The sequence below is a fragment of the Cervus elaphus genome, chromosome 13, assembly GCF_910594005.1.
Source record: "Cervus elaphus chromosome 13, mCerEla1.1, whole genome shotgun sequence".
NCBI lineage: Eukaryota > Metazoa > Chordata > Mammalia > Artiodactyla > Cervidae > Cervus > Cervus elaphus.
This window is the reverse complement of record NC_057827.1, coordinates 56,078,583-56,150,671: the sequence shown is the minus strand read 5'-3', so window position 1 is coordinate 56,150,671 and position 72,089 is coordinate 56,078,583. Positions and strand designations below refer to the sequence as shown.

Below are 72,089 nucleotides of genomic sequence, written 5' to 3'. Positions count from 1 at the left end.
TCAGGGCTTAATTAATTAACCATGATGAAACAATTTGAGACTCTTGTCTAGAACTCAGTTGCAAACCACTTAAAAAAATCAGAATCTTTAGTTTCTTATTTGTTCATTTACAAAGTAACAGCAACTGAAGCAATATTCTACGGTGTTAAAGTTTAAAAGTGGTGATAGATTGAAAAATCACCAAATTTCTTTAGCACCCCCCCAACTATATCCACATGCTGTTTGATTTTGCAGTTTTCCTCACTAGAGTATATATTTTATTTGCCCTCTCTTTGAACTTGGACTTGCCTTTTAAATTATTTTGGCTAATAGAATGTTGTGAAATAATGGGGTACCACTTCTGAATCTTAGCATTAAGAAAGCAACTTCCTGCTCCCTTGAACTCCTGCATCTAATATAACAATTCCACCTACTTGAGGGGTTAGAAGTGCATCTAAGAGAGATGAGGCCATCATGGACCAGCCAACAGTCCATCTCCAAGCATGTGAGAGAACTCAGTCAAAATTGTCAGAGGGTCTGCTTTATCTATACCTGATACAGACCTATGAAGACTAGGGTGAGCTCCTAGCTGACCTCCACCCCCCAAATTCTATGGATTCCTGTTAAACCTATTGGTTGCTATTTAAACTGTTTACTTTGGGGTAGTTTGTAGTATAGCAACATGGTGATGGTTGATAAATAATAGCCTCAACCAGGGTCCTATGGTCTGCCAAAGTGTGTGCAATATGCCCATTGTAATTAAAGCTTTGCGACTATAGTCCTCATTAAAAATAGAATACAGTAATTTCATTCAGTAATACCTTAAAAACCTCCTGTATACAGAATCTCTGCCAATTTCAACATCAGCCTTAATTGAAATTAAATAGACTATCTGCCTCAACCTCATCTTCAATGTGAGAAAAGGCCAGGTTGTGTTAGAGGTATGGTCAGATCCATGCCTAATTTTCCAGCAACTAATAGTCCCTCTTCCGAAAGGGTGCCTCTATTGAAAACAGACTCAGGCCTATAGAAACTACATTTCTTCATAAAAGATGCTTAATTCTCTTCTATATTTTTTAGACCCTTAATTTCTTTCTTTATCACTATTTATAAGATTATTTTTCCCCGTATTTTGGTCATTCTGACTCAGGCTAAATAATCATATCTCTAGTGAGTGCTCAACCAACATACAAATAGGGGACAGGTAGGAATTAAGATATGTCTAGATTGAATAATGTAACTTGAACATAAAATAATATTTTATCATAAGATATGCTTTAATAACTTGCAATTGGGACATGAAGAACACGGATATGTGGATATGGAATTCAGTAGTGTGGTTTTCTTGACACTGAATGGCACCCCCTTTAAATTGAGTTTAGTTATATTCCTTTATTTGACCAATGAAATGTGAGAATAAGTGATATTGCATTCCTTCCCATCTGAAACCTTTTAGAGCAATGTGTGATTTACAAAGTCTCTTCCACTTTGGGGGATTCCTCAAAGCATGTGAAAATATAGAACTACTATCTGCTCAATTCCCTGATGGAGTAAATCCTTCTAATGAATCACACTGAATATGTAACCTGAGTAAGTTACAACCTTTGTATAAAGTATGGAGACTTCAGACTTGTTTGTCACTGTAGGGTAACCTGCATTGTTCTTCTTTTTTAATCCCATAAAAATATCTGAAATGATTATAAATGACTGATGTCATATGTTTTTGTTAGGTTAGTACTCACTTAGAGTGGTTTTAGTTTCTAGTTACTGGAGGCTGGGAAGATGGTATTCCAAGATTTTCAGTGGAGTAGTAGAACAAAAACTGCAGCTTTGCTGTAACTTGGTAGGAAGATAATGTACTTAATGAGAATTAAAGCAAATAAATTTGGATAAAGTAGTAGTATATATTAGTTGTTGACTGCTTTTGAGAAGAAACTACAAAGGAGGAATGAGTCCAGAAATTGCTGTTATTATCTCAAAGGTTGGTGAGAGAGTAGAGAGAGAGCAGAAATTTTGGGATTTGTAGAGGTGAAAAGGTAACTAACTGCTTCTTAAACTCAAATAATAAAAGATAAAATGGAGAAATTCTTTGACCAATAAAGACAAATGAAATCTCAGCGACAAGGCAATACTGAATCAAGACAATGGCTGATAGATTCATGTTGTTAAAACTTTTCTGTCAACTAAGCTGTCTCAGTGTAAAGGCCCAACTAAGAGAGTAGTTTCAATAAATCTTTTTAATTAGAAGAAAAGAAACTCAAGGAAAATAGACAATGCATGGTTCTTCCACTAAAATTTGATAGGTGGCAGAGAAATGCAATAAAATTGAGAGAGAGTTAAGGGTATGAGAAAGCAAAAAGATATTAAAAATGTCTGAGAAGCCTAGAAAAGACTGCGTGCAGTAATTGATATATGAGATAGATTTGATTGAACTATATAAGAAGACTGTGAGTCTTTTAAGAAGACTGTCAGTTCAGTTCAGTCGCTCAGTCTTGTCCAACTCTTTGTGACCCCATGGACTGCATGCGGCATGCCATGCTTCCCTGTCTGTCACCAACTCCCAGAGCTTGCTCAAACCCATGTCCATCAAGTTGGTGATGTCACCCAACCATCTTGTCCTCTGTCATCCCCTTCTCCTCCTGCCTTCAATCTTTCCCACCATCAGGGTCTTTTCCAGTGAGTCAGTTCTTCACATCAGGTGGCCAAATTACTGAAGCTTCAGCTTCAGCATCAATCCTTCCCATGAATATTCAACACTGACTTCCTTTAGGATGGGCTGATTGGGTCTCCTTGCAGTCCAAGGAACTCTTAAGAGTCTTCTCCAACACCACAGTTCAAGAGCATCAATTCTTTGGCATTCAGCTTTGTTTATAGTCCAACTCTCACATCCATACATGACTACTGAAAAAACTATAGCTTTGACTAGACAGAACTTTGTTGGCAAAGTAATGTCTCTGCATTTTAATATGCTGTCTAGGTTGATCATAGCTTTTCTTCTAAGGGACAAGCATCTTTTAATTTCATGGCTGCAGTCACCACCTGCATTGATTTTGGATCCCCAAGAAACAGTCTGTCAAGTTTTCCCTTGTTTCCCAAGTGTTTGCCATGAAGTGATGGTACTGGATGCCATGATCTTAGTTTTCTGAATGTCAATTTTTAAGCCAGCTTTTTCTCTCTCCTCTTTCACTTTCATCAAGAGGTTCTTCACTTCTTCTTCGCTTTCTGCCATAAGGGTGGTGTCATCTGCATATCTGAGGTTATTGATACTTCTCCTGGCAATCTTGATTCCAGCTTGTGCTTCATTCAGCCTGGTATTTGGCATGATGTACTTTGCATATAAGTTAAATAAGCAGGGTGATGATATAAAGCCTTAACATACTCCTTTCCCAATTTGGAACTAGTCTGTTGTTGCATGTCCAGTTCTAACTGTTGCTTCTTGACCTGCATACAGATTTCTCAGGAGGTAGGTCAGGTGGTCTGGTATTCCCATCTTTTGAAGGATTTTCCAGTTTGTTGTGATCCACATAGTCAAAGGCTTTGGTGTAGTCAATAAAGCAGAAGTAGGTTTTTTTCTGGAATTCTCTTGCTTTTTTGATGATCCAAAGGATGTTGGCAATTTGATCTCTGGTTCCTCTGCCTTTTCTAAATCCAGCTTGAACATCTGGAAGTTCATGGTTCACATACTGTTGAAACCTGGCTTGGAGAATTTTGAGCGTTACTTTGTTAGCATGTGAGATGAGAGCAATTGTGCAGTAGTTGCAGTATTCTTTGGCATTGTCTTTCTTTGGGATTGGAATGAAAACTGACCTTTTCCAGTCTTGTGGCCACTGCTGAGTTTTCCAAATTTGCTGGCATATTGAGTGCAGCACTTTCACAGCATCGTCTTTTAGGATTTGAAATAGCTCAACTGGAATTCCATCACATCCACTAGCTTTGTTCATAGTGATGCTTCCTAAGGCTCACTTGACTTCACATTCCAAGATGTGTGGCTCTAGGTGTGTGATCACACCATTGTGGTTGTCTGGGTCATGAATATATTTTTTGTACAGTTCTCCTGTGTGTTCTTGCCACCTCTTCTTAATATCTTCTGCTTCTCTTCGTTGTTAGTCACTCACTTGTGTCTGGCTCTTCTATTCACAGCTGTTTGTAAGGCCTCCTCAGACAACTATTTTGCCTTTTTGCATTTATTTTTCTTACAGATGGTCCTGATCACTGCCTCGTGTACAATGTCATGAAACTCTGTCCATACTTCTTCATGCACTCTATCAGATCTAATCCCCTGAATCCATTTGTCACTTCCACTGTATAATTGTAAGGGATTTGATCTAGGTTATGCCTGAATGGTCTAGTGGTTGTCCTTACTTTCTTCAATTTAAGTCTGAATTTTGCAGTAAGGAATTCATGATCTGAGCCACAGTCAGCTCCCAGTCTTGCTTTGCTGACTGTGTAGAGCTTCTCTATCTTTGGCTGCACAGAATATAATCAATCTAATTTTGGTATTGACCATCTGGTGATGTCTATGTGTAGAGTCTCTTCTTGTGTCATTGGAAGAAGGTGTTTGCTACAACTAGTGCATCTCTTGGCAAAACTCTGTTAACCTTTTCCCTGCTTCAAATTTTCCTGTTACTCCAGGCATCTCTTGATTTCCTACTTTTGCACTCCAGTCCCCCATGATGAAAAGGACATCTTTTTTGGGTGTTAGTTCTAGAAGGTCTTGTAGGTCTTTATAGAACCGTTCAACTTCAGCTTCTTCAGCTGAGAGATATACCAAGGGAACATTTCATGCAAAGAAGGGCACAGTAAAGACATAGACTTGGATTACTGTGATACTGAATTGTTTGCCTTGAAAACGAACAGAGATCATTCTGTCATCTTTGAGTTTGAACCCGAGTATTGCATTTTGGACTCTTTTGTTGACTGTGAGGGCTACTTCATTTCTTCTAAGGGATTCTTGCCCGCAGTAGTAGATATAGTGGCCATCTGAATTAAATTCGTCCATTCCAATTTATTTTAGTTCACCGATTTCCTAAAATATCAATGTTCACTCTTGCCATCTCCTGTTTGACTGCTTCCAATTTGCCTTGATTCATGGACCTAATGTTCCAGGTTCCTATGCAGTGTTGTTCTTTACAGCATCAGACTTACTTCCATCACCAGTCACATCCACTACTGGTTATTGTTTTTTCTTTGGCTCCATCTCTTCATGCTCTCAGGAGTTATTTCAGAGGATTGTGCTGCCAAAGAAAACATAAGATAGAGTAAGATATTCTCAAGTCTCTTTCCAAGACTTAAAATGGCTATTGGATCCCCAGCGTTTTCCATGTAGTAAATAGGATGCAAACATTATTCAGCCTACAAATGTGTCTCCCCCCACCAAGGTCTGATATATGTGGCTAAGTAGATTAATGAGAATGGAGTTATTACGCAGAGGACAGACTCACAAATCAATGACCAATCTCAGTAGAGCAAGGAATGGAAAGCTCTTCCTAAGGAGCAGAATTGTGAACTAATTAAGAGATGTTTTCCATCCTACAGTAGGAAGGAGTCCATGAATATCCGCCCAGAAGGATTTCAGGGTGTTACAGCAAGTGGCTATAGGATATATACCGTGTCTTCCTCCAGTGTATGCCACGTGCATAGAAAGCACTTATTTGGTTTTAGTTCTCCAGATCAAAGAATGTGAATGATCCCATCCTCACACCATATATGCAAGTAACTTCCATGTGAAATAAAGATCCAAACTTTACAATAAATTCTATTTATATCAAGATCTCTATTTTTTATCCAAAATTCTCAAATTAATAAGAACTTGACTTTGGATATTTTAAATGGAACATTTTGAAGATAGGGATCAAATGGATGAATAATTGACTGTTGGGATTAATGATGCTTGCTCACAGCAGTGGCATGAGTGATATGGTACAGGAAAATAATTAGTCCCTAGAGTTAATACTAACTCTTTTAGGTCCTTAAATTCATCCATCATTGTTTAAATTCACCAGCTAATTTCTAGCTGGGTTAAAAAAGAAGTTGCCCTAGATACTGCATCATTAAGTACGTGTGGGATAGAGTAAAGGGGGATGTGATATACTTTGAAGCACTTAATATTAAACATCAGGAAGTGGTAGATTGAATTTATGCTTCATATACCCCCAGAGGATGAATTAACATAGAAGTATATTTAGAAATAAAATATCAACCATGATATAGTTTTACAGAAGCCATATGGAAAAAAGCAAAATTGTAAACACTGTGCTAATGACTTACACACAAATTCAGCTTTAGACTACAAACAGCTGCTTTTGGAAAAATCAACCTTAAAGAGGTTTATGCTTTGATTGCCTGAAACTAAATTATCTTGCTGCAAAGCTCAGGGAAAAAAATAAAGTAACATTTTATAGGTATCAGCATAACTTCTGGCGTGTTAATCTGGCACCAAGGCTTGAATAAAGGTCATTTGATTCTCTGTTGGAGATTATGATAGCCTTTAACAGAAACATGTTTAGATTAGACAAACCAGAGGACACGAGTATACAGTATGTTGAAATAGAGTCTGTTTATGCTGAAAATATTTCCATAAATGGAGTAAGCATAGGTATTTTGAGAGCTTAAACCATTCTGTTTTAAGGTCCCAATGCTATTATATATTTTTTAGGAGTCAGAGGAGTTTAAACCAAAAGTTTTTTTTTTTTTTTTTTAAGAATAAAAGATTAACCAACATTTAGATATACAGTAGAGTCAAGTTCTCAAGATGACTCAAGCCCTGCTTTTTAGTTCCATTTGTTCCTACTATTCTCTCTTTCTTCTTCACCATCACTTTTTCTCCTTCTGGAAAACTCCCAGTGTTGTACAGGTACGTTATAATATCTCATAGCTACATTTAACATATCCCTTCAGCCACCTGTTTCTTTGCTCATCTTTAAAGCAGAATTCCTCAAAGTATCACCTTAATATTTCCTTAATCCATATCTATTTACAAAAACTGCTAGTTTCAAGGTCATCAATAGCTTCCATGTTGTTAAATCCAATGATAAATTCTTGAAGTACATCTAACTGGATTTATCAGTAGCATTTGACACAAATGACTATCACAACTCCTCTTGAAACACTTTTTTCACCTATCCTCCAAAAAACAAGCAAACAAAAAAGTCTCTTTTTTTTCCTTCTCTCTCACTGAGTGCTCTCTTAAAAGAGATACCAATATATCCTTTTTGGTTTCTTCTTGCTGATCTGACCTCTAAGTATTAGAGTATCAAAATGCTAAATCCTTGAATATCTTTTCTTTATCAATAGGAATTTTCTAATTTATTTCTTTCAGTGATATGCATGTACATCTCATCTGTATACTGATAACTCCCAAATTTATGTTCTCAGTGTTAACTTTTCTCTGACTTCAAACACATAAATTCCACTTGCAGTCTTATAGACATCTCAAACTTAAAGCATCTAAAACAATTTTTGGTTTCCACTAAACCCTTTGTCATTCTCAATCCAAAAACAGAAGCTGCATTCTTCTAACTGCTTAGAATAAAACTCTAGAACATGTCTTAACTATTCTTTCTCTCTCATGAACCAGCATGAACTGTTGTTTTTATCCTTAAAATAGATCAAAATCCAACCATGTTATCCCACCTCCAGTCACTGTACACTTGTCCAGGCCACCACCATCTATATTCTAAATTACTGTAATACTAATTTTCCAACTTCCATTTCTCTTGATCTGCATTCTTGTTCCTTATGTTTGTCATTCTTTGCATCTCTTTTGTGTCTGAAAAAGGGGAAAATCTATATGGTTCAGCTCCTGACTTCCTTTAACTCTTTAATCAGATGTCTCACTGTTAGCAAGAACTTTCCTTAGTCTCTATGTAAAACAGCACCTTATTTACTATGACTCTTCCCTCTTTACTCTGCTGAAGTCTCATTATAGCACTTTTTACTTCCTGAGATACTATTCATTCATTCATTTGAATTTTGTCTGTCATACCTCTACTGAAATGTAGACTCCACAAGAGAGACAAAATTTCTCAGTTTTGCCCACTGTTGTACTTGGAACACTGACTGGATAACCAGTATGGTTATGTGTTGCAGTCAGATGATAGTCAAAAACCACAATTACATCTCTGCAACAACAGAAAATGCCAAACTCTTCTTTCTCATTTTTTTTTGGGTGAATAAAATTATTAGTTATTACAAAAAGAAATCATTTAAAGAGTTATCAAAACCTCTAATAAATACATTATGGAAATATTTCTTTAAGAGGGTATGGTTTTGTGTCAATGTAAACATAGCTTCTATGGATTTTTAAGCTGAATATACAGTTGATCAAATTTGGTGAACTATTTTCTTTCTGATTGTTATCTATTCTAAAATCTGTACAGGAGATACTGAAAATACTTTCTCCCTACCCCACCCCCCAATCCTGGAAACCAATTTTTAAGAATCAGTTTCTTGAATAAAACACTACATATTAATTTTTATTTTAATCTCTGTAACTATTCTTAGTTTTGTTTACTTATCCATATATCTACCCTCTACTTTTTTCTTATTTAGAGACAGCTTTATTAAGATTTAATTTATAGAACCATATATTTCACCAAAGCGCATAAATCACAGAATCATGCAACTATCACCACAATCAATTTTCTGACACTCTCCCCAAACAATATGCCTATTCAGATCATTTCATAAAAGTTAAATCATAAAATATCTGTTTTTTTTGTGACTGGTTTCTTTTAGTTGGCATAATGTTTTTAAGATTCATCCATGTTGCATCATGTATCAGTATTTTATTCCTTTTTTGCTGACTAATATTTCATCAGTATACTACATGATATTCATCCATTAATTCATTAGTGGACATTTGGATTATTTCTAATGCTACTGTAAATACTTATGTACAAGTTTTATACAGATACATATTTTTAAAATTTATTTTGTAACTGAAGGATACTTGCTTTACAGAATTTTGTTGTTTTCTATCAAACCTCAACATGAATCAACCATAGGTATATATTTATTTCTCTTGGATATATATTGGGAAGTGAAATACTGGGTTATATAGTATCTCTATGTTCAGTCTTTATGGAACTGTCAGACTGTTTATCAAAGTGACTACAACAATTAAATTCCTAGCAATGCACAATAGTTCCAGTTTCTCTCCATATGCTCCAAACTTGTTATCAGTCTTTTTAATATTCAGTCTAGTGAGTGTGAAATGCTATTTCATTGAGGTTTTGATTTCCATTTCTCCAATGGTTTCTGATTTTGAGCATCTTTGTAAGTGCTTATTGTAAATTTGTATTTTCATTGAAGAAATGTCAGGTCCTTTGAGCCTTTTTAATTTTTTTGTCTTTGTATTATTAATCTGTAAGAGTTCTTTATATATTCTAGATACAAGTCCCTTACAGATATATGATTTGTAAAAATTTTTTTTCATTCTGTGCACTGTCTTTTTACTTACATGATGATGTCCTTTGAAACACATTAAAAAAATTTTTTTTTGATTGCTAAAGTAAATTTATTTTAGTTATTGTTGCATGTGCTTTTGTTGTCATATCAAAGGGGTCACTGCTTAATCTAAGATTACAAATCTTTGTGCCTCTGTTTTCTTTGAAGATTATTACACTTTGGGTCCTTACATTTAGGTCTTTGTTCCATTTTGAGTTAATTTTTGTATATGGTGTGAGGTAAGGGTCTAACTTTTCATGTGGATATCCAACTGTCCCAAGACCATTTATTAAAAAGACTATTTTTTTCCCTTCCTATTGAATTGTCTTGGCATCTTTGTTGAAAATTAATTGAAAGATGAAAGCATAAAAAAGTAAAAACCATGAGAAATAGACACTTGATGTCAGATATCATAACAATTACACATGGGTTAAACTTGGTTGCTAAGGCAGAAATAACCATACGTGTCAAAAAGGTCCAGTTAGGTAGACTACAAAGAAGCTCACCTAAAGCATAGTATAGACATAGTAAGACATTTTGAAATAAAAAGCTGATATAGTCTGAATAATACTAGTCAAAGGGAAAAATCTGTAATGTCTCTATTACTGTAATACAAAATAGATATTAAGGAGAGATGCAACTGTTAAAGATAATGTCATTTTTTATTATAAATAAGGCTAGGGCTAGATGAAAATCCTAAGTCTGAAGTATGAAAACATGACTATGTGTAGGTCTGTGATAGTGTGTGTGACAAATATAAGTAGTATGTGTGTATATATAAATATATATGTGTTAAATTAGAAAGAGAAATTTATAAATTCCAGATCATATTGGGAGATTTAAATAAATTTTTCTGAAGTTTAAAAATCAAACTGATAAATAGCAATGTCATGAATAAAATCGTTAGCAAACTTGTTTTATTGAACACTAGATATCCATCAACTAGAGTACAATTATTTTTAGGTGCATATGACATAATTACAAAATTGACCAAGTACTAGCTACAAAAATGTCTTAAAAATAGTAAATAATTTATAGCTTAGAGAACACATTCTTAGACCACAGTAGAATCTTAAAAAAAAAAAAGCACTAATGAAAAGAAAGCAATAACAAAAATAACATGCAGCATTTAAAAAGTGAATAACTCATTGTTGAGAGAAATCATGAAGTCATAAACATCAAGAATTTGATGGTGCAGGATAGTTAAGTAACATAATGGGACAGAATAACAAACATAGTATATGGAACTTGGTATAAAAAAACTCATAATTGGGAAATTAACAGATTATTCAAAAAGGAAGAAGACATAGGGACTGTGTATGGAAAAAGGATAAAAATAAATTTCTACTTTAGACTAAATATTTAAAGTCTTAAATTTGAAAAGGTAAACTTTAAAAATTTTAGTGGAAATTATCAAAAAATAATCCTACTGTATCTGTTTTTTCGAGGTAAGGGAGCATTTTATAAATAAGATATAAAAGCACAAAAAATAATAGGAAAGATTTCATTGAGTAATTGAGTTCTTTGATATTAAAATTCTTTTATAACCAAAGCTTCAAGAAAGTTAAAAGACAAACTACACACTTGTAGAAAGATAAAATTATAAAGATTAAATCACAAAGGAAAGCACTAAGAACCCTTATGACTGGGCAATGACCAACCCTGAAGGAAAAAAAAAATGTGGGAGATGAGGCTTAGGCTATATTGTGAATGGAGAGCTAATATTACTGCTAATCACTTAAAAATTAATAATGAAATACCATTTTACATCAATTAAGTTGGTGAACTTTTAAATTTGATAAGACTAAGTGATTCTAAGACAGGTGTCAACTACAAATTGGCACATACCAAGAGCATTGCCAAGGAGGGAACAACAAAGGTGTTTGCCATCTGCCTCTAGGGAGACTGAACTCCATGCTGCTATAGCTGTTGACTTTCAACAACCCCTGAGGGAGGTCAGGGTGGAGTGAGCACTCTGTGCTCCAGGGAGTCTGGTGGGACAGGTCTTTAGAGTGTTGGATATTTTTAGGAACAGATTTTATGATCTCAATCCTCAATCTCCTCATATCTAGAGAAGCACTAAATCCCTTCATGGTGACATCAGATCCTCATGACTAACAAAAAACCTTTTGTAAAATGAGTGCTTCATGGTATTGAACTCCTCCTTTACTAAAACCTTATATATTGACTTTCTCCCACAGCCACTTTGATGCAGTCTCTCAGAGCTATCTGAGATGCTACCTCCCGGGCTGCAGTCCTCATTTTGCCCCAAATAAAACTTAACTCACAACTCTCAAGTTGTACATCTTTTTTCAGTTGACACTGGAAAAGGTCAGTTTTCATTCCAATCCCAAAGAAAGACAATGCCAAAAAATGTTCAAACTAGCATACATTTGCACTCACTTCACATGCTAGCAAGGTAATGTTCAAAATCTTTCAAGCTAGGCTTCAATAGTATGTGAACCAAAAACTTTCAGATGAACAAGTTGGATTGAGAAATGCGGAGGAAGCAAATTGCCAACAACCATTGGATTATAGAAAAAACAAGGAAATTCCAGAAAAAACATCTACTTCTGCTTCATCGACTATGCTAAGCCAGTGAGTGTGTGGATCACAACAAACTGTGGAAAATTCTAAAGAGATAGGAATACCAGACCACTTTTCCTGCCTCCTGCTAAACCTGTATGCAGGTCAAGAAACAACAGGTAGAACCAGACATGGAACAAAGATCTGGTTCCAAATTGGGAAAGGAGTATATCAAGGCTGTATATTGTCATCCTGCTTATTTAGCTTTATGCAGAGTACATCATGTGAATTGCCAGGCTGGATGAATCACAAGTTGGAATCAAGATTGCTGGGAGAAATATCAACCAACAACCTCTGATATGCACATGATACCTCTCAAATGGCAGAAAACAGAGGAACTAAAGAGCCTCTTGATAAGAGTGTGAGAGTGAAAGAAGAGAGTGAAAAAGATGGCTTACAACTCAATATTCAAAAAACAAAGACCATGCATGTGGTCCTGTTCAGTTCAGTTCAGTTCAGTTCGGTCACTCAGTTGTGTCCAACTCTTTGCGACCCCATGAATTGCAGCATACCAGGCTTCCCTGTCCATCACCGAATCCCAGAGTTTACTCAAACTCATGTCCATCGAGTCAGTGATGCCATCCAGCCATCTCATCCTCTGTCGTCCCCTTCTCCTCCTGCCCCCAATCCCTCCCAGCATCAGGGTCTTTTCCAATGAGTCAACTCTTCACATGAGGTGGCCAGAGCATTGGAGTTTCAGCTTCAGCATCAGTCCTTCCAATGAACCCACATTACTTCATGGCAAATAGATGGGGAAAAAGTGGAAACAGTGATGGGTTTTATTTTCTTGGGCTCCGAAGACACTGCAGACAGTGACTGAAGTCACAAAATTAAAAGATGCTTGCTCCTTGTGTTATGCCCAATGTCTGAATCCCTGAGCGGGAAGAGAGAAGGCTTCCAAGACAATGCAACTCGCAAAAAAAGGGAAGTTTATTGCTGACTCGAGTCAGGGCTCCTGCCGCATCCAACGCAGTGGTACGGGGTCAGAGAGCTCTGAGCCCAAGCTGTTACCCAAATTTATAGGGTGTGCATAAGCAGTTGGTAGCTGGCTTAAGCGGATTGGTTACATGTTTGCAAAGTAATCTTATTGGCCCAAACCTTCGTGGGCTTTTTTCAAACTTGGGCGTTCGCAGGCTTTTCAGCTTTCCCCTGATAGGTTCGCTTTTTCTTGCTAGGCACATGTTGATTGGCTGGCTCCAGGTGGCCTGATAATCATGTTACCCTGGAAAACCAGGCCTACTCCTAATCTAGGCTGCCTGTCATGGCGCAGCCTCATATTCCCCCCTGTCTTGTTGTTTCTGTAGAGGAATCTTTCTCTTCATCCTGGACTACCATCTGATATTGTTGCCTCAATACCATAATCTGAATGGTATTTAGAAGTTCTTTAATAAAAGACATTAACCGGTTTAAAATGCAAGGGCCAAATGTTAGTGTCAATAACAGTACTATAAGTGGACCCAGGAGGGTGGAAACTAAGGTGGTCAGCCAGGGCGAGCGTTGAAACCAAGACTCAAACCATGATTGTGCATTTTCTCTTTCTTGTTTTCACCTGCTTAGGCCTTCTCTAACTTTTTGAAGAGATTTCTGTACTACTCCTGAATGGTCAATATAAAAACAGCATTCTTCTCCTAGGGCTGCACATAGTCTTCCTTGTTGTAAGAACAGCAGATCTAAACCCCTTCTATTTTGTAACATTACCTCAGCCAGAGAACTTAAGGATTCTTGGAGGTGGGAAATGGATTTTTCGAGTTGTTCAATATCTTCATCTATTGCAGCCCTTAGCTGGTTATACTGTTTATCTTGAAGCGTTAAGGCTGCAATTCCACTTCCAGTTCCTATAGCCCCCAATCCCAACAGGACAGTTAAAGTTAGGGCAGTGACGGGTTCTCTTTTTACCCTAAACTGACCTGGTGTCTCTAACCTTGGTTGCAGTTATTCTTCTGGGTAATAGTTCAGCCGGGGGATTAGATGGACTAGGACACAGAAATCTTGGGAGGTTTTTAGTGCCGCCTGATGGGCACATGGAGTTAGTCTGGTGGAGCAAGCCCACCACCCATTTTCTGGTGGGATGATCCACTGGTGGGTGGAATTAGTGAGGTTAGTCATAGAGACTGTGTGATTACATAGGTGTTGATAAGTCTCAGGGATAGCTCCTATGCAGGTGCCTATACCCGTAATGGAGCCTACTGTCAGGCGGCCTGTACCAGATTGTTGCTGCCATCTACAGGCTGAGACATCGGCTGTCATATTGAATCCTGAAGAAAAAGCAACTGCCTCATAATAAGGAGGCCTAATATTATAGCAGAGCCAGCAACCATTTGTTAAGTCCGGACGAGAGGCATTAAGGGTAAGGTAAGCTGAGGAGATCATTTTTATAAGGGGGTCTGTAGGTGGGGACATGTCAACTATGCGGGGAGCTATGGGGTGTGGAGTAGATCCAGTATCCCGACTTTGGTTCTGGGAGGGAGGTTTTGGGGTTGTCATCTGGGAAGAAGGTTTTGGGGCCATCACTTGGTTTGGTCCCAAAGCTACCTTGGGGGCCAAATAGAGTGGTCCCAGCTGTAATTTGAGCTCAAACCGGAATCCGTTATCGAATCCAGTCTGATAAAGACGTAGGCCCCAGGTTCTGCCTACGTCCCACCTGATAAACTTTTTTCCCTCATCAGTGAACTTAATCTGTAATGGAAAACATTGTCCAGGTTTAGACGACGGCATCCTACATGATGGGAAATCTTGGGGTAATTTTACCTGAATGAGGTCTTTGATGGGATTGGTGAGCCAATGGACCATTCCTGTAGTTTCACATCCCCAAGCGGCGCAATAAAAAGAATCAACTCCCCCACATTTTGCAATTTGGTCCCGATCCCTTCCTCTCCCCGGGCAGACATAGACAGGCACTTGTTCGTAATAATGTGGGCCCTTACCCTTACAATTACGGGTGAATAAGCCATAGAAGCCATGAGCAAAAAAGTCGGTCAGTTGGTGGGGACCAAAGCCGTTACCGTCGGCCGCCAGTATGCACAAATCAAAGGTCAATACGGGCCACCATGTGTCTTTGGGGGCTACGTTGGAACTCGAATTAAGTGGTTCTCCGGTCTCAGGGTTGTAGACCACCCAAGTCATGTTAACCGGATGATGGGGGTTGTGACTGGTCGTTCCTGGGTCGATGAGAGCTGCCATCAGCAGGAGAATTAGGAGGCCTCCTGGCGGACGAGTTTCAGCTTCAAAGGATTTGACGGGTGAGGACTCGCCTTCCATTCTGCTCGCGCTTTTTCCTGTTCTTCCGGAGTGGCTTGCCGCACGTCATTGCAGTGAACCCAGGGTCCAATCCTGTCGACCTTAACAGCGGTAGGAGTGGTAAGGAGAACAACATAAGGGCCTTTCCATCTAGGTTTTAATACTTTAGATTGGTGCCGTTTTACCCAAACCCAATCACCTGGGCCAATATTATGTGAGGGGATGGCCCCCTTACTTTGACCCTTGTGTATCTCTCGAATCAATTTCCAAACATGGTTATGCACCTTACTTAATGCCATCAGAGTTTGCTGGAATTGTCCCAAAGTAGGGGGTGGCAGGCATTTTCTCTTGAAAATAGGACACACAGGAGGGGGGTCTTCCATACAGAATCTCAAAAGGGGTAAGATTCAGCTTATAAGGGGTGTTACGCACCCGAAGAGTGCGAAGGGAAGGAGGGTCACCCAGTCCCTGCCAGTCTCTATTGCAACTTTGTCAAAGTTTTTTTTAGGGTCCGATTCATTTTTTCATCCTGTTCTGAGCTCTGGGGATTATATTCACAATGTAACTTCCATTTTGTCCCCAGAGCTTGGGCCAGCCCTTGTACAATCTGGCTCACAAAGGCAGGTCCGTTATCAGAGCCCATAGTCACTGGCAGCCCATACCTAGGCACTATCTCCTCTAAGATCTTTTTAGCAACCACTATTGCTGCCTCTCCCTTAGTGGGGAAGGCTTCCACCCATCCCGAGAAGGTATCTACCAGAACCAACAGATAGCGATACCTGTACTTGCCTGGCCTTACCTCAGTGAAATCTATCTCCCAGTGTTGCCCTGGCTCTTCCCCTTGGTACCTTGTTCCCGTGTGCTGCTTTTTCCCTGTCCTCATCAGCTGGCACGCTTTGCAAGCCTGGATTATCTCTCATACAGTTGCATTTTGTCAAGGGAACCTCAGGCAGGCTGTCTGGAGAAGTGTTAAGGTCTTTTTCTCTCCCAGGTGTGTAGTTGTGTGCAGGTGTTCACACAGGTGACGACCCAGGATGGCAGGCAATATCAGGTTGTTGTTTTAGTCTCAGTACCATCCATCTTTGTCATCCTTCTGGAGGGTGGTATCCTCGTTGATCCAGGCAAGATCAGGGAGGGAATTTGGGAACTGGTGGCAAAGTCCCCATGCCAGGAGGTGGAAGTCCCACGGCTAATATGGGGGCGGTGTAGTCCCAGCTGGCCGCTTCCCGAGCGGCTGCATCAGCGGCACGATTGCCCCGCGCCTTAAGGTCTTCTCCTTTCTGATGACCGGGGACATGTACTATTGCTACTGCCCGGGGCAGCTGGACAGCTTCCAGGAGCCTGCAAATCTCGGGCAAATTTTTGACCTCTTTTCCCTCAGCCCTCCGAAATCACCTTTCTTGGTATATTGGACCTTGAATATTGGCAGTGCTGAAAGCATATCGGCTGTCAGTAAAAATGGTGACTCTCTTCCCTTTGGCTTGCTCCAGAGCCTGTATTAGGGCAGTCAACTCTGCTTTTTGCGCAGAAGTGTTTGGGGGAAGTGTCTTAGCCCATATCGTCTGTCCTGAATCATCAACTATGGCGGCTCCCGCCTTCCTTTGCCCATCTTTTACATAGCTGTTCCCATCAGTGAACCATACTAGCTCACTGTTGTTTAGGGGTACATCAGTTAAGTCTTTTCATGCCGCCAGGGCCTCAGCCAGTATCTCACTGCAATCATGGAGAGGGCGGTCTTTCTCTGGGTTATGTAGGAGCGTGGCTGGATTCAGGAAGCAAGGGGTCTGAAAACGCACCCGTGGGGCATCAAGCAGCAAGGCCTGGTAATGTGTCAAGCGGGCATTGGAGATCCACTTACCCGACGGCTGCTTTAAAACCCCTTCTATGGCGTGGGGGGTGTAAACCAAGAGTTGCTGTCCATAAGTCAACTTGTCAGCGTCGCGGACGAGGAGGGCAGTGGCTGCAATGATGCAAAGGCAAGGGGGCCACCCAGCGGCCACTGGGTGTAATCGCTTCGAAAGGTATGCCACCGGCTGCTTTCATGGTCCCCATTGTTGCGTCAAGACCCCCTTTCCTATTCTTTGCTTTTCATCTACAAACAGTTGGAATGGCTTATTTGGGTTAGGCAGGGCAAGGGCTGGGGCTTCTATTAGGGCCCGTCTGAGTGTCTGGAAAGCCTGTTTAATTGGCTCAGTCCAAGTCCAGTTTGGGGTCTCTTTACTTCCCTCATACAAGGGCCAGGCCTTCTCAGCAAACCCCATGATCCACAGTCTGCAATATCCAACAGTCCCCAGAAACACTCTCACCTGGCGGGGGGTCTTGGGCTCTGGTATCTGCAATATTGTTTCCTTCTTGGCCTGGGTTAACCACCTTTGCCCCTGCCTGATCTTATACCCCAAATAAGTGACCTCTTGCCAGGCTATTTGCGCCTTCTTTGCGCTAGCGTGATACCCCAAGGTGTCTAGGGTCTGTAAGAGGTCCCTGGTGGCACGGCTGCATGCCTCCTCTGTGGTTCCAGCCAACATAAGGTCATCCACATATTGCAGCAGGATGACCTCTGGGTGGCGAGTCCGATATTCGTAGAGGTCCTCACTCAAAGCCTCATTAAACAAGGTAGGGGAGTTCTTGAACCCCTGTGGGAGGCGGGTCCAAGTTAATTGTACCACCGGTTGGCCTTCCCCCTCAGTCTACTCAAAGGCAAATATTTCCTGGCTCTGGGCCGCCAGGGGTAGGCTGAAAAAAAGCATCTTTCAAGTCTAACACGGTGTACCAAGTGTACTCAGGCAGTAAACTGCTCAGGAGGGTATACGGGTTAGGGACAGTAGGGTGTATGTCACTCACCCGTTTGTTGACTTCTCGTAGGTCTTGGACAGGTCTGTAATCTGTCCCCCCTGGCTTCTTCACCAGCAGTCAGGGGGTGTTCCAAGGGGATTGGCACCGCTTGAGAATTCCGGCATCCATGAGCCGTCGAATGTGGGGAGTGATCCCCCGCCGAGCACTGTCTCACCCTCACAGGAATTGCCTCGGCCTTTAGCTCGATGACGACCGGATGTCTCTGTTTGGCCCGTCCCATTCTTGCCATTTCTGCCCAGGCCAATGGGTATTTATGGACCCACGGTTGTACATCTGGTGCTATGACCTCTGAGGGCTTAGGTGCAAAAAGTCTGTATTCATCTCTTAAAGCTAGGGATAAGACATGTATCGGCTGTCCAAGTCGATCTGTGACTGACATTCCCCCAGGGTCAAAATGGATCTGAGCATTAACTTTAGTCAACAGGTCTCTTCCAAGTAGAGGGGCTGGGCATTCTGGTATCACTAAAAACGAATGGGACACCTGGTGGGCCCCCAGATTTACTTTTCGTTCTGTAGTCTAACAATATCTTTTTGTCCGTGTGGCTCCTTGCACTAAGCTGGTTTTCTTAGACATTGGTCCCAGTTTTTTATTTAAAACAGAGTGTTGGGCACCAGTATCTACCATGAAGCCAACGGGTTTCCCCTCCACATGTATGGTTACCCAGGACTCGGAGAGGGGTGCCGAGTCTTGACTCCCCTAGTCACTGTCTTCCTCCGCATATAGAACTCAAGTTCCAGGGGAGATTCTCTCTCTCTGGGTTGTTCCTCTCTTCAGGTCCCTCTTAGGGCACTCGTTTTTCCAGTGCCCCTGTTCTTTGCAGTAAGCGCACTGATCTTTTTTAGGGCCTGCCTTTTTGATCTCTCTTTTTCTCCCATCTGGGGGTCTCGAGGCTCCCTCAATTCTGTTCCGGCCTTCATTCCCACAAAAAGAATCTGGACTAGCTCCCTCTGGTTCTTCCGGTTTTCCTTCGCCCTATGTTCCCTATCTTCCTTCCTGATCTTTTCAGCTAATTCCCTTTCCTCCCGTCGAATTCGCTCTTCCCTTTCTTCTGGGGTCTCTCTATTATTAAATACCTTTTCAGCTGCTTTCAGTAAATCTTGTATTGTCTGTTCTCCCAATCCCTCTATCTTTTGTAATTTCTTCCTAATATCTGGGGCTGCCTGATTTACAAACACTAACAGAACTGCAGTGCGTGACTCCTCAGCCTGGGGGTCCATAGGTGTATATTGCCTAAAAGCTTCCATCAGCCTCTCTAGGAAGGTTGAAGGGCTCTCAGTGGGCTCTTGCCTTACTAAATTTACCTTCGCCAAATTTGTCGGCTTTCTAGCTGCGGCCCGCAGGCCAGCCATTAGAGTCTGGCGGTACACTCAGAGACGCTCCCTACCTTCTGCTCGCTCAAAATCCCAGTTAGGCCGCAACAGAGGAAACCCCTCATCCACGAGATGAGGCTGGGCGGTTGGTGTCCCGTCGACCCCCGGGACCCATTTCCGTGCCTCTGCCAGAATTCACTCCCGTTCTTCTGTGGTGAAGAGCACCTGCAACAGCTGTTGACAATCATCCCAGGTGGGGTTGTGAGTGAACAAAATGGAATCTAAGAGGTCAATGAGGCCTTGGGGTTTCTCTGAGAAAGGAGGGTTCTGGGTTTTCTAATTATACAGGTCACTCGTGGAAAAAGGCCAGTACTGATAGGTTCGCTCTCCGTTCGGGTTAGCTGGTCCCACTCGGACGGGGAGCGCCTGAACAGTAGATGAAGGTAACTCTGGGTCCCCAGAGTCTTGTCCACGCCTATCACCCCTAGTTCTCCCCCGGGTCCCCAGTGCTGGCCCCCCCTCACGGTCGGTTCCCGTTGGCCCTCTTAATCCTCTCGGTTCACCCGTGGGAGCTTCTCTCCTCGGAGAGAATTGCAAGGGGGGCACATATGGCGGAGGCCTCATCTCCGTTTCTAGATCCATCAGGTTTGGATAAGATGATTCCTGAAGGACTGGTTTTGGGTCCTCTTTCTTTTTGGTTTCTTCTGGGGGGGGGGGGTCTCCATCACCAGGACCTGTGAATTGGAAGAACTAGGAAGTTTGTGAACGAAAGGTTTTAACCACTTAGGCGGATTTTCCACTAGATCTTGCCAGACCATGACATAGGGGACCTGATCCGAATGGCCCCAGGGATCAGGAGCCATAATCTTTTCCTTCACAGCCTGTATGATGGACGGTTGAAAGGTGCCTTCTGGAGGCCATCTAACCTGGAAGGCGGGCCACTCTGCAGAGCAAAAGGTTATTAATTTATTTTTCTTGACTAGTAAAGACAAGTTATGGGCCCTGGCCCTGACATCCGAAAAATGGTCAGTCATGAGAGAAAGTGGGGTAGATTCCCCCTGACCCATGGTCAAAGAATAAATGATAGGGAAGAGAGAGAGAGAAGAAGTCACTGAGAACGACCACCAAAAAATCCTACTGGGAGTGGTGGTGGCCCAGAGGTTGGGCTTATGGTTTGCTTTTGGAACTGTTTATGTACCTGCGTCGTTGCACGGAAGTTTTCTTGCTGGGGGCGGGCACCCTAGGGGTTTCTAGCCCGTTCCGTGGCCCCCTTATCCTCTCATGGGAGTCTTCAAGTGGCAGGCGCCCTAATGGCCTTTAAGTGCCTGACCTGTGCCCATACAAAGAATTTTAGGCCACGTCCTCAGTTAGGGATGTTAAAGGAGAGTTTCACCCGATCAGGCTCCCGTTACTGAGGCTCAATTATTGTAGGGCCTTCAGAGTCCGCCAGAGTGTAGCCCTGGCCAGGACTCATCAATTACCCCCACAACCATTCACCTGTTCACTGAAACTCCCGAAAAGAAAAGGAGTTGAGGGCAGATCAGAGAAGAAGAGGAAAGGAGAGTAAGTCAGAAGAGAGAGACGAGAACGATGCACCAGAAGAGAACGAGACCAGAGACAATGGCGGCACACACACAAACACGGAGGGTCGTAGACAAACACACGGATAGACAAATGTCGGCCGACAACACAGCGCTGGGTTTTCAGGCCCCCTGAGTCCTCTTGCCTCCCGGTACAAGGTTTATCTTACCGAATGGCATCCACTGTTCACCAGACTCGGGATCAGGAGAGGAACTCTCCTTCCCGCAGAGCCGGCTGCCTTCCAGCGCACTCGCTGGCCTCGGTCTTGCACCAGCTGGAACGTCCAATCCGTTCCCACTTTATAGAAAGCTTTCTCCTGCGCCAGATACCTTCCTGCTTCTCAGCAGGGCCTCGGATTTACACCGGACTTTCCTGTCCTGCCTGGGCACTGGTGCTATTATCTATCCTTCCCCTCTGTCCTGGAAGTGTTCCCTTTCCCCGGTCAAGGGATCCCGGACGAGCCCCAAATGTTATGCCCAATGTCTGAATCCCTGAGCGGGAAGAGAGAAGGCTTCCAAGACAATGCAACTCGCAAAAAAAGGGAAGTTTATTGCTGACTCGAGTCAGGGCTCCTGCCACTTCCAACGCAGTGGTACGGGGTCAGAGAGCTCTGAGCCCAAGCTGTTACCCAAATTTATAGGGTGTGCATAAGCAGTTGGTAGCTGGCTTAAGCAGATTGGTTACATGTTTGCAAAGTAATCTTATTGGCCCAAACCTTCGTGGGCTTTTTTCAAACTTGGGCGTTCGCAGGCTTTTCAGCTTTCCCCTGATAGGTTCGCTTTTTCTTGCTAGGCACATGTTGATTGGCTGGCTCCAGGTGGCCTGATAATCATGTTACCCTGGAAAACCAGGCCTACTCCTAATCTAGGCTGCCTGTCATGGCGCAGCCTCACACCTTGGAAGAAAGCTAAGACAATCTAAGACCGCATATTAAAAAGTAGAGACATCACTTTGTTGACCTAGGTCCCTATAGTCAAAGCTATGGTTTTTCTAAGTCATGTATGGATGTGAAAGTTGGATCATTAAGAAGGTTGAGTGCTGAAGAATTGATGCTTTCAAATTGTGGTGCTGGAGAAGACTCTTGAGAGTCTCTTGGACAGCAAGGAGATCAACCTAGTAAATCCTAAAGAAATCAACCCTGAATATTCATTGGAAGGATTGATGCTGAAGCTGAAACGCCAATACTTTGGCTGCCTGATGTGAAGAGCTGACTCATCAGAAAAGATCCTGATGCTGGAGAAGATGGAGGGCAGGAGGAGAAGGGGGCAACAGGATGAGATGGTTGTATGGCATCACTGACTCGATGGACATGAGTTAGAGCAAACTCAAGGAGACAGTGAAGGACAGGAAAGCCTGATGTGCTACAGTCTGTGGGGTTGCAAAGAGTCATATGCAACAACAAGATGTGGTGAACAACAGCAAGTGAATAGCTTAGTGAACAACAGCAAGATGTGAACAACAGCAAGTGAATAGCTTAGTGAACAACAGCAAGATGTGGTAAATAGAACATCTTGCTTTTATGGACCCAGTAGGAGTTTAAATTAGAATAACTATTTTGGATACCAATTTGGCAATAACTAGATTTGCAAATGGCAGCCCACTCCAGTGTTCTTGCCTGGAGAATCCCAGGGACAGCTGAGGCTGGTGGGCTGCCGTCTATGGGGTTGCACAGGGTCAGACACAACTGAAGTGACTTAGCAGCAATAGCAGGAGCAAATTTGCAAAAACCTATATCTTAGTTTTTACACTTCAAGGATCTTTTCCTCCATATCCAGTCTCTCTGTCTCTGTCTCACTCTTTGTCTCTTTCTCTGTCTCAATTTCTCTTTCCCTTTCTCTCTTGAAACACACACCCTTAAACATTTGCATATGAACTCTGTTCACAAGGGGGCTTATAGGGAATAGTTATTAAAGTACTTTTATCACAGTAAAATATTACAAACAACTTTGTAGGTTGTACAAGAAGAAAATAAGTTGTGGTTTAGTCATAAAATTAAATAGTGTGAATAAATTAAAGTAAATAAATTAAATGCTTAAATTTCATAGAAACCTTAATATAATAATGATTAATGAAAAAGCAAGTTACAGAATGATACATATTATATGACATAATAAAGTTACAATTAAAAATTTATATAATGTACTGTTAATGGATACAATACATACCTATATCAATTTGAATGAAAGACAGCTTCAGATAGAGGTTGTTTTTTGGTAAAATGGGAGCAAAAATGATATGGGTGGTGGCTTTTGTATTTATCCTTTAAATTTTACTCTTAAAAAACATGAAAATCTTAAACAAATATGACAAGATGTTAACATTTGCTAAATCTTTTCTTGTTGATAGACATGCTAATGCATGTCTGCTACATTTCTTTTTTTTTTTTTTTGCCTCTTTCTCAGAAATATGTAGTAAGCAAAAGGAAAATCTCTAATGAAAATTGAATTTTAACTTATCTACTTATAAACCTCTCTTGTCGTGCTATTTTCAAATGAGATTACTATCTGGTTACTGTAGGGCACTTTAGCCATGGTCTGAGATTCCCAGTTTATACTCAGGCCAGTTTATACTGCAAACTACAAATTGGCACTTGCCAAGAGCACTGCCAGCCACTGAACAACAAGAGCATTTGCCATCTGCCTCTGCAGAGACTGAACCCTGTGCTGTTGTAGCTATTGACCTTCAACACCCTCTGAGGGAGTTCAGGGTGGAGAGAGGCACTGTGCTCCACGGAATCTGGTGTGACAGGTCTTCAGATAGTTGGATGTTTTGCAGTTTCAGTTCAGTTGCTCAGTTCTTTCAGAATCTTTGCAACCACATGGACTGCAGCATGCCAGGCTTCCATGTCCATCATCAACTCCTGGAGCTTACTCAAACTCGTGTCCATTGAGTCGGTGATGCCATCCAACCATCTCATCCTCTGTTGTCCCCTTCTCCTCCTGCCTTCAATCTTTTCCAGCATCAGGGTCTTTTCCAGTGAGTCAGTTCTTTGTATCAGGTGGCCAAAGTCCTTTGGAGTTTCAGCTTCAGCATCAGTCCTTCCAATGAATATTCAGGACAGATTTCCTTTAGGATGGGCTGGTTGGATCTCCTTTCAGTTCAAGGGACTCTCAGGAGACTTCTCCAACACCACATTTCAAAAGCATCAATTCTTTGGAGCTCAGATTTCTTTATAGTTCAACTCGTATATCCATACATGACTATTGGAAAATTATAGCATTGACTAGACGAACCTTTGTTGGCAAAGTAATGTCTCTGCTTTTTAATATGCGGTCTAAGTTGTTCATAGATTTTCTTCCAAGGAGCAAGAGTCTTAATTTCATGGCTGCAGTCACCATCTGCAGTGATTTTGGAGCCCCCCAAAATAAAGTCTGTCACTTTTCCATTGTTTCCCCATCTATTTGAAGTGATGGTACTGGAGGCCATGATCTTAGTTTTCTGAATGTTGAGTTTTAAGCCAGCTTTTTCTCTCTCCTCTTTCACTTTCATCAAGAGGCTCTTTAGTTCTTCTTCACTTTCTTTCATAAGCATGGTGTCATCTGCTATCTGAGGTTATTGAGATTTCTCCTGGCATTCTTGATTCCAGCCTGTGCTTCATCCAGTCCAGCATTTTGCATGATGTACTCTGCATATAAATTAAATAAGCAGGGTGACAATATACAGCCTTGATGTACTCCTTTCCTGATTTGGAACCAGTCTATTGTTCCACGTCCAGCTCTAACTGTTGCTTCTTGACCTGCATACAGATTTCTCAGGAGGCAGCTTAGTCCTCATTTTGCCCTAAATAAAGCTTAATTCACAACTCTCAAGTTGTGCATCTGTTTTAGTCGACAATACTTATAGACAATACAATATTCTCTTCCATGCTTAGAAAATAAATTTGAAGAGGAGGCTATAATCTGTATAGACTGGACAGTATTTGGCATGAATTAAAGTACAGTGAAAGTATTAGTGGCTTAGTCATATCTCTTTGAGACCCCAGTTGGACTGTAGCCCACCAGGTTCCTCCATCCATGGAATTTTCCTGTCAAGAATACTGGCATGGGCTGACATTTCCATCTCCAGGGAATCTTCCCAACCCAATGATTGAACCCAGGTCTCCCACATTGCAGGCAGTCTCTTTACCCTCTGAGACAGCAGGGAAGTCCATGAATTTATGTAACATGTATTTAGGTAACATAGACATAATTTAGGTAACAAGGTTATTTTTAAAGGCAAGGCCAGGCAATGCTGTTTATATTTTCATATTTTCATTATATATATTTTTTATTGATTAAGTGATCAAGGAAGGAATCTCTTGACTTCTTAAAAGATCAGAGATTCTGAAGTTCATACCAGCTAAAGACCTTGAGCAGTAAAGGTCTTTCAGACTACTCAGGGGTTTTGGCATAAATGCATCCCACCAAAACAGATACCATTATTTGTAAAAATTTAAAAAGAAAAGTGTTTGCCCGTCTTGTGATGACATGTTTCAATTTGGTCTTTAGTACTGGTTTTTTTTTCCACTCACTCTTTCCCAATCATTTTTAATTCATTTGTGCTTCCAGTTTGATTAAAATCAAGTTTGCATTTAGAATTTACAGTTTTCATACCTGTACTATTTTAGAATTCTTAGTGACTTGAAAATGAGGCAATTGCTTATATACAAACATACTCTGATTATATTAATTTGTAGCTATGTACCTTTAAAAAAAATGCTTATTCAAATTATCACAAAACTGTCAAAGCAATAATACCCTCCTGGGACTATCAAATACAAAAAGAATCAGAAAAAATTTATCCTCTCTACTTATAAAGTTGTTTTTCCACTTAAAATATTTATATACAATGTGGCAGTTCATTCACTTAAGATGATTTACCTCAGTGAATAATTTAGTGACTTCAGGATTTATTTACTTTTCTTATATTGCACAAATATAATGATAGATATGAGAAGGTATTAAGTATGCCATTTCAATTTAATTTACTGGCTTACAGTGGGCTTTCAACCCCTGCAAACAAATATTTGTACCCTTTTAGTCATAGCAGTCTTTAAAATGTTCTACATTATAGTGACATTTTTAAAAAGGATCTGTGCTATTACCAATTATATAATCTACTTTTTAATATTCAGAATATTAATATGTAGCTTACTTCTTTCAGATTTTGATTTGTAAAACATCAGTATGTCTCTTGCTTTTATTCTTCATATTTGGGATAATGATTTGATATAGACTAAAATTTTGCCTGTAGTAAGACTAAAGTTCTTTAGTGAGTAGTCAAAGGCTCCAGACTCTTTAAGTCATTATGACATATCTTTCCCCCTTTCCTAATTTCAGGTGGTAATAGATTAAATTTAATTTAGTTTCTAGACCTGGCAGGGAGATAGCATGGAGACACGTCCATAAGTTATTCATCCCATGGAGATAACAAATGGCTTATTAAGTATAACATATTTAATTATGAAATTATGGAGTGGAAGAAATTTTTGAGGGCTTCTAGTTTAATCTTTCTTCCAATTCAGGAACTTTTGTTAACATGCCAGATGGATGGTTATTTAGCCACTGCTTAAACATGTGTGGGATCGAAGACAGCTTTTACAAGAAACTGCTCACATTTGGGACTAGGAGAATGATTACAAAATTCTAACTAATATTTGTCTAACAGATGCTTCTTTTAAACTCACTATCTTGGCCCCTAGTTGCACAACACAGTATCTGTTGGTTTTTTTCTTTTAATTAACAATCTTTTTATATACTTTTAGTCTGTTATCAATATCTCTGTATATTTTCTATTCTCCAAATCAAGTCCTAAAAATCAGCTTGTGAAAATAATGTATTTGATCACATAATGATAAAAAATAAAAAGAGAATCACAGTCAGGAAAAATACATGATTATAAAAGCAGTGCAACAATGGGAAGGACATCATGGATCCATATGCCGTGATGGTTTCTACGGTTGATCTTCTATTTGGGTTCTGTACTTTATAGTAATCAAAGTGAAAGCAGATGATATTATCACTTATACTAAGTTCCTCAGTGTAATCAAAAGTTTTGAACTGACATAAATTCTGAAAGGATATATTAGATGGTAATCCATTTGTTTTTTGTTTTTTTGGTATTCTTTTCATACCCAAATTGGGTATTAAATTTTTAAGATTGAAGTATAGTTAATTTACAGTGTTGTTTTACTTTCTGGTGTATAGCAAAGTGATTCAGTTTTTTACATATATATATATATATATATATGTATAATTATGTATGTATATATATGTACATATATATATTTTTCAGATTCTTTTCCATTATAGATTATTATATGATATTGAATATAGTTCCCTGTGCTATATAGTAGTCCTTGTTGTATATCTTCTTATTTAAAAGTACATATTAACCCTAAACTCCTAATTTTTCTCTCCCTACCTCCTCTCTGCCCACCTCTGCCATCATCTTTAATAACCATAAGTTTGTTTTCTATGTCTGTGAGTCTATTTCTGTTTTGTAAATAAGTTAATCTGCATCACTTTTGTATAGATTCCACACATTTAACTCAGTATTTTAGTGAACAATGTCCTCAGTAACATTCCTTCAACAATGGTATTGTTATTATTCCTATGGCATTTGTCTCTGATATATTCGGGGGGGAAAGATTGAAATGTGTCTCTCATTTCCATGTGAATTAGAAGAAAACTGGACAGTGGACTATTAATTTAATAAATCTTGGCAGGCTGTTTGATGTGTGTCACAATGAAGGTTACAAGGATGCTGCAATTCCCCAGGATGAGCCATGTCAAGAAATACACTTGAACATCTTTGAAAGACTCAGTAGGGAGTGACCAGCTACTAAGATGTCATTCCTTCTCATCAAAGTGGTAATAATAGGATTCCTGCTGCTTGCTACTGTTTATATATCTTCATTAGTGCAAACGAGTGTAGATTGTACTTCAGAAGCCTCAGTGTTTTCTTGAGAAGGGAATAGCTACCCACTTCAGTATTCTTGCTTAGAGAATCTCATGCACAGAGGAGCCTGGCGGGCTGCAATCCGTAGTGTTGCAGAGTCAGACATGACCGAAGTGACTAAGCAGCAGGAGTGTTTTCTTAGGAATGAAAGTACTCATTCCAAAAGTTCAGTCTAGTTCTATCAAATTAAAATTTATTTTTTTCTCTTTTTTTTCCCTTTTATCCCTACAATGGGATCAAAAAATTAAATTGAAAATTAGATGATTTTTTCTTTTCAATAGTTCTACAGTGACAGAAATAGTTTTAAAAATATTTGTTAGGGCAAAACTCATCATTTCTGCATCAGTCTATTCATAGAGTGTGTTTATTCATAACATGGCTGATTTGAATTGATGGGTAATGCAGTCATTATCCATCAGAAGCTTCTAACTGTGTGTCACTTGTGATTGCTGCAAGTGGACATTTCTAAAGGTAAATTGTAATCTTTATAACAGTAGTTTTGCATTAGAGATATTTAAGTTAGACTCTCCCTGATGTTCTCTTATCTTGAAAACAGTAAAATGAAAATTATTTGCTGGAAAGTCCTGTTTGATCTAAACAAAACAGCTCTGCATAAAATAGAACAAGCATAATTATATCTTCTTTGTGTCCCTGTGATGAGTTGCTTAAGTTGTGTCCAACTCTTTGCAATCCTATGGACTGTAGCCCACCAGGCTTATCTGTCCATGGGATTCTCCAGGCAAGAATTCTGGAGTGGGTTGCCATGTCCTCTGCCAGGGCATCTTCCCGACCCAGGGATCAAACCTGCGTCTCTGCATTGGAGGGTGGGCTCTTCACTGCTAGTGCCACCTGGGAAGCCTAATTGTATCTTAAAGAATATTAAATTAAAAAAAAAATTGCTAGCTGTGTTGCTGAAGAAAATATAAACAATTAATTGAAAATAACCAAGTTGATTAGAAATTCAGCATAGTTGAGGTTTATAGGAAAGCATTGCCATTGTTTTTCTTGGTGCTTGTGTAGAAGGCCAGCACTCACACAAAAAGAGTGATGTGAAACTACTTGGTTAATGCCTCCATAGAGACAAATTAGAACATTTAGCCTCCAAAGAAAATTGTTCAGTTTGAATTATCTGGTTCGTCTCTAATTTTTTTGCTGTCTCTTTTCATCTGGTCTTTTCACATGCCTTTTCTTCAGGCTAAAGATAATGAGCCCTGCCTATGATTTCACCATATCGGCATAAATAAAGAAATAAGTACCCAGAGACACTTTCTCATGTTTGTTTTCTTATTATGTATCTGATACTTAGTTTTGCAAATGGTAGTCTATTCAAGTCAGTACTATTATAAATTTTAGCTAGTCAAGCAATTGTAAAATACTAAGCTGCATAATAGGAATTATTCATGTTAAAGTTAAGTAATAACAGGATGGATTCTGCAGCCATTGTCTGTCACAAGAGGCTTCTGCCATGCTATTCAAGAAGGAAGCTGGAGATCAGAGGTTGGAGGAGAGGGTCAAACGTTACGGGAGTGGTTCTAATCAGTTTCTAGCATGGAGGGGGAGAAGCATGTAGGCTACAGGCAGAATTTTAAATTCTTTACACTGACATCTTCCCTTCAGAGATTCTAACTGCAAAGAGGGTATGTATCCTCAGGGACCAAACCAAGTCCCTCTGGTACTTGATGGCTTGGAACCTTTGAGATGAGGTCCCTGAGTGTCCTGGTGCAGAGAGAACTCGCACAGTGCTAGGAGGAGGAGCACAGTTGGAAATGTGCAGTTTCTATATTGGCAAAAAAATTAAGAGGTGTGAAAACTGAGTGTCTGGGGAAGTACATGGTTTGGAGTTTTGATAGATAAAAAGGGAGAATGGCATGAATTCAGTTTACAATATGTCTTTTAAAAGTTATATGTATTTCTCCTAGTGTCCTTGGCTTCAAATAATGGATGCTGTGAACAGGAAGTGGATTAGATGCTTTTAAGAAGAAACATATAGTGCACAGAGCGCAATCAGAGCTGTGATAGATAAGTTCAGTTCGTCTAGTGCTCTTGGTTTATTGGTCCCTCAGAGACTGCCTAGAAAGTACCACAGGAAAGATATTTTTAGGCTGTAGGCAGTTGAAGTGCTATAGTGAGATCACTTATTAATCTTTAAACAGTACTATCTGCTATTGTGTGTGTGTTTTAAAGTCTAATTTATCTTACTTTCTACTGCTGGTACAGGATATAAGGTCACATTCATAAGTACAATCAAATAGCACTGTAACAAAAGGTGAAGAAAAGCTGCTAGAAGTACTAAATCTTTGACCAATCGCATAATTGTAAATTAAACTGAAGTCCACTATTAGGCTAATAAACTATTCATGTGTGTATCTTGTCTACCCTATATTGCAAATATTATCAGAGGATAATACACACTTGCATGACCTGAAAACAATATACAGAACAGTCACTGGTCTGACTATGGACAAAAATAAATTTTCTTTGGTTTAAATTTTTCTGGTTCATTAAAAAGCTATCATGGAGGAAATGTACATTTCTAGTAGAATTTGAGTATCTGTGTTATTATACTGTTTTATCTAGAAGTCTTTCCATATTTTACAAGAGATAAACAAAGGTATTAGACCTCAAGATTAGATGCATAGTGTACTTGGGTTAGTACTCTGGTACATGGTACATACATAGGATGTGTGTGTGTATGTGTATTTTTGTAAGGAATTTTTTACCTAGTGTGAAGAAATCTCATGGGATGCTATTTTAATTTTTTATATATCTTTTCTTACCAGTGACATGAGAAACTTCTAGAAAACATGAGAGGTAGACTTTCAGATTTACAAGAGATGCCTCACAAGTTCCTCTGTATATGGAAAGTGAAGAACTTTCTGAAGGGGGTCTAAAAGTAAAATGCTACTAAAATTTTTAATGAGAATACTTCAAATATTTTAGAATTTCCCACAAAACAAAAATTTACCGTTCACACTTGCATTCCATCATCACTTATTTTCAGTGGTTTATTTAGCTATCCATTTGGCATTAAGTTTAGCAATGTATATGATGTGATGGGCCATGAGATGCAAAGTCCAAAGAAATCCAACTGTATTCAGATTATTCTACCAAGTATTTCAATTCAGATTCAGAGACTGTGTCCTCAGTCATATCTACAGAAAACTAATGCTCAAATATTTAACTGTAACAAATGGAACAATGGAAGGAAGTGGAAGGGTTTCTACCCCAAACAATTATCACATTATACTATTTAGAAGATCACATGAAATCAAGTTTCAAATATAGGACATTACTAACTTGGTTTTTGTTTTTCTGGGAAATTAGTATATTCCTTTTTTTTATCATTTATAAGAGCTTTTATTTATGTTATTGAAGTATCGTTGATCACAATTTGTGTTAGTTTCGGTGCACAGCAATGTGATTCATTTATACATACACACACACACACACACAGATGCATATTTCAGATTCTTAAGTTAGTACAAGATATTTAATACAGTTCCTTGTGCTATGATGTAAATCATTAATTTTATATACAGTACTGTGCATATTTTAATCCCCAACTCCTAATTTATCCCTCTCCCTTCTTCCCTGGTGGCTCAGATGGTAAGGAGTCTACCTGCAGCGTGCGAGACCCAGGTTCAATCCCCGGGTTGGGAAGATCCCCTGGAGAAGGAAATGGCAATCCACTCCAGAATTCTTGCTTGCAAAATCCCATGGGCAGAGGAGCCTGGTGGGCTACAGCCCATGGGGTCGCAAAGAGTCAGACACGGCTGAGCCACTCACTGTATCCTCTGGTAACCATAAGTTTGTTTTCTATATCTGTGACTCTATTCCTATTTTGTCAATAAGCTCATTTGTATTATTTTTTGTATTCCACATATAAGTGATGCCATAATATCATTCTCTCTCTGACTTACTTTACTCAGTGTAATAACTCTAGGTCCGTCCATGTTGCTGCCAATGACAGTGTTTCATTGTTTCGTATGGCTTAGTAGTATCCCATCCTATACATAGATCACATCACCTTAGTCCTGTCATCTGCTGATGGGCACTTGCATTGTTTTCATATCTTGACTATTGCATTAATAAATAGTGCCACTTTGACTATTGCGATTCATGTATCTTTTCAAATTAGAGTTTTCATCTTTTCTGAATATATATCCAGAAGTGATATTGCTGGATTATGATAACTCTATTTTTAATTTTTTGAGGAAGCTTCCTATTGTTCTGATATGAACATTGTTCTGATGTTGAAGCTGAAATTCCAATACTTTGACCACCTGATGTGAAGAACTGACTCATTTGAAAAGATCCTGATGCTGGGAAAGATTGAAGGCAGGAGAAGAAGGGGACAATAGAAGATGAGATGGTTGGATGGCATCACTGACTGGATGGACATGAGTTTGAGTAAACTCAGGGGGCTGGTGATGGATAGGGAGGCCTGGCGAGCTGCAGTCCGTGGGGTCACAAAGAGTTGGACAGTGCCGAGTGACTGAACTGAAGTGAACTGAACATATTGTTCTCAATAATGGCTGTACTAGTTTATATACCCACCAACAGTATAGGAGGGTTCCTTTTTCCACACCCTCTCCAGCACAAATTGTAGACTTTTTGACAGTGGCCATTCTGACCAGTCTGAGGTGATACTTCATCATACTTTTGATTTGCGTTCCTCTAATAATTAGCAATATTGTTGTTATTGTCCAGTAACCGTCATGTCTGACTCTTTGTGACCCCATGAACTAGCCTAGCATTCCAGGCTTCCCTGTCCTTCACTATCTCCCACAGTTTGCTCAAACTCATGTCCATTGAGTTGGCGATGCCACCCAACCATCTCATCCTCTATCATCCCCTTCAATATTGAACATCTTTTCATGTGCCTAGTGACCATTTGTATGCCTTCTTTGGAGAAATATCTATTAAGGCCTTCTGCTCATTTTTGATTGGATTGTTTTTCATTTTTTGATGCTGAGTTGTAGGAGCTGTTTGTATATTTTGGAAATTAACACCTTGCTGATCACATCTTTTGCAAATATTTTCTCCCATTCCATGTGTTGCCTTTTTATTTGTGGTTTCCTTTGCAGTACAAAACCTTTTAAATATTACTAGGTCCCATTTGTTTATTTTTGCTTTTATTTCTCTTGTCTTAGGAGACTGATCTAAGAAAATGTTGCTATGATTTATGTCAGAGAATGTTTTGCCTATGTTCTCTTCTAGGATTTTTATGGTGTCATATCTTATATTTATGTCTTTAAACCATTTCAAGTGTATTTTGTATATTGTGTGAAGGAGTGTACTAACTATATTGATTTACATGAGGCTATCCAGTGAGAAACTGATATATTTCACCATAGCCCTTAGGTAGAAACATCATCTGACTTTATGAAATATATTGCTAAATATTTTCCATCATGGAAGAGAGGGACATATGCCTGCACTTCTTTCCTTATTATTTGGAAATGCCTCACAATTCAGACTTCATCATCCTGAACATCTTTAAGGAGAAAGGCAGAAATTCCATTTTATGTGGCAAACTATTGCTATCTATTTCATGCTTCTTTATAACATATTCCTTCTGCATCTGATTTAGAACAACAGCATCAGCCATTTGGCCACCAAATCATGCTGTGGCTTTAGGTACACTGTGGAGATAAGACTGCATTTCCAGCAGCAGCAGTGACCTGAGCAAAAGCCAAAAAAAAAAAAAAAAAAAAGCATGTCCTTTTATTGAATCCATCAATCTTAGAAGTGTGTATGTTGCTGTCTCTCACTGATTAGCAGATTTTAATATTTGTCAAGAGAAGTGAATACAATTCATGGAGATATTGTCATATGAACAACTATTTCAGTTAATGATGCATTTGTTGTCTCAATGAAAGTTTGTGTGTTGGGTTTGGTTTTGTTTAACCTTTTAAAATCGAACTTGGTTTATGGTTTCAACAAACCCCTTAAAAACTTAAAAACTATTATCTGATTACCTATCTCCTGTATTTTGTCAATATTCAGTTCAGTTCAGTTCAGTTGCTCATTCATGTCTGACTCTTTGTGACCCCCTGGACTGCAGCATGCCAGGCTGTCCATCGCCAACTCCCCGAGTTTACTCAAACTCATGTCCATTGAGTTGGTGATGCCATCCAGCCATCTCATCCTCTGTCGTCCCCTTCTCCTCCCACCTTCAATCTTTCCCAGCAACAGGGTCTTTTCCAGTGAGTCAGTTCTTCACATCAAGTGGCCAAAGTATTGGAGTTTCAGCTTCAGCATCAGTCCTTCCAATGAATATTGTCAATCTTATTGATCACCTATAAACCGTTGTAACTCTAATGCACTTTACCCATGTAAGAATGTAATGGCTTCTGTGTGTGTGTGCTTAGTCACTTGTATCCGACTCTCTGCAGCCCCATCGACTATAGCCTGCCAGTCTCCTTTGTCCATGGAATTTTCCAGGCAAGAATACTGGGGTGGATTGCCATTTCATACTCCAGGGGATCTTCCAACCTAGTAGTCAAACCTGCCTCTCTTTCATCTCCTGTATTGGCAGACAGGTTCTTTACCACTAGTGCCACCAACGGATCCTATCACATGATAAATTGCATATTGCTTTTCTATTATACATGTTTGTAAGAAATGTATACTTATATATTGTTTCGTTTGTTCAGTCCATAGTTTTCTTATACTCTGAACTGATACACTTTGTACACCCCTGTACTGTTTATTTCACAACTAAGTTTTGTAGCAGAAAGTCCGCTCTTAGCTGTTTAGACACAGTGCCATATGTTGCCTGCTGCAGTGCAACGATGTGGTGCACCTCCGTGATGAAGTTTGGACTTCTTCCAAAGAAGGAAAGTGATATCACCCTTCTGTTGAACTATCATGTTCTCCACTTGCACAGTGTCTTCCCCAGCAGAAAATGAGCATTGTTCACAGAGAGGTTCCTTTAGATAAGATCTAAGCAAAATGAATCAATTGGAGGGATTCAATTCAATGCCAATTTCAATTTCAGTGGCAGGCTAATTGCTAGCTCTGTATGATTTCTGCACCTTTTTTTTTTTTTTTTTTTTGAGAGGGGAGATAAAATTTCTAGCCACATACCCCAGAGCAATTCATATGTTACATTCAGTTATTTTCAGTGTTGATGTGCTTGTGTTGGTTTCCATAAACACTCCCTTAAAGAATCAGTGTGGTTGTTGGCAGCATCTTTTTAATTACACAGGAATTGGGGCAGGTGCTATGCTTGTGGTCACTCTGGTTTTCATGGTTTAGCTTTGTATTGATGGAAAAACCCATGAACGTAAGAAATATTAGCTCTTTTGAAATCAGACATATGTAATACATCTCCCACATTTACATTTGTCAGGCTGCTTTATGAGGGATGATAATTTGAAGAAATATTTCCTGTAAAATTTTAAAATGGGGTTGAAAATTATACCACACTGCTTATCAGTATGTTGCATATGTGGTAGAAATAATAGGATACTGGTATCTGATTTAAATAAACCAACCACTAGTGATATAAAACAAAAAGGAGCCACACACCCTTCATAGCACACGATGCCAAGTATTGCTACGGTCACGGCAGCCCATGGAAACACAGTGCTGCAGAGAATCCTCTCAGTTCCCTGGACACTGATGTTTTCAGAAGAAAAATAATGATAGTAATCCTCCTTGGATATGTTTTCTTTGAAACATACCACAGAGTTTATCAGTAACTAAGAAATGCTGTGTAGTTTGGGGGAAGCCCGGGGACTTTCCAAACAGTCTTACAGTTCTTTTGTAGAACTATTGTTCTTGGTGTTGGGAGGTTACATTTCCCTTTGTGCATTTGACTTATTAAGGCATATATAGATACTTGTTTATTCATTTTTATTCTCACTTCTGTTTTTCTGTGACAACTCACTTTTGCAATTTTTGTCTATTTCATTCAGATGGTTTTAACTAGAAAATATTTTATTTAAAAGATGCTTTCTGTCCCCTTTCTCATTTTCCATTCACTCTTTAAATACAATTTCTTGGTTTATACCTGTTTTGGCACTGTTCTTTCCATGAATGAGGTTGGGAATGTTCAAGCACTGCAGAGATATATAGAACTGGTTTTGAATCTGGATTGCAACACTTAATTGTGGGCAGTACTTAAGGTTGGACTGCTTATTTAAACTCTTCATACCTCAGTGTTTTTAAGTGGGGATGATAATGATATCACAGAATCGTAAGAATTGAATGCAATAATTCTGTGGCAATAATAAACCCAACACAGAATAATTATTTCCTAAACAGGTATTTTTATTATTGTTGCTGAACTACAATTCTGATGGACTTTCTTAACTGATAATGTCATGATTTACTTCTTTCTGAAAAATCTTCCCCTTGCCTTTATGCCACGCAGACTCCAAACTAGTGCTACTCCAATGCTGGACACACTGTCTCTCTAGACTCAGCTCACAAGTCTGTCACCATCGCTATGTGATCGTCCAATCCTAAGTGCCCTGCCCATTGGTCTGCTCGTGACAGTGCAGAGTGGAGCGTTTTGTTGCTTGCACTCTTGAGTCTTCCCAGGACTTTCTTGAAAGATCAGATACTTGCCTTTCCTTAGACCACCTCCATTATGGTGCATTAATCAGAAGAGGATAATTAGTTGCATATTTGTCTCTTCCACTTGATGGTGAACTCTGTGTTCACTGGGTCCCTGAGATACAGGGTGCAATGAGTATGGTGCTGGCAGGTACATAATATTACTTGAACAGACTGGAAAAAGATTACTTAACTTTAGCAATCCTTCCATCTCTCTGAGAATTCATCTGGCTCCTTTCTGTGTTTCCATCCCCAAGTACAGCAATTTTTTGTAAAGTTTTGGCTTTTAGTTTTTTATTCTATCCATTCTATCCTCAGTCACATCTAGTCATTGCAAAGGCTTCAGATGATGCACTGGTGCCATTCCCTAATCATCCTGACCATTCTGGCCCCAGAATCTCTTTATATGCATCTGCTAAATATTTCACCAGTAGTAAAACCAACATCATCTTAAGTTCTGTTTTCCCACTCCAAATTCTTCCCTTCCCATGTTACTCTCATCCAGTAAAAATGTTTTTCCTACAGCAACACTTTTGTTCCTTTAACTTATTCCTGAAGATTATAAATTATTATGATTTCATGTCACAGTTTTGTAGAACTCCATTGCTTACAAAGCTCTTTAACAAATGTTATTTCATTGTATCCTTCAAAAGCCCTCAAGTAATATTATTATTTCAGATTTATTAAAGAAGCTATCTTTTCCAGTTCCATAAAACTTTCCTGCATATAATTTATAATAATAGCAAGAGCTATTATTTATCTCTGCCTAATTCTACTTTCCTCGTATTTTTGAACTCTTGCAATAATGTTCTAAGGCTGTTGTTTTCCACAAAAGGGCCATCTGAATTTTTAGAAATTAAAAAAAAAACTTGACAGATCCTCTTAACTGAACTTTCTCCAATTTATTCCTCCCTTCAGTTCTACTCAATAGTCACTGAGTCATTTTCCTACTATGGTGTTTGTATGGTATCACTGTGCTCATAACATACTTTTGTGAATAGCCATTGCTTACTAACACTGCCTACAAATAGTGGATATTTCCTACCATGACATTTAAAGTCCAGGATAAAATGGTCCAAAATTACATTTCAAGGCTTACGGCAGATTTTCCAATATCCTGCAAAACGTTATATTTAAATCTAACTTTCCACTATAACATCCCCACACTTTACAACATGAATTTTTACTCATGCCAGTATCTGTCTAAAAGAAATTCTTCCCTGTATCCTTCTGTCGGCTTCTAGACCTGCCTTTAACATACGTTTCATTGAAGAATCTTTAATACATCAAGAAGAAATGGTCATTTCTTCTACTGAATTTTCAAGATATTTGCACTTTCTGAAGTTAGCTTGAAGATCATTATCTTTTCATCTTAAATTTTTGTTTGTCTTATTCCTAAATTATTCTCTGAATGTTTGATACTATTGGGTAAATTAAGTCACATTATATAAACCTCTGTTACAGAAATGACCTAAGTCCAGTAAAATTAACTTTTGAAAAATATTCAGTTTAAAAAATCCAGAACTTTAAAGTATATATTACCAAAGTTTAGCTCAAATGTAAGTATTAAAGTGAGAGGAGTAAAACTAGAAGTGAAGTTCCTACTGGAGTTTAGGCACTGAATCTAATTGATAAAGGAGAAGAGAAGCAAAGAGTACAAAGCATTTCTAGGGATAGAAAAGAATGAAAAAACCACTCAAGTTCCACTCCTCTCTTTTACTATGTTTGTGATCTAATGGGGGCATACACATAGCACCATGTCTGCCGACATCCACGTCAGAACTTCCTTAACATTGTACAGCCAGATAACAATAACCTGCACAGTGTGAAACAACACATTCTCAGAGGACTTCTTAAAAAATCCATGTAAATTTTTGTCTTTGTCATTGAAAAATTTCAGATACCCAACGGCTATGGTATCTTGCTAGGAATTACAGGCACCTTTACTTTTTGATCCCTGATGTTAATATCTAGCCCACAAATCTACTCTGTATAGTCAAATCAGGTAGAAAATGATGTGAACAATTGGAAAATCCACATTTGTTTTTTTTATTATTGTTTGAGAACCTTATCACTCCCCTCAGGTGTTAGAGAACATTATTTCTCTCTATATATGTATATATCTATATATTTGTATCTGTGTGTGTGTGTGTGTGTGAGAAACTATTGCATATAATTTATCACCTTCCTTTACAAGAAATTTAACAAAAAATGCAAATACATTCAAACTGAAGTGATATTATTACTTTGATCTTTGTTAAAATAATGTAGTATCCTCTCATGTTGACTTTACATCAGCTGTTTTTTAAAAATTTTTCCAGTTTTAATCCATCTTTGTAAAAACTAACCACAATGATTTTCATAAAGCAGCAAAATAGCTTAGGGAAGAGAATACAGTGGAAAATAATTGTATTTGCTACACCCGCCCCCAAAGTAGGATTGGCATAGGAAACTGTCCAAATCTGTGCATTTTATTGTTTAGGAAATTGGTGCTTACATCCAACATCCGGTATGACTGGGATTCTGATGACTTGGTTGATACATTTTGGTAGAGTTTAGACTTGAATTACTTCGTGGGTAACAGTGGGAAGCAGTAAATACCTGCATATACTCTCCAAAGACATACCGGTTTGTTTTCCTCTAGATCCAAGGCAAGTTTCCACACAAGACCATGATACCATTTTGCTATTCTGAGTGTAGAGTATCTGTGAGTCTCGAGAGTAAAGAGAAAGATTTTGACTGAGAACAGCTGAACGCTTGTAGCATAGATTGGGCTTGAATGCATTGGTTCTTAAGTCCTGTGCCTCTCTGAAGATATTTTTCGCTAATCACGGGCTCTGTCTTAGATGCACATGTGAACAGCAATGCGGAACAACATCCACCTCACAGAACACCTTGAAAAATTATCTACTTAGGTAGGATATCTATCTTCAGACTGACCTCAAAGGGGCAGGTGGGGGTCCTGGGAGTACTGTAGCTGTTTCTTTACTAACTCAACTTCTAACTTGGGCTAGATTTCCTGAATTTATGATTGTTTTGTTTTATTCAAATGTTTCTCACATATGTTACTATTTTTAGGAATTTTATTTCTATCTGTACTTCAGTTGTGTAAACTAGTCAATTGCTACTTTAAAAGCACACAATGCTCTAATTATAGACATCAATATGTGAAGAGTATGTCTAAGTCTTCATCCTACTAGTAAAAAATGAGGCTTCTGAAAATTATAGCTGATCTAATTAAAAAGATTTTTTTTCTTGCAAGCCACTCCCAGCCCCATGGATAAATGTAAATGTGTTGCAGGTAGCATAGACTCTGGCAGCGACAGTAGCAAGAGAGAACTCAGGAGTGAGGAAACTGTAAAGTATCTTGGCTTATTTAAAACACCTTTGCACCTCTGATTGTCCTTGCTATCCTTCTTGGCCTGCTTCACTTGATTCTAGGTGACCTCAAGACATTCTTGGTTTAGGTCAAAAAGCTGAATGTGTTCAAAATGGCTCAGTATTTCTTTCCCATGACTCCCTTCCATATTAACCCCCATGTGATAACCATAATCAGTCCCCTTCACTTGAATTTTCCTATGCATCTGTATTCCCGTGTCATAGCTATTAATATTATAAAGAAAACAGGCGACATTTGCTCCAATAACATAATGATTAGAGCTGACAGCACAAATATAAACAGACCTAGATGACAGAGATGATTCCTTCTCCCTGTAGTTTGCTTTAATCATTAGTGGTGACTGTACATGGCAGGCTCGGAACTGCCACTGCGGAGGGGAACTGTGTTATGGCCCTGGAAGTAGCACTTACAGGTCAATTACATCAGTTGCTTGCAGTGAAAGATTGTAAAAGGAAATGGAATGTGCAAGTTATTAATATTAACAGAAGATTGGCAACAAAATATAAATTACAAGGAGCTGATTTCATAATTCTCATTTGTGTACCATAAATAGGGTATTGAAAATGGAAAAAGGAGGAAATTAAAACTGTATTGACACTGTCACCTTCAAGAAGAAACCAATAGATAAAATAATTTTTAATATTTATAATAAGGAAAATATGGGTTTAAGTACAATTATTTCTTAAAACTTAAAGGATCCACATATAGATGAACAAAAACTATTTTAGAAAAAAAATCCATGAATCAATGACCAAAAATAAAGAAATAGAAACAACTATAAAAAGTAAATATGGTAAATTGATGTGAAAAATAAAAGAAGCCACATAAGTTATGACAATAAATATAAATGCATTAAGTACATTTACTAAGAATCAGGCTTTGAGATTAGGTTCAATATAAGTTCAAAGTAGAGGCTAGCAAAGCAGGTAAAACTAAAATGATTGGAAGGAATAAATAGAAAATTGATATATACTATTCAAATAAAAAACATGACAGAAAGATTTTTTAGTCTGTTAACAGAAAGTTATGACCAACCTAGACAGCATATTAAAAAGCAGAGACATTACTTTGTCAACAAAAGTCCGTCTAGTCAAAGCTATGGTTTTTCCAGTAGTCATGTATGGATGTGAGAGTTGGACTATAAAGAGGGCTGAGCGCAGAAGAATGGATGGTTTTGAACTGTGGTGTTGAAGACTCTTGAGAGTCCCTTGGACTGCACAGAGATCCAACCAGTCCATCCTAAGGGAAACTGGTCCTAGGTGTTCATTGGAGGGACTGATGTTAAAGCTGAAACTCCAGTATTTTGGCCACCTGATGTGAAGAGCTGACTCATTTGAAAAGACCCTTATGTTGGGAAAGATTGAAAGCAGGAGGAGAAGGGTACGGCAGAAGATGAGATGGTTAGATGGCATCACTGACTCAATGAACCAGTTTGGGTAAACTCCGGAGTCGGTGATGGACAGGGAGGCCTGGCGTGCTGCGGTTCATGGGGTCGCAAAGAGTTGGACATGGCCAAGCAACTGAACTGAACTGAACCAATGGTGTGAAGATAGCTGATCACAATAAAAATTTTACTCTCTACCAAAAAATTTAAAAGAAAATCAAATCTCTGTAGATTAAATACTAAAGCATGTGAATGAAGGACAAAAAATGGGAGGTATTGCAAGTAAATGCTTGCATAATTTTGTAGTGAATTACTCTTCCAAACAAAATGTAAAAATCTGAAAACGTACTGGAAAAATCAATAGATTGGATTGTATATACATATATGTGTGTAGAATATCTATAAATATTTCTATAAACAAAATAAAGTAGTAAAAGCAAGATAAACATATAAAAACAATTACTGTATAACTTTTAATCATATGTATAATATGTATAACATACATATGTATAGTATATGTATAATAGGTATAATATGATTATATGTATATGTATATATGTATATATCATATATATATATAGGTATATTATATGTATATATGTATATATCATATGTATAACTGTTAATCATATGTATAATAACTATCTAAAAACTATAATGAACTTTCCCCAATTAAAGTTGTAAAGATTTATGATTTTAGTAGGGTTTTGGGGAACAGACTCTCTTTAGGTTTATTGTTACTCACAGGTGTAACATTTCTAGAGAACTCTGTGACCATATGTGTTGATACTGATGGAAGAACTTATGAAATTTAGTACATTCAAATATTTTATTCTAGGAATTGACCTTAATGAAACTTTCATAAATATAGACAAAAATTTGCAAGAGTATTCTTTATTCTGTCATTTCAATAGTGTCATATTGGAAATTATTTTTATGCCCAGTAACAGAAAACTGGTCCTATTCATTAACATAGGAAACTGGCCCATTCATTAACAGATTCATCTACTGTAAAATTATTAAAATATATTTCCTAATAATAGCTACTGAATTGGAAATATAAATGATACTTTCATTGTTGTTTGGTTGCTAAGTCATGTCCAACTCTTTGAGACCCCATGGACTGTAGCCCGCCAGGATTCTCCTTCCATGGGATTTCTCAGCCAAGAATACTGGAGTGGTTTGCCATTTCCTTCTCCAGAGAATCTTTGCTACTCAGGGGTCGAACCTGTGTCTCCTGCCTACACAGGAAGCTTCTTTACTGCTGAGTCACTAGGAAAATGATACTTTTAGGTGCTATCAAGAAGAAAGAAAAAAAATGGCAAAATTATCAACCTTGTTCTTATTTTGTCATTTTTGTATGAAGTATTGTTTATACTGTATATACTGTATATTGGTTTTCACAGCTCTCCTGCTTTATGAATTCTAGATTTGTTTAATGAAGAGGACCTGATATTGTTTATAGACATTTTAAATCATTCTCTTTAGCTATAAAGTTTAAGTCTATAATCATAGATGAATAGATAAGAATGAAAGTACATTAAGAAGTTTTAATTTAATTTCATACCTTTATTTTAAAGAATCACATAGGAGAAGAATTGCTATCTGGTAATATAAAAAATAACTTATGATAAGGACATAATCCACTTTCCTGGAAGCTCACTAAAAGCTCACTAAGAGTTGAAAACACAGAATCTTATTTATAAGAGACAACCTGAGATGGATGATATAATGATATAATAAACAGATAACATACGGGAATGGAGAAGAGATTTATTCTGTCAGTAGGAAGTGATACCCTATTTCATTGATTCTAAGTAAGTCACGTTTCTCCTTACTCCCACCCCAATTTAAGTGCTCTGAAATTGGAATTAAACCAAATGAGACTTTATAGCCATCATCAGCCATGGGGAAGTGATGACATGATTGACACACTTTTAACTTCTGAAATGATCAAGAAAATAGTTTCTTAGAGGCAATGAAGCTCTGAAGAATGTATAAGTATAAATGGTGAAAAAAACATTTTATTTTGAAAGTTTAGAAATTGCAGGTTTATTCATAGATTATTGAAGCAAGAATGGATCACGTACATGCATGCTAAGTCCCTTCTGTTGTGTCTGACTCTTTACAGCCCTGTGGATTATAGCCTGCCCAGTCCTTCTGTCCATGGGATTCTCCAGGCAAGAATACTGGAGTGGGTTGCCATGCCCTCCTCCAGGGGATATCTTCCCCACTGGGAGATCGAACCTGTGTCTCTTAAGTCTCTTGCATTGGCAGGCAAATTCTTTACCACTATTGCCATTAATTCACTTTCCTCATTTTATAAATGAAGGTACAAAAATGTAGCATTGTTAAGTGGCTCAGCCAGTCATAGTTCAAAGTTAGTGACAGTTAAGAGGCAGATTAAGTTAGTGACAAATTCACAACCAGAGGCAAATCCTTTGCTGTTTGGAGAGTCGTGAAGTTTAGAGCCTGTGACGTAGCAGAAGGAACATGATTAGTTGAGACAGCAGGTAATCTGGGGAAGGTGGGTGGTGGAGTAACTAAAATTAATAGTGAATTTAACTATGAAAATTTAACTGGCACTGTGAGAAATTTACCATGTCTTTCTACCTATTTAATGAACTGATGTAAGAGGAAAATATTGTCTGTATAATGGTGACGGGATGTTGGGGGAGGATTATGCAAGATGTTTTTTCCTGTGGATTTTAAGTCAAGGTTTGTCTCAGACCCTTTTTTTCTTGTCTGTGTTAAACATGATTGGCATCTTTTTGTAGTTATGGTTTGAAATCTGATAAAAAGTTTAAATTTTAAGAAAAAAAAACAAAAGTAATTGGAAATGAGAAAAAAATGTCATATTCAGAATATTCTAAAATAGATTTTTCTAATAAATTATATATGGTATCCTTTAGGGTAAATTTTGAATGTCTCCTAGCTTAACATTCCTCCAGAAATTGATAAGTATTTAAGTATCTTCAAAAGCTTAAATGTGATAATGGCACTTTTTAAAAGATTTTAAACTTGTGTAATTCAAATTCTAAGTCATTTCTGAGCATATAAGTGGAAAATATGGCCTACTTAGAAATAGTGCAGGGTAAGTGAAGAAAATGCTGGTCTAAAAGTTGGCATTGGGATCTATTTTGAGTTCTTTTAACTAGTTCTCTAAACTTGGAAAAGTTTAAAAATTTTGTTTTTCAGTTTCCTCCATTATAAGATACATAATCAGACTAGAGTTATGATCTCCACAGTGCTAATACTGATTGCTTACATAGTTTAAAAATTGAATCACATTGCATGAGTTAATCCTGTGAGCAAAATTAACTAGAAAATCCCTTGAGATTTCTGTGAAATTGGCCAATATTTGACTAGTAGATATGTTGGCTGTTTATACAATTTAACCTAGTAGCAGCAAAATATGAATTTTCTCACCAAGATTTTCATCAGACAAAATAGAGAAATTTAATTCACAAATGTCAGCATCCAAAGAATGAAAAGAAACAGATATCTCTGATGCTGAGACCTGTTATGTGAGAGTTTGTGGGAAGTGAGGATTTTCCCATAGCCTTTATAAAAAAAATATTATAATAGCTGGTACATCCTTGATAATATCCCTATAGCAAATATAAGAAAGTCTTTAATACCATGGTTTCTTGTGGAAGTCTTCAAACTGATGGGTAATGCCAAAGAGCAATTTTTAGCAAATTTAATTTTTTTTGAGAATACAGAACACAATATATTTCTAAGAAAATAGTTTTGATTTGATCAAAAAATAAAATTCAGAACAAGGGAAATTTATATTTATTTCTATAGAAAATTCCCATAAATAGTATTCTCTTCATAACTGCACTTTTAATAAAGGTGGGGTTTTTTGATAAAAAAGATGATTTAATCTGTCATGATCTTGAAGTCCTCGTATTATTTGTTGCTAATTAAAACAGTCACATATGACTTGACATTAATTTTAGTAAAGATTGTAGTTATGTAGTTGAGGAAAATTGTGGAACTTAATTATGATGGGTTGTTGTTGTTGTTCAGTCGCTCAGTTGTTTCTGACTCTTTGTGACCCCATGGACTGCAGGTTACCAGGCTTCCCTGTCCTCACCATCTCCCAGAACTTTCTCAAACTCATGTTCATTGAATCAGTGATGCCATCCAACCATCTCATCTTCTCTCACCCCCTTCTCCTCCTGCCTTCAGTCTTTCCCAGCATCAAGGTCTTTTCCAATGAGTTGGCTCTTCCATCAGGTGACCAAAGTATTGGAGCTTCAGCTTTAGCATCAGTTTGTCCAATGAATATTCAGGGTTGATTTCCTTTAGGATTGACTGGTTTGATCCCCTTGAAGAACAAGAGACTTGAGTCTTCTCCAACATGCTACAGTTCAAAAGCATCAGTTCTTTGGCACTCAGCCTTCTTTATGGACCAACTCTCACATCCATACATGACAATTGGAAAAGCCATAACTTTGACTACATAGACCTTTGTTGGCAAAGTGATGTCTCTGCTTTTTAATACACTGTCTAGGCTTATCATAGCTTACTTGGGATGAGTACCTTAGTAAAAGAAAAAAGAATTGACTCAAGTGCATTTCTAGAGTCTTTTTCATGAAGTTTATTTGGGTCCATCACAACACATGGATAAATGGATAATTCTATGCCAGGAATTTTTGCCAAAGATCATGGATGTAGCTCTTTTATCTTGAATTGATTCTATCCACATAGGTTCCATTAATGTCCACCATAAACACAGAAATGTTTCAAATGCTACTTCATTGTCTAATTTTAATAAAAAAGAGTGAATTCTATGAGAAAGCATATTACCACATATATATCTAGATTAATGATTTTTTTTTTTTTACAGACAGAGTCATTATATCAGAAAGAGCTGATTGGATGTTAGAGAAAATTTGTTAAAAATTGATAGGTTTTTACAGCATTTGATTTTAAGCCAGATTCAATCATCAAAGCCACTCCTACTGCCCCAATTCACCAATCATATAGCTTTAAGAATATTTGAATTTCTACTCTCAGTAGCTGGGAATACATATGCAGTCTGTAGTTTCAAATCAGTAAGGAGCAAAATAAAAAATAGTGGGTTACAAAATCCATCCCTATTTGATAGTACTGTAGGTGAAGTGTTCTCTTTGTCTAGAATAGTTCTGCTGACTCTGACCTTGTTAAGGTGTTAATATGCAGGTTCACCTTTTGATTGGGGCTTCTCTGATGGCTCAGTTAGTAAAGAATCTGCCTGCAATGAAAATACCAATAAAGCTAAAACAGATATTTTATTTTGTGTCTAATAGGTTTTTTGACAAGTTGGCTAAGCAGGACTAGGGCAAGGAAAGTGAGGCACCAAAGGGCACCAAATTTCAGGAGGCATTGCTTTCAGCTGTGGACAAGTGAAGAAAAAGGAGTATGAAATGCAGAGGTAGAGATGAAGGGCTCTTTGCCTCAGATACAAGCACTCAGTATTTCAGTGGAGGAGAAGAACATTCTGTCAGTGAGCTTAGGGAGCAGGGATATATTTTAGTGCTCTTTGCAGAGGTGGTAGAGGTGATATCCACACTATTCTTTATGGTATAATTAACTGAAATGAGCACCTAGTAATGTACAGGGAAGTCTCTCTTTTTAGCCAAGGTTGAAGTACCTCTTCCTTGATGATTCTGCATTCTTCAAAGCTGTCTATACAGAGATAACCCTCTCATAACTTAGGTGAACAAATAGTTATCTCAAAAAATGTAGCTAATTATACAAAAAAGGAGCATGGATGTTTTAATCTTACATGTTTTAAACAAACTGACATGGAAGGGAAATCATAGTTTGTCCTTCCAAGGAAAAGGGAGCCAGGCACCTAAGCCCAGAGTGTCCCCATGTACCACTCAAAGAGCTACTCTTTGACATAAATGTACATGTCTTGTTCGCTCCATTTTAGATTCTATGTTTTGTCAGCTCATGTCAGAGTGTGATTGGTCACATCTTCCCCAAGGTATCACCTCGTAATTCAGATTATTGAGTATGCAATTAATCATAGCCCTCCCCCCCCCATTATCTTCTAGATCAGTAGAAAACTAGACCAAAAACACATGGGAAACACAGGATAAAGTTGGTTTAGAGAATAGTAGCCAGGCCAAAGTCAAAAGGAGCCTTTCTGATGCTCCTCCCACCCCAAATCTAGGGACCCAGATCTGCAAAGATGACACTTAGCCAGGCAGCCAGTGGGCAGGAAGACACTCACACAGCATAGAGTAACAGACTGGCCCAGTAAGGACCTGGACCCACCAGAAACAGGTGTGGGAAGGAAAATCTGCTTTTCTTGCTGGCTGTCAACTAAGAGCAGGAGAGGACAGAAGGAGAGAGTGAGAAATCTGGTTCACACAGGATCAGTTGTCTTTATTTCAAGATTGTCTATCAGTGTTAATCTCATAGAGAAGAGTATTGAGACGTGGAGAAGAGACTAAAAGTCTTTCTCCTAGTCTTTTCCTGAGAGGGGAGAAATAGCACTAAAAATGTTCCTATATTTTTTTCAAAGTAGTGACTTGTGGAATGGGAAAGAAGAATTTTCCCAGTGCCGTGTCTAAGTACTGAGAAAGCATTTTAAATGTATTATCCCTTTTTATACCTGCAAGAAACCTGTGACAGGGGGCATTTATTTTCCCATTTTACAAATTCAGGACTTGAGGTTTGATGAGTTTGAGTGACTTGGTCCCTGTCACATGATGAGTGTAGAGAGAGCTGGGACTCAAACTGTGCTTGGAAATACTGCGTGGCATTCTGTCACAGTCTTCTACGGCTCAATCAGAATATCATCTTTCTGAGACGCTTCCTTTATCCCTTCTATCTGATAAGTATTCTACTCTCAACATCTTCATATCTACTTAGTACTTCTGTGGGCCTCTAACCACTCTAAGAATTGTGATCATTTATTTGGGTTCAAATGTTATCTCCTTTACTTGAGTTTCAGCTCAGTGGGGAGGGGTTTCCATCAAAATCGTGCTGGAGTGTCACACATAGGATCTCACAAGGGCTTGTGTGGTGATGTCAGTTTTGCTTTAGAAAATTTAATAATTCATTTTGTTTTGGCAGTTTAGAAATGGTGAGAATTTGGCATTGTAGAGAAATTTCTGTTTTCTTTCCCTTAAAATAATATTGATATTTTGATGTGTTGGACTTTAACTTCAGCTGTATACAGAATTGATCTCTCCATATCAAAATCTTCAATTTGAATTATTTTCTTTAGCAAAAGAGCCATTTGGCAAGAAATGTTCTTTTGAACCCCATAGTTCTTGAATTAGTGCCATCATGTTAAAACCCCTAATGCTCTTTTGTACCATTTGAATTGGTATGTAAAAAGAAAGCTGTTATTAACCTGGAACTCTTTTTCTCAAGTAGAATTCTGCCTGGGGTCTGACAGGCTTTATTTTAAACCCTACTTCTTATATAAGGAGTTTGCACGCAAGCCCTGAGATTTCAAAAGCTAACAATCATGGTATGTGCATGAAAATTTGAATCTTTTCTACATCTGTTATCTGTTTGAAAATTCTGACCTGAAGGCACGAAGCATTTGAATTACAGACCATATGGAACATCTGGAAATTTCTCATTTCCATTTGGTGGGCCATAACTAAAACCTCATCTCTTTCCTAGTTCATTACTTCACTCACTAATGATTAGTGCTACATCAGGTCTGTTTCCATTCTCCTTTCTGGCTCAGTAATTCTTTATGCATTTTATTGCCTGCTGTCTTGAACTCTGCCTCACTCGCTCTCCTCCATCTCATTTACTATAATGATAAGCCACCCTCCACAAATTATTTTGGTTCAATTAAGTATCCAAGAAGCCCAGACACTAACAACACTTTATTCCTCAAGTTAAATTACCATTTGTCCTGAGCATACCTTATTTCAGAGTGTACTTATGATAGTTTCATTCACAAGACTCATGCTTATGTAAGGAACTATGAAAAAATTTGTCAATATATGTGTATATATTTACTTTCCAATCTAATACAGATCCAACTGCTGTTTTACTCTTTACATTAAATTTTTCTCTCATTTATTTAAAGATGACAATATGACAGTAAGGATGTTACCTTTAAAGAATTTTTATACTTTATATTTTTATAGCATTTTATATTTTTCATTTATTTAAAGATGACATTATGACAGTAAGGATGTTAACTTTATAGCATTTCATTTTAACTCACTAGTTTTAGGAAGAGGTTCAGAGAAAGAAATACTATTGCATATGCAGCAACCAGCTTCTTCAAAATCCTTCTCTTTTTATTATTTTGTTCATTACTTTTGTTCTTACTCTCCACTCTTCAGCAAAACTTATCTACTTCCCACCAAGCTTTCATCACATCCACTAATCTTCCTTCCCTTAAATATGTGATACAATTTTAGAGGATGAGTGATGGCTTTGAAGGTAAGAGCCTCCTTTGGAGGGAGCAGGGCAAGAAGGTTGAAGAAAACATGTAAAATATATGCACAGAACTATATATAATATATAACTTTGAAAATGAAATTTTCCTTTACTTAGAGATAATCTGTAATCTTTTGTTTTGAGTGGCACATATAGAAACACGTTTTATATACTCTATAACTCTGTGTGACTTTAAAAGAAAGGAAAAAACATGTCCCTGATGTTGTAGGAGCTTTAGAGCATGCCAACTGAGTATATTCTCTCCTCTAAGCACTGAACCAAGGGAGAACTGGACACAGAAACTATAATAAAAACATAGGTTTCATGACTGCTAAATATTAAAATACAGCTCTCCTCCACGCACCCCGCCCACCTCCTGCCCCCCGCAGCCCCCCACCATGAGCCTTGGGACTCACATTTGCTGAGAGGTGTGGAGGACCAGGGCTTTCCTCACACACGTTAGGAAGGAGCAGAGAGCACAGTGTGATAGCTTATGGTGAATGATGTCCGATTCATGATTTCCGAAGAAGAAGATTTAGCGTCAGGACCAGGGACAAGGGGCCAGGTTTGAACACTCAAGAGTGTTACAAAAAGAAAAGAGTGTTTGTGAAGCAGAGTTTTATTAAAGTAGGAAAAGGGACAGATAAAGCTTCTGACATAGACATCAGAAGGGGGATGGACAGTGCCCCCCTCCCTAGTGTTAGCAAGGGAGTTATATACTTTTTTAATTGGTTATTACAGTAAATCAAAAGAATGTCTCACAGTTGTAAAGCTCTTACAAAACCCACTCCCAAAATTTACATTTTAAGATGTCAGGATTAGAACTAAAAATAGAAAGATCTTACTAAACCCACTCCCATAATATACATTGTAAGATAACATTATTAATCAAAAGGTTTTCAGGAAGGAGAAACTGTCCTCAAGCAGGACATGTTGTTGTTATATAATCCTTAGTACAGGCAAAATGTTTGTCCCAGGAGGCCTTACAAATCGCTGAGGAAAAAAGAGAAGTAAAAGGCAAAGGAGAAAAGAAAAGATATACCCATTTGAATGCAGAGTTCCAAAGAATAGCAAGAAGAGATGGGAAAGCTTTCCTCAGTGATCAATGCAAAGAAAGAGAGGAAAACAATAGAATGGGAAAGACTAGAGATCTCTTCAAGAAAATAGAGATACCAAGGGAACATTTCATGAAAAGATGGACCCAATAAAGGAAAAAAATGGTACCGACCAACAGAGGCAGAAGATATTAAGAAGTGCAAGAATATACAGAAGAACTATACAAAAAGATCTTCACGACCTAGATAACCATAATGGTGTGATCACTGACCTAGAGCCAGACATCCTGAAATGTGAAGTCAAGTGGGCCTTAGAAAGAATCACTATGAACAAAGCTAGTGGAGGTGATGGAAATCCAGTTGAATTATTTCAAATCCTAAAAAATGATGCTGTGAAAGTGTGGCATTCAATATACCAGCAAATTTAAAAAACTCAGCAGTGGTCACAGGACTGAAAAAGGTCAGTTTTCATTCCAATCCCAAGGAAAGGCAATGCCAAAGAATGCTCAAACTACCACACAGTTGCACTCATCTCAGTTCAGTTCAGTTCAGGCACTCAGTCATGTCCAACTCTTTGTGACCCCATGAATTACAGCTCACCAGGCCTACCAGTCCATCACCAGCTCCCAGAGTTTACTCAAACTCATGCCCATCAAGTCGGTGATGCCATCCAGCTATCTCAAGCTCTGTCGTCCACTTCTCCTACTGCCCCCAATCCTTCCCAGCATCAGGGTCTTTTCCAATGAGTCAGTTCTTTGCATGAGGTGGCCAAAGTATTGGAGTTTCAGCTTCAGCATCAGTCCTTCCAATGAACACCCAGGACTGATCTTTAGGATGGACTAGTTGGATCTCGTTCCAACTCTCAAGAGTCTTCTCCAACACCACAGTTCAAAAGCATCAATTTTTCAGCACTCAGCTTTCTTCACAGTCCAACTCTCACATCCATACATGACCACTGGAAAAACCACAGCCTTGACTAGATGGACCTTTGTTGGCAAAGTAATGTCTCTGCTTTTTAATATGCTATCTGGATTGGTCATAGTTTTTCTTCCAAGGAGAAAGCATCTTTTAATTTCATGGCTGCAGTCAACATCTGCAGTAATTTTGGAACCCCCAAAAATGAAGTCTGACACTGTTTCCACTGTCTCCCCGTCTATTTCCCATGAGGTGATGGGACCAGATGCCATGATCTTAGTTTTCTGAATGTTAAGCTTTAAGCCAACTATTTCACTCTACTCTTTCACTTTCATCAAGAGGCTTTTTAGTTCCTCTTCACTTTCTGCCATAAGGGTGGTGTCATCTGCACATCTGAAGTTATTGATATTTCTCCTGGCAATCTTGATTCCAGCTTGTGCTTCTTCCAGCCCAGTGTTTCTCATGATGTACTCTGCATATAGTTTAAATAAGCAGGGTGACAATATACAGCCTTAACATACTCCTTTCCCGATTTGGAACCAGTCTGTTGTTCCATGTCCAGTTCTAACTGTTGCTTCCTGACCTGCATATAGGTTTCTCAAGAGGCAGGTCAGGTGGTCTGGTATTCCCATATCTTGAAGAATTTTCCACAGTTTATTGTGATCCACACAGTCAAAGGCTTTGGCATAGTCAATAAAGCAGAAATAGATGTTTTCCTGGAAATCTCTTGCTTTTTCAATGATCCAGTGGATGTTGGCAATTTGATCTCTGGTTCCTCTACCTTTTCTAAAACCAGCTTGAACATCTGGAAGTTCATGGTTCACCAATTGCTGAAGCCTGGCTTGGAGAATTTTGAGCATTACTTTACTAGCATGTGAGATGAGTGCAATCATGCGGTAGTTTGAGCATTCTTTGGCATTGCCTTTCTTTGGGATTAGAATGAAAACTGACCTTTTTCGGTTGTGGCCACTGCTGAGTTTTCCAAATTTGCTGGCATATTGAGTGCAGCACTTTCACAGCATCATCTTTCAGGATTTGAAATAGCTCAACTGGAATTCCATCACCTCCACTATCTTTGTTTGTAGTGATACTTCCTAAGGCCCACTTGACTTGACATTCCGGGATGTCTGGCTCTAGGTGAGCGATCACACCATTGTGATTGTCTGGGTCATGAAGATCTTTTTTGTACAGTTCTCTGTATTCTTGCCACCTTTTCTTAATATCTTCTGCTCCTGTTAGGTCCCTACCATTTCTGTCCTTTATTGAGCCCATCTTTGCATGAAATGTTCCATTGGCACTCATCACACATGCTAGCAAAGTAATGCTCAAAATTCTCCAAGCCAGGCCTCAGCAATTGGTGAACCATGAACTTCCAGATGTTCAAGCTGGTTTTAGAAAAGGTGGAGGAACCAGAGATCAAATTGCCAACATCCAGTTGGATCATCAAAAAAGCAAGAGAGTTCCAGAAAAACATCTACTTCTGCTTTATTGACTATACCAAAGCCTTTGACTATGTGGATCACAACAGACTGGAAAATTCTTAAAGAGATGGGAATACCATCTGAGAAATCTGTATGCAGGTCAAGAAGCAACAGTTAGAACTGGATATGGAACAACAGACTGGCTCCAAATTGGGAAAGGAATACATCAAGACTGTATATTGTCACCCTGCTTATTTAAGTTATATGCAGAGTACATCATGAGAAATGCTGGACTGGATGAAACACAAGCTGGAATCAAGATTCCCAGGAGAAATATCAATAACCTCAGATGTGCAGATGACACCACCCTTATGACTGAAATCGAAGAACTAAAGAGCCTCTTGATGAAAGTGAAAGAGGAGAGTGAAAAGTTGGCTTAAAGCTTAACATTCAGAAAACTAAGATCATGGCATCCGGTTCCATCACTTCATGGGAAATATTGTAATAGATGTTTCTATTCCAAAGATGCAGAAACATTGGAAATAGTGAGAGACTTAGTTTTTGGGGGCTCCACAATCACTGCAGATGGTGACTGCAGCCATGAAATTAAAAGACGCTTGCTCCTTGGAAGAAAAGCTATGACCAACCTAGAGAACATATTGAAAAGCAGAGACATTACTCTGATGACAAAAGTCTATCTAGTCAAAGCTATGGTTTTTCCAGTAGTCATGTATGGATGTGAGATTTGAACTATAAAGAAAGCTGAGTGCCAAAGAATTGATGCTTTTGAAATTTGGTGTTGAAGAAGCCTCTTGAGAGTCACTTGGACTGCAAGGAGATCAAACCAGTCAATCCTAAAGGAAATCAGTCCTGAATATTCATTGGAAGGACTAACGCTGAAGCTGAAACTCCAACACTTTGGCTACCTGATGCAAAGAACTGACTCATTTGAAAAGACCCTGATGTTGGGAAAGATTGAAGGCAGGAGGAGAAGGGGACGACAGAGGATGAGATGGTTGGATGGCATCACCGACTCGATGGACATGAGTTTGAGTAAGCTCTGGGAGTTGGTGATGGACAGGGAAGCCTGTTGTGCTGCAGTCTATGGGGTCACAAAGAGTTGGACACGATTGAGCAACTGGACTGAACTGAACTGAACATAATGAGAATGATGTTAATGATGAGAATAACATCATTAACACCATAACGAGAGTCATTTATTTCATCAGTAAATGATAAAACCAAGAAAATACCTCTTGCTCTAGAACTGTGACCAAGTTCCTCTCTTGGACCTGTGCTGGGGTCTCCGGGACTAATTTGGGAGTTCTTTCTCCACTCAGATTAGCATCACCAATAAAAAACTGTTGCTGAAACTATAACAGCACAAGTTAATTCACTGGTCAGAGCATGGAGAAGCCAGAACCTAGTTCAAAAATCAATTTCTCAACCTGATTAGGGCTGAGACATCATATATACAGAAAGGTCAGGGTAATAGGGAAGAAATTGGGTGAAGAGTGGAAAGAATATTTATAACTTGTCTGAGAACAGGGGTATGGTTTGTGGACCCAGAACCAAGGCAACAATCCTTTTCAGTCCTTATTTGTGTTCCTCTGATTGTTGTCATGGTAACTGTCAAATGTTGTCATGCTGGTAGCTATGTCACTGAGCATGCTAATGTGTTACAGAGAGTGGATAATGAGGCTCAAGTTCTACTGAAGGTCTGGTCTTTGCCCTCTTGTGCCTGGCCTTCTAATCAGTTCTTGCTTTTCTTTTTGCAACTGCATCCTTCAGAAAAAACAGTTAATTTCCATTCCAGGGAAGAGCAGGTATATGATTCTAGGGCAGCACCTATTAACAGAAATAGGAGAGCAGATCAAATATTGAGGGTTTGTTTTTTTTTTTCTCTTTTCTGTTCTTTGGTTTACCTAATCATAAGGAATCAAAATAGTAATATTTTTTGCCTTAGAAGGGTTATGGACTAAGAAGTTAAATAGTAACTTATTTGTTCATATGGCTTTATGTAGTCTAAAGCTTAATTCTAGTGAGAGAAATAAAATCATTTATTACAGAACACTATCCTTCTTACTGCTAAATGTTTTGTAAGTTGTCTTGCTAGAAGATACTAGAATTGGACACGAATATCTTTCTTCCTACTTTCAGATTAAGCTTTCATGTGTAGACTAGAACTTGATCACTTAGTCAGGAATAGAGCATGCTAATTTGTCCACTCTGCCATGGACATTTAAAAACTCTTATCAACAATTTGAAATGGAGATGTTCCTCAAAAAATTTTTATTCACTTACTAAAATATTTAAGTAATATAGTTTGAAATGTATTTATTTACTTAGCTACAAAACAGTGAAAAAATAAATAGGTATAAAATAGTATATTATTAAAGTGAGGTGACCAATAATTATCTGCTAAATTTAACAGTAATTCCTTGGCTTTTCTTATTGATTCAATTAACTGCTTACTCTGAACCATGAGACAAGTTCTACAGCATATGGCGACAATTTTAATTTACCCTAGCCATTTGTTGCAATTTAATATACATCTATTGATTTTGGCACTTAACTGTTGTAAACACTAACAGTTTTCATCATTTAGGAGTTATAGCACCCTAGTCTGATAGTTAAATCTCAGGGAGGAATGCTTCATTTGGGTGAGAAGCTTTTTATGTCAACATAAAAAGCATCATGACTTACTTTTACTTAAGGCTATTGTAGTTACGATAGACTAGGGAAACAGCACGAGATTATAAAGCACATTGTGTATTCATGTATTCCTCATTTATACTCGTTCAGGAGTAAGAAGTATTATCTGTCATTACAAGTTATTTTAAGACTTTGAGTACGTTATTAGTTTCAAATTTTCCATGATTACATCTTAGATATACAACAGGGAGAATATAATGATACTATTAAATGCACACTCTCTTTTCTAATATCTGTCACTTAATGAAAAGCAAAAGCTTAAATCATTGCACTTAGCCTGAAGTGTAATGAAATGAAGTGTTCTTGCTCAAATAGAAAGAATAATAAAAATCTAGTTAGGCAATTAACAACTTTATTTTTTGCTCTATTCCATACTTTATCGTTATGACACTCATATCTTTATCTCTGAATAAACTGGTAGGAGAAGCTGGGTCTAGGAAGCTGGTAAACTGTGCTAGATCTCTTCACATATCAAACTGTAGAAGACTTGGATGAAGTTTCATTGCCTGTATTCTATAGTTTGATCTTCTTGTCTACACTTCCCTAGAGGATTGTCGACAACCGCTTGGAGTGTGTAGTGTTTTGTCCATTTAGAAATGCCAAGTAGATCCAGTTCCTGATGACGTCTTCTTGAAGTATTGTTTTGTGTGGCAGGCTCCTTGCATAGGAATGTAAGGAGGAGTGATTGCTCTGAAGAACATATTCTGAAAGAGTGCAACACAACAGAGAAGACCTGCCTCAGAGACAAGTGAATGAACTCTGTTTAGCCTACATTTGTCTCTATTTGTTAATTGAACAAAATGATTGCATGACTCAATTTTTATAGATGGCAAATATTTTCCTAAAGAAAAAACATAAGAATTAAGATAATCAAATCTAAATAAGTTACATAAAATTAAAAAGCAACCACGTTCGCTTCAATTATCTAGATATCAAGATTTTGCTTGTTTGTTTTGCTTAAATTCCTCATATATCTTCCTCATGTTTTTTCTTTTATAGTGTTGTAGTTTCCTTGTCTTTGTTAGTATGTATTCAAAATAACTGGTTTTATTCATTTGTTAAGAAATCTTGAAAATGAATGTATAGCTTGAGGAATAAAACTTGAAATTTTAAAAATCAATTTTAAAGCTATTTAGTTAATTGTATCTACATATGACTAATTGCATTATATAGCCTCAATAAAGATTAGGTGAGTAAATAAATATAAATACAAGACATTATAAGATTGATTATTATTCATTTTATGGGATTCCCTGATAGCTCAATTGGTAAAGAATCCACCTGCAACACAGGAGACCCCGGTTGGATTCCTGGGACAGGAAGATCCGGTGGAGAAGGGATAGGCTACCCACTCCAGTATTCTTTGGCTTCCCTTGTGACTCAGCTAGTAAAGAATCTGCCTGCAATGCAGGAGACCTGGGTTCGATCCCTGGGTTGGGAAGATCCCCTGGAGAAGGGAAAGACTACCCACTCCAGTATTCTGGCCTGGAGAATTCTGTGGACTGTATAGTCCATGGGGTCGCAAAGAGTCGGACATGATTGAGTGATTTTCACTTTAACTATTCCTTTTATATTTCTTTTCAATAAGAGTGGACATTTGTGTTGTTTTTGCTTCATTTATAATGAACTACTTCTCTCCTTCTTCAGTTTTCATCTTTTGACCACTTTAGAGATTTGTTATTATTAGATCCCATATGACTTCCCTGGTGGCTCAGACGGTAAAGCGTCTGCCTACAATGTGGTAGACCTGAGTTCAGTCCCTGGGTCGAGAAGATCTCCTTGAGAAGGTAATGACAACCTACTCCAGTATTCTTGCCTGGAAAACCCCATGGATGGAGGACCCTGTTAGGTTACGGTCTGTGGGGTCACAAAGAGTCAGACATGATAAGCAACTTCACCTCAGATCACATATATTTATTTTCTTAAAAAATAAACATACTATATCTTTAAATTATATTGTTTGTGAGGCATTTTCTTTTGTAGATGCAGGATATATTTCTAAGAGATGGAAAGGAGAAGCGTTTACAACTTAAATTGTCTTGCCTTATTTTTACTTTGGTAACTGTAGAAAAAAGCTCAGTCATATTGATTTCTGATCACCTGCCTCAGGAAATGAAAGTGATGTTAAGTCTCTTCTTATTTCCTATTCTCTTCCCTCTTGAGTAATTATGGTTGAGAATCAGTTTTGCTAATGGAAGGCTGCTTAATTTAATAGTGCAGAATATATCTGGGGAGAGCAATTTTGCAATTGTGAAAAGTAGAATGGGATCTACTTGTCAAGGTTAGAATTAAAACAATAAAGAGAGCCATCTAATGAAACATATTTTAGGACACATGGGAGTAAGGATGGACTTCCTTAAATCACTGACTGGTGAGGTATTGCAGGCGTAATGAGGGCCAGGCCACAGCAGGGGCATTGTGGCAACTTTGCTTCTCTATATATTTTTATGCCCTTTTTCTTTGTGTATGTGTTTCTATGTTGCTTTTCTATTAGATGAAACACATCAAAAGAATTTTCCTGTTGTTGATACGGAATTCTAGAAATAACATCTGGCACATGTCCTTTCCAGATTTGCATCTGTTTATTTGTATTATGTTCCTGATAGCTAAAAGTAGGATTTATTTACCATAGATGTTCAACTTTTATTTGAATTTTTTTCATGAATAAGGAATAAATGAGTGAGTGAAAGGGATAGTGGGGGAGGGATGGATATTAATAAGGAACCACAGGTAGGGAAGGCTTCTCGGAAGAGATGACACATGAGCAGAGTACAGTAAAGTGAGGAAGAGGGCTGTGTGGGTACAGTTTGGATAAGTGTGCTTAGGTAGCAGGAGCAGCAAAACTTTGTCTCTGAGCCAAAGCCATAGTGTGCGTTTGAGAAACAGTGAGGAGGCAAAGGGGGCAAAGGCAAAGGTGGCAGAAGGTGTCATGGAGAGGTTGCCAGCACCCAAGTACAAGGAGCCCTTGGAGATTTAGTAAAACCTTTGCGTGTTACTCTGGGTGAAGTGAGAAGCCGTGAAAAGATTTTTGGCAGAGCAGTGACTTAGTTAAATATATATTTTTAAAGCACCTTCTGGCTGTTGTGTGGTGACTGGCGTATGAAATGCAAAAGGGAAGGCTGGGCTGCTAGTTGAAAGTGCAGTCCGTGCATGCTCAGTCACTTCAGTTGTGCCTAACTCTGTGCAGCCCCATGGACATAGCCCACCTGGCTCCTCTGTCCATGGGGTTCTCCAGGCAAGAACACTGGAGTGGATTGTCATTTCCTACTCCAGAGGGTCTTCCTGATCCAGGAACTGAGCCCACCTCTCTTAGGTCTCCTGCAGGCAGGCAGGTTCTTTACCGCTAGTGCCACCTGGGAAGCTGACATCAAAGAGGATCATGGCTTGGACCAGGTCAGGAGCCTGGGAGGAGAGGCTATGAGGTATCTTTTGATGTACAAAGAATTTGATGACATGTTGTATGACAGAAAGATAGGAATCAAAAGGGCTACAGGTTTGGGGGCCTGAATAAAGGGAGGATGGTGGTGTCACATACAAAGTTAGGGATCCCTGAAGGAAGAACAAGTTGTGATTAGAGTTTGTAATTGAGAGTTCTGTGGACATGTTTGAATTGATTTATCAGGTTTGGAGAGATTATAAGCAAGTAGCTAGGGTATATGTTCTGGTCTAGTGGAGACTGTGATTGCATGAGAATCATTAGAGGAAATAGGTGTGATCAACAGAAGAACTGATATAGACATAGCAAAGGTCGAAAGACTCAGGTTTGGGGTGGTATAAATTAATTCTCTTTGTTTTTGTATTTTTTTAAATGAGCAGTCAAACTTTATTAATTTTAAATAATTAAATTTTGTTGTTGTTGTTGCTCATTCACTAAGTCCTGTCTGACTCTTTGTGACCCCATGGACTGTAGCTTACTAGGCTCCCCTGCCCTCCACCATCTCCCAGAGTTTACTCACTCATGTCCATTCAGCCTGGGATACCATCCAACCATCTCATCCTCTGTCATCCCCTTCTCCTGCCTTCAGTCTTTTCCAGCATCAGGGTCTTTTCTAATGACTTGACTCTCTGCATCAGGAGGCCAAAGTATTGGAGCTTCAGCTTCAGCATCAGTCCTTCCAATGAATATTCAGGGTTGATTTTCTTTAGAATTGACTGATTTGATCTCCTTGCAGTCCAAGGGACTCTCAGGAGTCTTCTCTAACACCATAGTTCAAAAGCATCAATTCTTTGGTGTTCAGCCTTCTTTTAAGGTCCAACTCTCAACATCCATAGAAAAATAATAGCTTTGACTATATGGACCTTTGGCTGCAAAGTAATGTCTCTGCTTTTTAATATGCTGTTGTATTGCTGTTCATCCTGCCAACTACACCAGTTGTCTTGCTGACCCTGTTGACAGCGCCAGTTGTCTCACTGTTCACACTGTCTGCACTGTTCGCTGAACCCAGGGTAGGCAAGGTGCGAGCTAAGAGGCTGGAAGAAGACTCAGTGAGCCATAGGGACTGCAGACACGTTTATTCTCTCCTGGCTGGCACGGCAGCCACAACACAGCTCCTTTTCTGGCTGATGCAGCTGCCATAACAAAACCATAACACAGCGAAAACATAACCATGATCCTGCTCCAATGTAACCCTAATGCAGCAGCAGTCAGGGCTCTCATGGCGAAGTTCATACAGGTGTATCATACAGAGTAGTCTCCATTCCAGCCTGTGCTTCATCTAGCTTGGCATTTCGCATGATGTACTCAGCATATAAGTTAAATAAGCTGGGTGACAGTATACAGCCTTGACGTACTCCTTTCCCTTGAACCAGTTCATTGTTCCATGTCCAGTTCTAACTGCTGCTTCTTGTCCTGCATACAGGTTTCTCAGGAGGCAGATAATGTGGTCTGGTATTTCCCTCTCTTTAAGAATATTCTAGTTTGTTGAGATCCACACAATCAAAGGCTTTAGCATAGTCCATGAAGCGGAAATAGATTTTTTTTGGAATTCTCTTGATTTCTCTATGATCCAAAGGATGTTAGCAATTTGATCTCTGGTTCCTCTGCCTGTTCTAAATCCAGCTTGTATGTCTGGATGTTCTCGGTTCATGTACTGCTGAAGCCTAGCTTGAAGGATCTTGAGCATAATCTTGCTAGCATATGAAATGAGTGCAATTGTATGGTAATTTGAATAGTCTTTGGCATTGCCTTTCTCTGGGGTTGAAATAAAAGCTGATCTTTTCCAGTCCTATGTCCTGTATTTATATAAACATATATTCATTTTGTCGGTATTTTTAGTTCTTCCCTCCCCCCACCCCCCAAAAAAAGGATGCTCTGTACTGCTCTTGAGGAAGTATAAGGTTGATTGCCTTACTACTGGTGTTTTAGCGGGGCCAGACGGGAAAAGCAGGTAGGAATTTCTTTCCTCTGTATCTTGATTTCCATTTAGCCCCACGCATACAGTTTGGTATTTTTGTTGACACACACCCATACCTCTTCTTACTGTCCAAATCTGATCTTCTGTCTGAGTTTATATCTTTATATGTATCTATATATCTGTATCTATATCTACAGCCCGATATTTCCATCTTTTAGTTGTTGTTTAATCACCAAGTCCTGTCCAACTCTTTGCAACCCCATGGACTGTAGTTCTCCAGGCTCCTCTGTCCATGAGATTTCCCAGACAAGAATACTGGAGTGGGTTGCTATTTCCTTCTCCAGGGGATCTTTCTGAACTAGGGATTGGACCCAGATTTCCTGTATTGCTGGCAGACTCTTTACCGTCTGAGCCACCAGGGAATTTATGTAAATCTGTACTGCTTGGCCTAGGAGTAGAATTTCAGGATCATAGAATATTGTCATATTCAGCACTTCGGTAGGTAATCCTAGATTTTTTTCTCAACTGGTTTGATAAATTTATACTTCTGCTAGCACTATGGGAATATTCCTGTTGATCCACATCTTCACCACTACTTATTAAGAAGGTAAATAGACATGTGATATTTATACAAAATATTAAATAATATTAGTATGGATATATTGAACACATTACATATATTTAATTTTTGACAATTGGAAGGGTATGAGATTGAATCTCATAATATAGTTTTAAGATACATTTCTCTACATTGTGATAAGGTTGTGAATGTTTTCATACATTTGTTAAGCTTTTGATTTTTCTTTCTTAAGTGTTTGTTGTAGCCTTTTGAGTTTTTATTATTTCTTGATTTATAGGCATTTTTTATATATTCCAGATACTTGTCTCATCAGTTATATGTATTGTAACATCTTTTTCTAGCATGTGGATTATCTTTTTATTTATGGAATGATATTTTTTATCAAACAGATGTGCTTAAATGTAATGCAATTGACTTAGCTAACTTAGTTTTCTTATTTATTTATGTGTTTTGGAATCCTACTTAAGAGTCTCAATATAGTACATGATGTTTGAAGCTATTCTATATTTTCTTTTAAGTTTTGGTGTTGGCTTCTATATATAAGAGCTTGGGTCATCCAGAATTGATGCTTTTGTATAATGTATAAGGCAAGTCAACTGGTCAAATCTCAGGTTTCTATATGTATGCAACTGTGTTCTCTCTTCCAGTCCATCTATTTGTCAATATCTGCCAATATCACACTGTTATTATTTTTCTGCCTGACTTATCTTCAGGGATAACTTGGCTATTCTTGAGATCTTTTCTTTTTAAGCCTTTTGCTTCTTCACACATGGAAATGTGCAGAACTCCTACATGCACAACTAACAAAAATACCAATGTAAACAGTTCTCAGACCAAGAAATAGAGTAATATGAGTGACAGGTTTCCAAGCCCAGACCCAAAATGAAGCCACTAACCATTTACTTTTGCCCATTTTTAAGCTTTATATATATTTGCTTCTAAAACTTCACTTCAGCTTTATCTCAGGTTAAATTAGGTAGTATTTTCATTATAATTTAGTTCTATAATTTTTATAATTTTCATTAAAATGTCTTGCTTAACCCATAGGTTACTTAAAATTGTGAGATGTTATATAAAATATATATACATTTATATATGTACTGCATATTTTAGTCACATTTTTATTATTAATTTCTAAATTATTTGGTTGTATTTTTAATGCCCTGATCATAGCTACTTTTAATGAATTTTTCCTCAGTACATGAAAGTCTGTGTACCATTGTCTTAATTTCTGTTTTTTTGTTTGTTTGTTTGTTCTATAATTTTTTTTTCTTTTTCAATTTTGTACTTTCTTGATCTTTGATTTAACTATGTTTTGCTTTGTTTCAATCCATATTTTACCTTTATTAATTTTGAGATTATAAATTACATGCATATACTTTTTGTTATTATAGTAGCCCTACCCTTATCTCCTACTTGAGGTCAATTAAATTCCAGACTCTCAATTAGATTTAGAAAATTCCCTCAGGGAAAATAGCTGCTTGAGTGTCTACTCTCTTCTCTTTGTAATGTTGCTTCTTTATCTCCTCTGTCCTCTGAATGTTTTCATTATTGATGTTTTAAGATGGTATTTTAAATTTTAACACATCATTTGTATATTTTTAAACTGATAATGTTTTTTATTACATATCTTACCAAGTTGTTGGAAATAGGAAATTTACTGTTTTTTAAAAATAAATTTTCTAGCAGTTCAAATAATTTGAGGCCGTATTACGATACAGACATATGAATTCAGTCAGCCACTCTGAGCCATTCAGTTAATTGGCTCTCTATTTTTCTGCCTCCTCAAGGATTCCCAGATAATGCACAATGATATGCCTAGTTTAACCTTCATTGAATTATATGAGATACTGAGATTGTTGAGTTCAGCATTTCTGAGATCTTATTCATATTTCAAGGCAGGCAGCAGAGCATAGTTAGGCAGAAGAATAAGAACATAGGCTCTATTTTCTGAAAACCCCGAGTTCAGATAATACTTAGTTAGTAGTTAGGTAGTAGTTAGTAGTAGGCTTTCTGCATAATACTTTAGATACTTATTTTGGCCTCAGTTTCTGTTTCAGAAAAGGAGGAGCTTGCTATTCAAGTTAAGTGTTTCAATGATGATTAATTAAGATAAGATATATCCACTAATGTCCTTTTGTCCCTTCTGATCCATTCCCCATATTTCTCAGCTCCTCTGCTCTGGGAGGCCTGCCTTTATGGACTATATCCAACAGACTATTCCAGAGGAGACATAGTATGTAAATAATCTGACACAGTGAATTAATTAGAGAGGCATTCTTGAAATATTTGTTGAATAAAGAATGAGCTTTTGATTACTATTAACTAATAATACTGACATTAAATAGACACATTAAGATCCAGTAATAAAAAAAAAAAGATCCAGTAATAATAACAACTTTCAATGATGTTGTTACAAGACTTGTGGTAATCATTTTTCATACATTATAGCAGTGGTCAGCAAACTACAATCTATAATTCACATCTCATCTGTTGCTCATCTTTGTAAATAATATATTATTGAAACACAGCTACCCACATTCTTTTGCATATTGCCTGTAAATGCTTTCATCCTACAGCAGCAGCACTGAGGCTCTGAGACTGAATCTACACAGGCCAAATGGTAGAAAATATTTACTATCTAGCTTTTCATGAAAAAAGTTTGCTGACTTCAGCTTTATAACATTGAATTCTCATAATGACCCCAGGAAGAAAATATTATTTCTATGCCCATTTCATACCTAAAGAAACTGAGACTAAAAACGTTAATTAGTTTGTAGATGCTACTGTAGAATAGATTCAATATCATTTTAATTGATTTAAGAGAACCAGTTATACATTTATCCAATATCCCAAGATGTTTTCAATAAATCATATACTCTTCATATAGCAAACTCTACAGAGGAAAAAAGAGGCTTATTAATTTGGGAGTTATGGATAAAAATGAAAAAGAGAAAAATGGTACAAATTGCTCATACTCTATTGCTTCTATCCTTAGTTTTGGGAAAATATTATTTCTTAAAATCCAGGCATCTTCTTCAGAAAGGTGCTGGTAGGATGTGGTGGTCCTCAGCTGACTGCCTTAGGATCTCTATTTCGCGCCACTTAATCAGCACCTGTCATTATTCTAGAGGCTCTCAAAAAATCTGAAGAAGGACAGTGTGTCCTCCAGAAATCCCAGCCCTGACTGCACCTCCTCCCTCTGATGCCTTTCTCCTCAGTTCCCATCCATGAGCTATTGGCTCTTTACCAGCGCTCCTGCTATCTTTCGCTATTCCGGAAGTCGTGGGGTATTGTGTCTTCCTGGTTTATTCTCTACTCACGCCTCATTTAAAAGAATGAAAAACAAATTTTTTTTGTTAATTCTGTTCATTTTCATTACTTAGGGTGAACAATTTACTAATATTAGAAATCAAAACTTTTCTGACAGGTAATATTTGCGTGCAAAGCTCTTGATATTTCTGAGATCATTTACAGTGAAAACATACTCACCTTTTTGAAACTGACGTAAGTATATTTATTTGATTTCCAAACAGATAATCATACTAATATTTTAGAAGCTAATTTACCTTTCTTTGTGCTTTTTGTTGGAGCATCAGAGACTCTTAAAAAAATCTGCTCTGCACTAAGTCCCCGAAACTGGAGATTTAAGTCATCTTTGAAGTGATTCCAGAGTTTCTGCTGCTAGTTGCAGACTTTGTCTTTATCCCTGATACAGGTTCATTTATAACTGTTATTACTAGTAGTAGGAGACGTGGGTTTGATCCCTTGTCAGGAATATCCTCTGGAGAAGGAAATGGCAACCCACTCTAGTATTCTTGCCTGGAGAATTCCATGGACAGTGGGGCCTGATGGGTTACAGTCCAAGGGGTTGCAGAGTTGAACACGACTTAGTGACTAAAAAACAACAAATAAGTATTAAAATAATTTTATATATTATAAAATGATACAATACTATAATGAGGTATGTATAAGATATTGTTTATGTGATAATTATCATTATTATAACTAGTAATGACAATATATACATGTGTACATACCACTAATATTATATAATATTAATATATGTTATACTATTATATAGTACACATATACCTATATATTATATATGTATAATTATAGAGAGTTGCAAATATTTATTACTATCACAACTAATGTTTATTGTATATGCTGTTGGCTGGATAATCACAGCAATAGATAGTCTAATGTATTAAAATTAAAACTTAAATGATTATTTTAATGCTCTTTAAATTAGTAGTCGGGAGCCTTATTGTAGAAAAATTTAGTACAAGAGAAATACACCTTTAATAGCCTGAAAAATAAGTTGATAAAGTCATTATAAGTTAAGCTGATGAGTTATTTTTAATTTTACCTAACTCTTGACAACTCTCAAAAGGCTTTTATAAACTAAATAATTATTGTATGCTATTTATGTATTATTTGTTAAGTCCAGGGTTTGATGGTAGCTCAGATGGTAAAAAATCCACCTACAATGCAGGAGACCTGGGTTCAATTCCTGGGTCAGGAAGATCACCTGGAGAAGGAAATGGCAACCCACTCCAGTATTCTTGCCTGGAGAATCCCATGGATGGAGGAGCCTGGTGGGCTACAGTCCATGGTGTCCCAGGAGTCGGACATGACTGAGTGACTAACACTTTCATTTTCACTTTTTCCTGCACTACAGGCAGAGTCTTTACCATCTGAGCCACCAGGGGATCCCTAATTTAGTATATGATCTTTTATTGACCCATAAAATAAAATGTTAAATTTGATCATTTTTAAAGCAGGCAGCATTTAGCTTATCCCATTGCTATGTGAATACTATAACTTATCGAAATATGATTTTTTGAATTACAATTTAATGGTTGGATAAAACTATTCCTTTATGCTGCAAAACTCAGATATATGAAGTTATGGCTATCTGTTTACTGGGGTTTTTTTCCCTTGAAGTTTCAGAGACATATTCCATTTCATTGGTTTTAACAGCTTTATGATTTTACATACATTAGCCAAAGTTCTATTTAAAAGAAAACAAAAATACTACAGCTTTCACAATTTTTCCTTTATGTAATAAGATAACTAACTAGGGCTTCCTTGGTGGCTGACAGTAAAGAATCCACCTGCAATGCGGGAGACCCGGGTCTGATCCCTGGGTTGGGAAGATCCCCTGGAGGAGGACATGAGAATCTACTCCAGTTTTCTTGCCTGGAGAATCCCCATGGACAGAGGAGCCTGGGGAGCTACAGTCCATGAGGTTGCAAAGAGTCAGACATGACTGAGTGACTAAGCACAACTAGATGTAGCCAGTGTATCATATCCTCTAACAGACTTTAATAGTTATGAATGATTTAGTATTGTATCTATTCAAAGTGTTAATTATTTTCAGTATTGTGCTTTGTAGAGATAACTGTTGTAATGCATATTTTGTAGCATGCTTTTCCATTTTAATACTTGATGATTATTTGATCTCCTATTTCTATTTACTTTATTTCCTTGTCATTTCTCATTGCTTTTCTATTCATTAATTTTTGCTTGTTTGTTTACATTTGTGGTCAACAAGTTTCATTTCGATCTGAGAATCTATTATTCTGTTTAATGATTCATTGATATTTCTTCCTAGCCATTTTTAGAGTTTTTACACACTGGATATTTTAAACTTCCTTAATATTTTTTCACTTTGATTAATTAAGTTAATATTATATGTGTTGTATGTAAGATATGTGCAAAATGCATAATTTATACAAACAAAATGTTTAGCTGGATAGGTGGATATTTTCTCACAGTGTTTACATGAATATCTTGTAATCACATGAAAATAATCATCATAATAAGCAGTAACAGCACATTTCTGGAAATTTTTTTAACCAAAGATTTCAAAACTAATTTGGATTTTGTTACCCTTGAGTGTCATTACAATATGCCATGATTTTTGTTTGTGAAAAAGATCCTAAGTAAGAATTTTTAAGAATTATATGCAGGTTGAGCATTTTTTTTTACTTTATCGAAAAATCTTGTACATTTTAAAAATATTCCTTTGTTGTATTGCTAGCAGAAATAATTTTTCTACAATAAGACCCTTAGAAATATAAGCCTACATGTTGTGCTTACATTTAGTAGAATATTAGTACAATTTATCTTTTCTAGCCCTCATTTATTCTCCTGAATAAGTATCTCTCACAAACTGGAAAAAAAGCCTTATTGTTTACCACTGTGCATTTATGCAGTAAAATACATTTCCCCCCGACTGGATGCCAGAAGATTAAAAAGAAGCTACCACTCAGTTTTAAATTAAATCAAATATCACTTTCTCTGTGACAACTTCCTCATCTCCCTCAGGTCTGGTCACTTTGCTTTCTGTGATTATATTACATAAAAAAAGAAACCTCCCAGAAGGTAATTATTTGAAAACTATAATGAGTACTCAGTGAGTGTTCTTAATTTCTCTATTTTCAGTAATTATCACAACTCCTGATATGTCCTGGTGTTCAATAAGTATTTGCTGAAAAATGAATAAATTATTCAGTGAAAGAAATGGGAATAGAAGTATAATTAAAGTTGGTCAATGGATATGAGCTAAAGTATTGCTAACTGGAGAAACAAACTAGGATATTTCTGGACAAGACAAAAGAAAGATGAAAGCGAGTGCATAATTTATACAATGATTTAACATTTTGGGCTTCCCCAGTGACCCAATGGTAAAGAAATCCCCTGCGATGCAGGAGATGCAGGAGATATGGGTTTGATCCCTGGGTTGGGAAGGGTCCCCTGGAGGAGGGAATAGCAGCCCACTCTGTACTCTTGCCTGAAAAATCCCATGGGCAGGAGAGACTGGTGGGCTGCTGTCCAAAGTGTCACAAAGAGTCAGGTATGACTGAAGTGACTAAGCATGAATACTTAGCATTTTAAGAAACTTAGTGTTATTATGTATAATTATACTATTGTATATATTGTATAATATACTGTTCAATAAAAAAATATTTAACCCCTAGATTTGTTTCTTAGAATCTTCACATATATTAAAGTTTAAAAAAGAAAATGCTTAGAGCAAAATACATTTAATTTTCCTGCTATTTCTTATTTTAAGAATATAAAGGGAAATATTAACAGTGAGTATGTAGTTTTTCTGGAGACAATATTTGGAAAAGCAAGTGCAATAGTAAAGAAGAAGCAAGAACAAGAGGGAATAGGTAAACATTTTTGTCTGCAATTTTACTCAATGTGCATTAAAAACTCTTCCATCTGCTTGTGGCTGTAAAAGTCCCCTGGATGCTAGTAAGCTCAATGTTATTACCTAGTAATCTAGTATCACTTACTTCAGCTAAGTAGTAATATCTCATATATATTCAAAGCACACTGCAGTGTATATATACTACCATTGATTGACATATAGCAAGCAAATTTTAAATACCTGTCAGTGAAAAAGTATAAAAATGCCCAATTTTTACAAATAATCCTGCAATTATACATTTAGCAATGATATACCAAGCCCCAGTCTTTTTCTTTCAGTGATAACCCAGAGAGGTTTAAGTTTTGGTATTGACCAAGATGTCCTTAAAAAAGTTAAAGGGAAAGTCACTCAGTCGTGTCTGACTCTTTGCACCCCATGGACTATACAGTCCATCGAATTCTCCAGGCCAGAATACTGGAGTGGCTAGCCTTTGCCTTCTCCAGGGGATCTTCCCAACCCAGGGATCAAACCCAGGTCTCCCGCATTGCAGGCAGATTCTTTACTAGCTGAGCCACCAGGGAAGCCCAGATATCCTAAATGTTTCCCTCTAATTTATATAGGTTTCATCCTGTGATTAGGCCCCTGACCACCTTTTTCTTAGATGTTCTTTGGAAAACTTGCAATTGTAAATTTCTTTTTCCTGCCTTTTTGAAATGCAAGTTTTCTCCCAACTTCTTATAAATTTTACATCCCAGGAATGTTTTTCTCAAAAATTTTGGAGCTATCTCTTTGAAATATGATTACCAAGAAGGATAGGATGCCTGTCTCCCAGTCTCTGTAGGAAGGTAGGAGCCTAATTTCTATAAGTATGAATTAGCAGAGATGGACTAATCACATTGATCAACCTGCCTTCTCGTGTCTTCTAGGACTTTTCCACTAGCTCACATTAGTGCTTAAAAACTCTTCACCTTGAGTTCAATCTTTCGTCTCTATTGCAATAATCTTGGCCCATATTATGATATTCTTAAAGTCTTTTTTTTTTTAACCATTTTTAACAGTACAGTTCAATACAGTTGCTCTTTGACATTATAGAATTTAAATAGAAGCTATAGATAACAGGTTTCTCTGTAGTAGTCATCATCCTAACAACTAACATGAAAAAAAAAACCAGTTGGTGAAATCATGATTGCTGTGGTTTCTTAGCACAGTCTTCAGACTTTCTTTTCCTGGTGTGGGCAGCAGATCTCTGTGATGGTTAATTTTAGGTGTCTACTTGACAAGGCCATGGGTGCCCAGACACTTGGTTTAAACATTATTCTGGGAATGTACGTCTGTGAGGATGCTTCTGGATGAAATGAAATTAACATTTTAATTCATAGACTGAGTAAAGCAGATTGCCCTCCCTAATATGTGTGGGTCTCATCCAATCAACTAAAGACTTGAATAGAACCAAAAGGCTGAATAAGAGGAATTTCCTATCTGACTGTATGTGCCCTAGGTCTGCCTCTCCCTCTGTCTGCACTCTGTCTTGACTTCTCTGTGTGATCCTTCAAGATTTGCCAGGTACTTCCTCCAACACCTGTGAGTAATTAATTTCTCTCTTTTTCTATTTTTGAACTCCAGCTCACCATCCAGCATCCTTGTACCACTTGGTGAGTGTTAGTTTCACAGAATCATACTTAGCTTATCAATCCTTTTTTTTCCCCTTTTAGTGGTTTCCCTAGAGTTTTCAATGTTCATTTACAACAAATCCAAGTCCACTTTTATATTATACTGTATGATTTCACAAGGAGTATGAGGTACATTATAATTGCAAAGTAATTTTAATTCCTCCTTCCATCCCTTATATCATTGCTGTGGTTCATTTCACTTATATATGTGTGTATATACATTTATAATATAAAATCAAATACATTTTTGCTATTCTTTTGAATAAACAATTATTTCTCAAATCACTTAAGGATAACAAAAATAAAACCTTTTTATTTTATCTTCACTTATTTCATCTTTGGCCTTCCCTGGTGGCTCAGACAGTAAAGAATCTGCCTGCAATGTGGGAGACCTGGGTTCAATCCCTGAATTGGAAAGACCCCCTGGAGGAGGGCATGGCAACCCACTCCAGGATTCTTGCCTGGAGAATCCCCTATGGACAGAGAAGCCTGGCAGGCTACAGTCCATGGGTTCACAAAGAGTCGTACATGACTGAGCAGCTAAGTGCAGCACGACATTCCATCTTTGGTACTCCTCCTTTTTCTATGTAGATCTGAGTTTTTGATCTATATAACTTTCCCTCTCTCTAAAGAACTTCTTTTATCATTTCTTTCAAGGCAGGTTGACTGGCAATTTTTGTTTGTCTGAGAAAGTGTTAATTTCTTCACTTTTGAAAGATAGTTGGCAGGGTAAAGAATTCTATGCAGGTGGATTTTTTTCTCTCTGCTCTTTAAATGTTTCACTCCACTTTATTACTGATATGTTTTCTGAGGAGAAGTCAGATGTAATTTTTTCTTTTTTCCTCTATAAGTAAGGTGGTGTTTCCTCAAACACTTTTCAGGATTTTTTTCTTTGTCTTTTATCTTCTGTAGTGTGAAAATACTAGCCCTAGACTTAGCTTTATTGGGACTTATCATATATGAATTCTGTCAGCTTCCTGGATCTACGGTTTAGTACTTGAAATTAATTTGGGAAAATTCTGTCATTATTGTTTCAAATAGTTCTTCTTTTCTCTTTCTTTTCTGCTCTGGTATTCACATTCTGCATGTGTTATATCTTTTGTAGTTGTCCCATAGTCCTTGGATATTCTATCTTTTTTCTTTTCATTTTTTTTTTAAATTGGGATATATTTCCTTTACAATATTGTGTTAGTTTCTGCTGTACAAGTGAATCAGCTATTGACATAAATCACAGCAGGATCTATTTTGACCCACTTCCTAGAGTAATGACAATAAAAACAAAAATAAACAAATGCTTTTCTTTTTTTGAGGATTCTATTGATATATCTTCAGCCTGTCCAGTCTACCAATAAGCCCATCAAATGTAATTTTCCTCTCTTTATGGTGTTTTTCATCTAGCATTCAGTTTGGTTCTTAGAATTTCCATCTCTTTACTTAACATTATCCATCTGTTCTCTTCTTTATCCATTAGCACCCTTAGCATATTAATCACAGATGTTTTAAATTCC

The 72,089-nt window shown here is 37.9% G+C and overlaps 1 pseudogene; it reads right to left on the bottom strand.

The window, feature by feature from the left end:
• Positions 1-15,314: 15,314 nt before the first annotated feature.
• Positions 15,315-36,544, bottom strand: LOC122706428 (annotated as a pseudogene).
• Positions 36,545-72,089: the final 35,545 nt, after the last annotated feature.